Below are 72,089 nucleotides of genomic sequence, written 5' to 3' on the forward strand. Positions count from 1 at the left end.
GTCATCCATCTTGGAATTTCTATCAGAATTCGAACCTGAAAATATTAGAACACTTGTTAATAGGACTTTTGCAAAATAATTCGTGGATTATTCTTAGATTATTTTTGGATTTGATTCTTGAAACCAACTGTAACTTTCCACAGTACGTTTAAATTCGGGATCTGTGACCGTGACCGTACTGGTGTTCCAACATTTCCACCACTTGGCATACTTGCTGTTCTAACTTTAGTCTTACAAGGTACGTTGCAAAAACAGATTTTGGGTGTACCGTTGAGGATAGCGCCAGAGTATGAATTGTTTGCGCTACACTAAATAACAAACTTTGGCAGTGGTGCAGGCTTTTTTCCAAAGGAACGATCCCTCCGTGCTCCATGAACAATTCTCGAAATTTTCCACAAAATCGCTGTAATATGGCCACATCGGAACGACAATACTTTAACATTTCTTCCTCAAAGTCGAAGAGGTCCAAAGCGTGAGTGTGGTACCAATCGTAGAAAGCATCTCGTTGTTCGGTGCGCATGTTGTCGGGGTCGTAGTAGTGAGTATTAAGCAAATGGGGGAGAACGGCATGTTGATTGGCTTCGGTATTGAAAAACGTGCGAAAAATAGCCTATGGCCATTTCTGTCATTCCAAACGTTTTAGGCATTGAACTCAATGGCATGGCCAAAAGTCAGATAAAATCTTTTAACGACACTTGCCCCACATGCGTGGCAATGAGCTTGACTCCGTTCAAAATGACTTTATGACGTTCGACGCTTTGTTCCGTATAGTATTTCAGAAGAAATTGTTCATCGTATCCCGAGAAATTGTAAGCTATCACCATGGCATAGCGATGGCAATCTCCGTAATGAGATCGTTTCTTCTTTACTGCAGAATGTCAAATGAATATATTTTCAACGCCATGGCCCCCTATATATCAATGTAAGGTCAGTGTTTTCCATATAAAAAGGGTCGGTGTCCTCCCTCAAAGTATTCATTTCACTCTCAATCTTGCCAGAAAGATGGAAGAGTCTACACATATCGAACTTCTGTTTAGAGCTTTGCGAGGTGTCATACGAAAGTTTTCTTCAGAGAAGCCGAAAGACTTCCACTCCTTTCGAGATAAAAGTCAAGATACTTGCTATATCTTTCAGAAGAAAGGACATTGGTCATCAGAATGTCCAAAACGTCAAAGTAAGACAAGTGTCAAAAGAGAAAAGGTCAAGATACCTTTATCATTGTCATGAGACCGGACATTGGTCTTCAGACTGCCCTAAGAAACAGCAAGAGCAGGAGGTAGGGAGAAGTTCCAAACAGGAAGAAAAGGTACCCTCCGAAAAGGAAGAACCCAGACACGTGAATAAAGTGAAGAAAGGAAGTCGATAAGAAAGTAAGGAAGAAGAGAAATAAAATGTGACAGTGAAGAAATTTAAGAAAAGTAGAAGTTGAAAAGAAAAGAAGAAAAATGAACTTTTAAAAGTTATGTGTTGTGAAATTGGATTGTAATAATTTTACATAGAATATACCAGAAAGAAAAAAGTAAGTGTCTCTTGGTTTTGATTTTTATAATCATAATAAGAACCTGCACTCACGCACTCACACACGAACATCATGGGAAGAAAAGGGATTTTGAATTTTAATTGATTTTGGCAAACATTGAGTAGTCACTTTTTGAGAGAGATGGGTGGCCCTGAAAAGGACCGTTGGGTGTTTTGTTTATGTGTTTGTTTTAAAAATAAAAAACAACTCTGGAACGGGTTGTAATGAGCTTTAACTGCCTTGTCCATTTGCCACGGCCAAGGACTACATCTCGACCTGGTGATTTGGTAGAGACCACTAGTGTTGGTATCTAAGGTGTAGTAGTTGTGTGGACGGGGTTAGAGTGTTTGGAACGGGAAGGTCCTTTTCATTTGGGTCGTATTAAAGAAGACTGATACATTTCTTTCAGACTTCTTAACTCTGCCAAACAATGTCTAAGAGTACAGTGACCGTTTGACTTTCACCGTCCTCCTTCTCTCCTAGACCCTGTTTCTTCTCTGCTTCTTCTTCTCCCTGTCGTTTTATTCTTGACTCACCTTCTAACTGTTACTGTTACCGTTGAATGAGAAAGACTTGTTCTGCTCCTTTCTGCTGTTGCAAAAATTTCTTTAATTCTTCTTTCTGCTTCTGTTTAAAATCATCGACGTACAGTAAGGAAGGAGAAAGCGGAAAAAGTACTGGTACCGGAAGAAATTCTTGAAAAGAGAAAATTCGCTAAATTCCAATTAAAATCGTTCTCTTCTGGAAGCAGGACTTTGTTTGCTTTAGTATCCGCTGATATACCATCACTTCTCGTCTCCACAACCGGTGCGTCCCAATTCATTGTCTTCTTAGTTTCCGTCATGTTCTAACTCTGTCGCATTGATTCACTGCGTACAGACGCTAGCGCACCTATATATGGAATGTGATGTCACAAGCAACTATCTTCGGATTGGAAGACAGACTCCGCACTGTGACTGAATTTTTTAACGCGTGTTAGGATTGGTGAAAGAACAAAAATCCGTTTCGATCCGCTCTCCCACTATAAATAACAACGGTTCACCTTATTCCATTCACCTGTTCTCGTCACAAGATGTGGACTAAAATAGAATCGTCTACCCTCCTATCGTCGATGTTGTTCCACCCGGACTATCCCACGCATGTCAAATCAACACGGGCAATTACCAGAATCACAGAGACAACCCTTTTGGAAACGAAGGATCTATGTGGAGCGACTAGGCTGTGTGAACAGAGTCTTAATCTACGGTCCAGAGGTCAGACGAAGATTGAGGAAGAGAAGAAAATCCGTGCGATGCAATCTATGTTAACTGAATGGTGTTAACAAAAAGGCCCTTTTCAGGGCCACTCCACTGCATCGAAAAGATGCATATTCTCTCTTGCCTAATGTTTTTTAGTCGGTTGTATAGTTGTTTATTTGATAGATTTATGTCCATAAATCTATGTTTGTGTGATATGTCTGTCTCTGTCTATGTCTCTAACCCTGTCTCTTACTCTGTCTCTTACCATGTCTCTATGTCTATATTTGTCCCTAGAGTAACGCACATTCATGTCAACCCCTTGCCACACTGTTCCGCCCTATTGAGGTCAGCCACTTGCAGCATTGTTGCCAGTGTCCAGTACCGTGACGTCACCCCTGTTCAATTCCTATTGTCCCTATACAACCCACTCTTTTTATACCTTTTGTCCCTATGGTACAAAGACCCTGTCTGTAATGCTAATTCCCATTGTCCTATAAATATTGTCTCCATAGTGAAAACACCCAAATTTAACATTGAAGTCCTATTGTCCCTTTGGTATCCCCATTCACTACTATTAGCTTTGTTTGTATGTCTTGCAAATCATTCTTGTAACGATTCATTTGTTTTATGTACTGTCGGTAAAAAAAGCTCGTAGAGCTGATGTTAAATTGTTGTTTTAAATCAAGCCGACGTTAAGTAAATAAATCTTATCTTATCTTACATCCATAGTGACGAGGAGAGTGTTATCTACAAAGGTTGTGGACAGCTCTCCGGTGGCCTAGTGGTTAGAGCGTCCGCCTCGGATGCGGAAGGTCGCGGGTTCGAACCTCGATTGAGTCATATCAAAGACTTTTAAAAATGTTATTAACAGCTGCCTCTCTAGGCGCTCCGCATTAAGAGGTTACTGTTAGGACTGGTCGGCCTGGTGTCAGGATAATACGATTGGGTAGGACTTCATGCTACATGCTTGCGTCATGAAGCCCCAGTGCTAGACATCACTATAAACTGCCGCACTGCAGACATCGTAGCGATATGACTGATTATTTTTTTTTATTAAAGCTACGTTAAAAATCCAGATCACACACACACACACACACACACACAGAGGCCCGGCCCTAGGGCAAGGCGAACTAGGCAATCGCCGTGGGCCTCGCGCTTTCAGGAAATCAACTCCGTATTGCAATTTTTTGGCTTGGGGCCCCCGTGCTCATCGCTTGCTGCCTTGGGCCCCGCACATCTTAGGGCCGGTAGTCAGTGGTATCTCGCGTGTGTGTGCACGCGCCCCCGCACATAGGGGCACTTGCCCCCCCCCCCCCCCCATTGCATTGGCCTATATCCATAAATCGTAAGATGACCACATGTTGGCCTCCCCCCTCCCTATAGTTCTGCAGCCGCCCCTGTGTGTGTGTGTGAGAGAGAGAGAGAGAGGTTTGTGCGTAACAAGATATGGTCCATATGTGTGATAATATGTTTCTTTGTAAAGTCAAGTACAATTATGTGACACTGTATGACTTATGATTAAACGTATGCTTGTAATTTGGCTTTTATCAACAATCCTAAATTTTATTTATACTATTAAATTTTTAAAATAGTGGATAGTAATCAATCAATAGCTACTGTGTGTATATGTTTAGTGGGTAGAAATCAATCAATATAGATTGTGTATATGTGTTTTAGATATATGTGCCGATTTCTTATAAAGATTACTTAACCAGTACCCGTACACCCGTGTTTCAACCGTATCCAAAATATTCTCACGTGATTAAATCATATGATTGAGTCAAAATGGCGGCGTCACCTGCCGCAAATCGAGTACAGGTTAAAGAACACCTATATAAAATTCTAGTTATTGGAGAATTCGGAGTAGGTGAGTGGAACGGTATTTCTGATAATCAATCATAAATTTAGGATGAAAATTTTGTTGTCATCAACTTTTTAATTTAAAAGTTAGTACGGGTTCTACATATAGCTTCATTACTTAGTATCATATAATAAATTACGTAATCGAAATCTACTTTCAGTTTTGACACCTTTCCGCTGAACATTTGAGGGCTTTGAACCAAAGTTTTCTATTTTGTTTGTTTAAAGTGTATGTTTGGATGTTCTTTCTTTCTCTTTTTCTTTCATTACTTATTTTATTTATTTATTACAGTATTCAATGAAACACGCTTTACTAGTCCTATCTCCATGCTTTAAAAAGAGTATCGCGGATATTGGAATAGTCTCCGTCTGTCCTAAACCACAGTACGAAATTTCACGAAACCTTGTAGTTATGTTGCCCCTGAAGTAACCATCTTTAAAAGAGGTATAATTTTTTGTTCCTGCCACAAAGGCCTCTATAAGGAAGGAGGTCAAAGGTTAAGTATGCAGATATTTTCTAATACAACTTCATTTATGCATTGATAGCAGGCATACATCAGATATTATAGATGTCATTGATTTTGCATTAAGATCCTAGGTCATTGCCTGGTGGAGTATTTTGATGAGACAACTGTTTGCTAAATTGATGGATATAGACTTATGTTATATAAACACATTGGGTAAGATATTCTTAGCTTTAAAGCCTACAAATGATGCAATGGCAGATTTGGGTTTATGCAGTTTGCTATGTGCAATCAGTGTAACAAACAACATAGACCCTGAACCCATTATGTGATGACATATCAGTGACTATATTGTTTGCACTTTGACTTAACTAATATGTGAATATATATGGTATACCTTGTCCTTTGTATCTTGGATTATGCAGCATTTATTTCTTGAATTATTTTTAGTCTATTTTTTGAGAATTTGATATCATCCTTGTAGATTTCACACTTTCATTCTGTTTTGCAGGTAAAACATCCATCATCAGAAGGTATACAGAAGGTAATCATAAGTTACTAAAATGAGCAAAACTCCAACAATGAAAATCAGCAAAACTCTGTCACTGAAGTTACTAATATCAGCAAAACTGTAACATTGAAGCTATTCTTATATTTAAAAAACATCTAACACTGGATGAATACAGAATGCTTTATTAAGAATCTATTTGCATTAAATTTCATAACATAATGTCACTATATAGAAATGAAAAGTGAGATGACACAAAAAATATGTTTCCAGTTGGCCAACTCAACTTGTACCTCTCCTGCTTAAAAAGAAAATGTAACAAAAAAATCCAAAATTGATTTGTGCATCTAACTGAGCCAGTTTTTCCCAGTACTTGAAGCACTTAGTACATTATAAATACAAATCATTATAGTTACAAAATGTATAACGTTTTTATTTTTTAAAAATCCCTAACTACCATAATCTTAAAACAAGTGCAGTAGGAAACATGGATATTATTTTTTACCCTAAGGACCCTACATTTATATTTAAAATTCCTATGGTAACTATGACCAGACAGATTTATATTTATCAGTTTTTCTGGAACCAAGGGAAATTTGAAACATTATTCCAAACACTATGTCTGTTTTACATTGAATTGAAGGTTATTAAGTGAGTATTGAGAAAGTCTGTGTACAAAGCCAGAACATGCAAGGGATCAATGTCACATGAATAAGGGCTCAATAGTTCTCAATGCTCTCTCAATAATATTTTTATTATTACTTGAAAGAAGCATACTGGTTATTCTTTTATGTTATATGAATAACACAGTCAAAACTAAAATGATCTTAACATTTTATTGAGTGTTCACACGCCACTCAGTTTATGAATGAAACCTGAGCACAATATAGTTGAACATTATGCTACTTTACCTTGAAAGTGTGCACACTTTGGCTAATACTCCATCAGTAGTATAAAAAAACTCTAATTACTACAATTGATAAACTTCCTAGAAGACACATTGTCTCTTATTTATAGACTTACTACAATTGATGAACCTCTTAAGAGACACATTGTCTCTTATTTACAGAATTGCAGTTCTAGATTTAAAAAACTTAAAATAAGTCTACTGTTAACTGATCTCCACTACTAGTACTACAAAGCAATGATTGGTTCTTTTAAAGTACCCTATCATATTTTAATTTTTTTATGGCTACTCTGTGTGTGTGCTTCTTTGGTGTCCTTTGATCTCACTGATGTAGAGGCATTTAAAATTGCCCTTGTAAATTATTTTTTTACTGATATTTGATCCCTTGGAATACAACTTTTCACTGATGTTTTGACTAAAGACTGTCCGTAAATACTCTGTAACACTTTTTAGTACCAGACTGTAACACTGCATGTATTAAAGCCGTTCATGTACAAACACATGTATGTTCAGTTCATGCATGCCTGGGCTCATTTCTAATGAAATTTATGAAATAATATTTGCATGTTCTAATTAAGACCAATCCTAAGATGTAAGTCCTTGTTACTAAGTCCTCACTTACACGAGTCCCAATTTCTGGTCCTGTTTCTTTTTGTTCAATTTTCAACTTTGGACTTTAGTTTTCAGTATGATGGGTTCAACGTTTTCAGAGAATTATAGCTTATGGCATTTAATTACAAATCCTTATTTCTGTGAAGATCTACTATGAAAGTGGAATTGGTACAAATTATCTCACACAATAAAAGCTGACATCAATATAATCTTTTATTTTAAAAAAAAGTAGAGACTGTCTTGTTATCCTTAGTGAACAATTGCCAGAATTGTACAATAATGTGTGGGTTTATCATCAAGCCTAGGTCTGTCGTCATAGAAATATTGTAACATCAACACTCCAACAATTGTAAAGTACTTATAATGTTTTTTTTATTACATTGACATAATTATTTATTCAGGGATTTATACACATTGAGCTATTTTATATGGAAAGCTAAACAGTGGTATTAGATACAGTTGTCATTCATTATAGTGCCCTTCATTATCACACAATTCTTTTTATAAGGCAAGTATGGTCACTGACCCCATTTAATTAGGTGGTAGTAAAGTTGTAGTATACTTCATTAAAAGGCATTATACTCCTTGGCTTCCATGAATATCATTATAATGAGGTAGTACTGTAGTTATTTCTGTACTTACAGATTTCTTCTCAGAGAACTACAAGTTGACAATAGGAGTTGACTTCGCTTTGAAAAATCTTGATTGGGATGAAAAGACAAAAATAAATCTCCAACTTTGGTAAGTTCAACACAGAGCAAAATACTGTAAATTCACCATTATTTGTGAGAGGCCAGAATTTTGTGGATTTCTTAGCTGTATTTAACTCTGAATTTAAAACATCTGAACAATGAACCTTCTGTGAAAACAAAATAATCCTTTACACAAACTTCAAATTTATTTGTGAACAAATACCATATGCACCCATTTATAAGTCTAGTCCAAATGCAAACAACATAGACCCTGATCTGCTGTTGGATAATGTACCAGCAGATGAGGATCTATGTTGTTTGTTCTACTGATTACTCCTAACAAGCTGTATAGACCCAGTTATGCCAGCTTATTATGCAGTGGTAGAACCTGATCTGTGCAGTTTGCATTTGGACTTAGAAGTGAGTATATACGGTATGTAATATTTTTGTTTAGCTCCAGAAATTGATATCCACTAAATTAAATAAATTCCCAATATTATTTCAGAAAAATGTCTTAGAAATACTATACAATGAACCATCTTTGTGTGATACAGAATTTAACAGCAAAAATTAAAATTTCAGGATGTTTCTTGCAGTGTATTTCACTGAAACATGTCTGAAAATGAGAATCAGTGTGTTGAAGCCTGAGTTACAGTGCTTATGTTGAATGGATCCAAGTGTACAGCGATTTAAATGTCTAAATGCAGCAACAATTATTAATAAATGGTTTTAAATGTATTTTAATTGCTTAAATGTATTGTTATTGTTTCAAGAATTACAGTAGGCTAATGTTGGTTTTAAAGGTCAGGTCAAGGTATGTTTTGTTGTATTCAGTTTTGTTTCCAACCACATTCATGGAAATTATAAACAAAAAAATGAGAGATTTTTGAGCAAAATTTGAAATTGAAAGCCTAAAAAAATCACTAGTCATAAGACACCAGTTGAGAGCAATCCCCTCTCCACCTTTGCCTTTGATGTCATCCTCTGTGCCCTTAATAGCACACCTTTGATGTCATCCTCTCTGCCCTTAATAGCACACCTTTGATGTCATCCTCTCTACCCTTAATAATACACCTTTGATGTCATCCTGTATACCCTTAATAGCACACCTTTGATGTCATCCTGTATACCCTTAATAGCACACCTTTGATGTCATCCTGTCTTCCCTTAATAGCACACCTTTGATGTCATCCTGTCTACCCTTAATAATACACCTTTGATGTCATCCTGTATACCCTTAATAGCACACCTTTGATGTCATCCTGTATACCCTTAATAGCACACCTTTGATGTCATCCTGTCTTCCCTTAATAGCACACCTTTGATGTCATCCTCTCTACCCTTAATAGCACACCTTTGATGTCATCCTGTAAACCCTTAATAGCACACCTTGGATGTCATCCTGTCTACCCTTAATAATACAACTCTTGATGTCATCCTGTCTACCCTTAATAGCACAGCTAGTAAGAGCTTGATGTTAATATCATATATACTCACTAGTCGGGTCCAGCTGCAAACAACATACATCCTGATCTGTCATAACATAATACACAGGCAGATCGGAGCCTATATTGTTTGTTCTACTGATTGCTTCTAACAAACTGCACAGACCCAGACTGATGGCACATTATGTGACAGCAGATATGCAGTTTGCAGTTGGACTCATCTTGTAAGCAAGTATAGATGGCAATATTGACATTTAACTTCCTGAATGATGCCCTTTCATTAGCACATATATATAGTAATAATTACATTTTATTTCTGGATGGTACCCTTTAATAAGGTTGTATATATGGTAATATCTACATTCAGTTCCTGGATGGTACCCTTTAATAAGGTTGTATATATGGTAATATCTACATTCAGTTCCTGGATGGTACCCTTTAATAAGCTTGTATCTATGGTAATATCTACATTTAATTCCTGGATGGTACCCTTTAATAAGCTTGTATATATGGTAATATCTACATTTAATTCCTGAATGGTACCCTTGTATCTATGGTAATATCTACATTTTATTCCTGGATGGTACCCTTTAATAAGCTTGTATCTATGGTAATATCTACATTTAATTCCTGGATGGTACCCTTTAATAAGCTTGTATATATGGTAATATCTACATTTAATTCCTGAATGGTACCCTTGTATCTATGGTAATATCTACATTTTATTCCTGGATGGTACCCTTTAATAAGCTTGTATCTATGGTAATATCTACATTTAATTCCTGGATGGTACCCTTTACTAAGCTTGTATCTATGGTAATATCTACATTTTATTCCTGGATGGTACCCTTTAATAAGCTTGTATCTATGGTAATATCTACATTTAATTCCTGGATGGTACCCTTTAATAAGCTTGTATATATTGTAATATCTACATTTAATTCCTGAATGGTACCCTTGTATCTATGGTAATATCTACATTTTATTCCTGGATGGTACCCTTTAATAAGCTTGTATCTATGGTAATATCTACATTTAATTCCTGGATGGTACCCTTTACTAAGCTTGTATCTATGGTAATATCTACATTTAATTCCTGGATGGTACCCTTTAATAAGCTTGTATCTATGGTAATATCTACATTTAATTCCTGGATGGTACCCTTTAATAAGCTTGTATATATTGTAATATCTACATTTAATTCCTGGATGGTACCCTTTAATAAGCTTGTATATATTGTAATATCTACATTTAATTCCTGAATGGTACCCTTGTATCTATGGTAATATCTACATTTTATTCCTGGATGGTACCCTTTAATAAGCTTGTATCTATGGTAATATCTACATTTAATTCCTGGATGGTACCCTTTACTAAGCTTGTATCTATGGTAATATCTACATTTAATTCCTGGATGGTACCCTTTAATAAGCTTGTATCTATGGTAATATCTACATTTAATTCCTGGATGGTACCCTTTAATAAGCTTGTATATATTGTAATATCTACATTTAATTCCTGAATGGTACCCTTGTATCTATGGTAATATCTACATTTTATTCCTGGATGGTACCCTTTAATAAGCTTGTATCTATGGTAATATCTACATTTTATTCCTGGATGGTACCCTTTAATAAGCTTGTATATATGGTAATATCTACATTTAATTCCTGGATGGTACCCTTTAATAAGCTTGTATATATGGTAATATCTATATTTAATTCCTGAATGGTACCCTTGTATCTATGGTAATATCTATATTTAATTCCTGGATGGTACCCTTTAATAAGCTTGTATATATGGTAATATCTATATTTAATTCCTGGATGGTACCCTTTAATAAGCTTGTATATATGGTAATATCTATATTTAATTCCTGGATGGTACCCTTTAATAAACTTGTATATATGGTAATATCTATATTTAATTCCTGGATGGTACCCTTTAATAAGCTTGTATATATGGTAATATCTATATTTAATTCCTGGATGGTACCCTTTAATAAGCTTGTATATATGGTAATATCTACATTTTATTCCTGGATGGTACCCTTTAATAAGCTTGTATATATGGTAATATCTATATTTAATTCCTGGATGGTACCCTTTAATAAGCTTGTATATATGGTAATATCTACATTTTATTCCTGGATGGTACCCTTTAATAAGCTTGTATATATGGTAATATCTATATTTAATTCCTGGATGGTACCCTTTAATAAGCTTGTATATATGGTAATATCTATATTTAATTCCTGGATGGTACCCTTTAATAAGCTTGTATATATGGTAATATCTATATTTAATTCCTGGATGGTACCCTTTAATAAGCTTGTATATATGGTAATATCTATATTTAATTCCAGGATGGTACCCTTTAATAAGTTTGTTTATATAGCAATATGTGCATTTCATTCCTGAATGGTACCCTATAATAAGCATGTTTAATAAGGTAATATCAACATTTTGTTCCTGGATGATAGCCTTTAATCTTTATTATAGAGAGAGACCATCCATCAAAAAGCATTGACAGCATCTTCAAGCTGCTGTGTCTTTCCCTTCTCTTGGGTCAATCACAGTAACCTAATTTCTGCTTCCTTTTCCCTTCAACGCCTCATTAAAGTGTATTTTTTTCTTGAAATTTCATATATTTTTCTGGGTTTTTTTTCTTCAGTTTTGATGAAAAGAGGATGTATATCTGTATTTCAAACAAGATAATAATAAACATAATATGATAATAGCATGCCTTTAATCATAAAAACTAGAATACACTAAAAAAAATGACCCAGCGCGGTCACAAAAGATTCTTGTCTCACCCGTTCTGCCATTGTTTAGATTAACTTTCAGAGACTCAAGGTGATGTTGCCAGGAGCTATATTTTGAAACATTAATCAACTTCCTGATGAAAGGTTCTGTAAGGTTGAGTGCATCATACACTCCTGATGAAATGTCCTCTCTAGGTGAGGGTAATCATACACACCTGACAAAATATTCTTTATTGTTGAGTGTATCCTACACTCATGATGAAATTTTCATAATGGTTGAGTGTATAATACACTTGACAACATATTGTTCTTTATAAATGAGTGTCATACACCCTTGGCATAATGTTTTTTATGGTTGAGTGTACAGTACACTCTTGACAAAATGCTTTTTATGGTTGAGTAAGATTAATATTTTTAAAAAAGTTGTTGTTGTTATGGGGTTTAACACCATTTTTCAGCATTAATGGTGGAGGAAGAACCTGGGAAAACCCCAGGAACAACCACCGACCCATGAAAAGCTACTGGCAAGCTTTCTCACATACCCACATTGGCCGAATCCTAGACTCGAACCCACGCAGACAGAGGTGAGATGGCATTGATCCATAATGGAGAGCGCTTTAGACCACTCGCCTGGAGCAAATGCAAGGAATCACTAGCACAAATCCCCATCCTCTGTACTACATATACCAAATTCTCAGAAAACTCCACACTCACCACTGATACCTCTCTCCCTGAGAGTGATTCTATGGATCACAATACAAAACCTGTCACATATATGAATCTCTGGCTTCCTGCTATGATTGTATGTAAAAACGTTTCTTCATAAAATATTGTCAAATGCCATTGCAATTGTTTTTTTGTTTTTTTTTGGTTTGTTTTATGGCACAGCAACACAAGTAGGTTATTTAGTGAAAGTGACAGTTGGAACAGTGCCTTGCCAAAAGATATACCACAGTAGCCCGGCTTGTTTTATCCGATGATGGGATTTAAGCATGCTCCCATTCAGTAACAAATCCTGTTTGTTTGCCACTAGCCAACTGTATCAGTTCCTTCTTACAGCATGCAGAAGGGTGCAATGGATCTGTTCACCATTACTGAGCCTGCAGGAATTAGTTATTTTTATATTTGACCTTTAACCCTGACACAAGTCAAGAGACAAGGATGACCCTATTTTTTGCAGATGGTTACCACAAGAAGAATATATATATATATATATATATATATATATATATATATATATATATATATATATATATATATATATGTATAGTTTCAAGAAATTCCACCTGGCAGGTGTGGTATCTGATCAGTGAATTAATAGAAAAACTGATGGACACAATAAAACCCATTGATTTTTTTAAATAAAATTTATGGAGATAAATAATAGTAATTTAAATAAATAGTATGGGGATAAATAATAGTAATTAAGAAAAGGTAGATGGTATCGTGGAGAATGACTATATCACTTTTCAAAACTTTAAACCACAAAAGATGCTAGGTAAGTTTAGTTTTGAAACCATGAGGCTACTTTTAGAAATGAAATTTACATTGTGTTTTCCAGGGATATAGCTGGACATGAGAGGTTTGGTCATATGACAAGAGTTTATTACAAATATGCGTAAGTATGTAGGGAAATTTTCAACATATAGCTTGTATAAGCACCAAACAGACAGACAAAAGAGAAAAAAACAAAGAAAGATGGATGTACAGACAGACAGACAGATAGATAGATAGATAGATAGACAGACAGACTTGCATTTTTCAGTGAGATTTCATAGTGCAGAATATATATCATTCTTCAAATTTCCTTAATACACACACACACACACACATGGCATTGTAGTATAAGCCAACATGAGGGAATAATAAGTTTTCTTCTGTACTGAGATACAACTATATACACCATAGAACTATGTACTTAATGTTTTTAATGGCTTGGGAATACTTGAAAGCTGTAATAATCATCTGTTTCAGTTTACATCCTCTGTCATTTTAAATGCATGAAAACAATAAAATTTTAGCTTACAAAGTATAATTTTGATTATATGCATGGGAAGAGTGAACGTTTACATTCATACAGTCCAAGAAAGGTCACAATTAAACCTCAAGATAAACAGAGAATGCCATGCCTGGATTGTATATCTATTTTTTTAAGCTTGTCTTTTGTTTTGAAAACATTTCCAGTGCTTGAAACAAAGCTCATCATAATGTGTGAAAGTTTCATGAAATGTGGATAAAAAATGTAAAAGTTATATTGGGTTGAAATTTGTTGATTTTATTGTTTAACCCAATTAAGTTAGTGGAAAATGAAACATATCAATAAGTTTCCTGTGATATAGCTATTAAGGTTTATAATTTGGTCATATTTTCTATGAAGCAAAGACAATGCATTCTATGACATGTTGACTTACCCATTCTATGACATGTTGGCTTACCCATTCTGTGACATGTTGGCTTACCCATTCTATGACATGTTGGCTTACCCATTCTATGACATGTTGGCTTACCCATTCTGTGACATGTTGGCTTACCCATTCTATGACATGTTGGCTTACCCATTCTGTGACATGTTGGCTTACCCATTCTGTGACATGTTGGCTTACCCATTCTATGACATGTTGGCTTACCCATTCTGTGACATGTTGGCTTACCCATTCTGTGACATGTTGGCTATACCCATTTTGCTGCAGCTTAAGTCTTAGTCATGAAAGATTAGTGTTGTGACTTTGGTTCAAGTTTTTTCATTTTCTTTTTGCAGATTGATAGATTTTCTTAATACTTTGGATGAATCATTGTGAATCTAAGACAGTTTGGTAGCTTGCTTGTTCAACCTTTAGACCTTGGGGTCAAGGTCTCATGTTTTATAGCAGTGCTTTTATTGTAGGCTGGACATGCAGGCCATGACCTTCTTGTACAGTTATGAATAATTCTATATACTTGCCCTACTGGTTATAGGCATGGACATGCAGGCCTGGAATTCTGGTATATTTTATTTTATTTACTTGCCCGACTGATTTAGGCAAGCTTTTGAGCAGACATCCAGCTATGTAAGAGTTCATGCCTAGTTGGGGACTGAATTGGTCAGCAGTCATTTGAAATCTCTGTTGGGCTGCATTTAATTGACAGATGTCACTTTTGACTGAAGGGTAGATTTCTGGATTTCTTATCTTTGTATGCAGATGCTGTATGTTTCAAAATCTAATGGTAATTTAAAATGTAATGGTTATTTCCATTTCTTTTCAGTATTGCAGCCATTATTGTATTTGATCTTACACGGTAAGTCTCCCAGTGTAATAAGTTGACAACATACTGTGCAGAAAATTAGGTTTCAAAATGAAGCATTTATTCTTTGAGTAAATGAATTAGCTTTAAAATTAAACTTTCACAAATAGTAGAATATTTTTGTTCACATTAATAATTGCTGCCATTTATTATTTGAACAGTGTTTTGAAGAAAAAAATCAAGATGGTTACAGAACACAAGGGAATGCTTTCAATGCAATATTAATTATTTCTAAAAGTTACCAAGTTACAGAGCAAATGGCATGTTGCATAAGCTAGCTTATCAATAATGGTAATCACCTCATTCATGTATTTATTTGTTAGTGGATAACCTCTTTGTCGCATAATTTTTTTTAACAAGATCTGCAGTCATCCTGTATTTTTATCAGTAGTATAAGTGGAATTGGAAACTTTTTGAAGGCCTTGATGGTTAGCATATTGGAATTGAGACCAGAATGATGTGGGTTTGAATCCTGCATGGACCAGACCAGGTCAGCTGTTGTTATTTATCCGTGGGCAGAGACATTTTAATATGACTGTCTCAGCTTGATAAAATGTGAATTCATTTCAATTTTGTGGCAGTAATTTTTTTTTAAATTTTTTTTTTTACAATAATTTTATTTCATGGTTATTTGGGAAGGGGGTCATATTGTTTCCACAAAGGATAATTGACAATTGGGACTTTAAATTTATGGATTTAGTAATGGGTTCTATGGTCAATTTAGAAAGTGGTTCCTAGTTTTTGTCAAAAATATCTTGGCCTGGATCATTTGCTGTGGAGTGTAAAGCACTTTTCCCATTGCCTCAGCACTTGATATTATTTCATGGGCTAATATTCCATAAAAGGATTACTTCAGGGTAACAATTTGTTTAATAAGCCAGCAAAATGGGAATTTCATGACATGTACAGATTTTAATCATAATGTAGTATTTCGTTGAAATGATGGTAAATTTTCATCAGTACTATATAACGTGTTGTGTTTATGCCAGTTATCCAGATTAATAATATTCTCAGGACCATTGTTTCTTTTATTATTATCTTTTACCCAGGTAGTTCATTTATCTTGTGTCTCATAGAGAGTCGAGATAGTTGACATGTGACTAATGCTTATTGTTTCATCATAGGCCAGCAACATTCCAGTCTGTAACCAAGGTAAGTAATTACCAGTTGCACAAATGATTTTATCTTAATTTTTCAGCTACACTAGGTTTAACTTTGCCTTCATTGTAACAAAATTATTTGCCATCAGTAACTGTCTTATGCTAGCACAAACTGCAAATGTTGATCCAGACTTGCTGTCAAGTAATGCCCAGGCAGATTAGTGTCTACAGTATTTGCCATAATGATGATTTAAGGAGAACAAGGTAATCCTGATCTGTGGGCAGATTATGCTTGTATGCACAATGAATCAGGTCTGGAGATCATAAAACTTGTACTTGAGTCAGTGATGAGTTTCCAACATCTGCCAATCAGAAACAAGTTTTCAAAAGTAACATCATTTGTGATTGGTTGAAACAAAATCTGAAACAGAACTCAAGCTCAGGTGGATTTTTTTTTAATGATTTCCAGGCCTTGGTGTGTGCTGTTAGGAATTGGGTATATTAATTATGCATGTGAACAGTCTAGAGTCAAGACATTCTCAGAAGAACATGTATCCTGTTTACTTTGCATTGTTCATTATTAACAGTGAATTAAAGATTTTTGTCATGTAATTGGTAATTTAAATTGTTTCCTTGATTTTGAATTGTTTCCTTTATTTTGAATTGTTTCCTTGATTTTAAATTGTTTCCTTGATTTTAAATTGTTTCCTTGATTTTAAATTGTTTCATTATCTTTTCCACTGAAAATCTCAGAAAAGGAATAGCAGAAACTAACATCACTTTACACTTAAGAAATTGTCAAGTCTAACATCAAGTTTGATGATTATGTTTCCAGAAATGGGATATTCCAAAAGAGATTTTTTTCTTTACATTCATTGATCAAACATGGAATCCTTGAAATGAGCACTACTGCATAATATAAAAAAACACAAATATCCATAAAACTATACTGGATTGTAATCCTTGTAAAAAGACAATTTTCATACCTAGAAAGCACTCTAAAACACTTGTGTATACATAGATAGTCTAAGTCATTCAGATTGTTAAAAACGTTGAGCGTTGATTTTTAGTTTATAAATAGTACAAAGGAATAAATTGTATATATTCGAACAACTGTGGCTTTTACCATAGAAGTTGATGATTCCATGTAAACATTAGTGTGACGAAGACTGAAGACCGATCATCTCAGAAGAGGAAATGTGTTTTGTGGAAAACCATCTGTACAGATGGGATTTTTTCATGAAGAAGACAAAGAAACAATAAAGAATAAATAGCAGAAAGTACAACAGATACAATGGGGCTACATGAATTTAACTTATAAAAATTGAGATGAAGTAAGTTTACATGAGAAAACAAAGGATGTTTCAAAATAATTAACCTCAAATGCTTGATAATTAAAGACTTTTAATATCTAGCAATCTCAAGAACTTGGCTTTCACAAATACCATAAATAAGCTAGTACTGAAAGCTTTATGCCAAAACCACAAAATATTTCCTTTTTTCCTTTCATAGTTTCTTGTCAGTAAGCAGGCAGTGTGTGGAATTGACTTTGTTTATCTATGTGTGTGGGTTAATCTGTCTTCAATGCCCATGCTGCAACTCTTACACAGCTTCACTTATTAACACTGAACTTTCACAAAGGGTGAACATTTGATTATATGCATTTATCATATTGATAAAAATACAGAGGACTCCTCCTTTTATTATTTTATTTTATGAGAGGGAGAGAAACTCAGAGAAGTGATACATAAACTTTCAATTAGTAAAACTTTGAGTTGACTTCCACAACCCAATTACACTATAACTTTACTTATCCACTGTTCTAATACTGCGAATAAAAAGAGCTTTAGTTCCATGAGAATAAATTGCTATGTATTGAAACTCTATCATCCCATGGGTGGCAGCAGTTGGTATTCTTTTATTATTGCATGAATTAATGTGAAAGCATAAACATCCACTCTTACCGTGTGATTTGTCCTGTCACAATATTACATGTCAACAAGCTCTATTTTTAGACAAGGAAAGTCCTACATATGTCAAAGTTTGACCCTCTATAAATATTACATGTCAACAAGCTCTATTTTTAGACAAGGAAAGCCCAACATATGTCAAAGTTTGACTCTCTGTAAATATGGTTTTCAGCCTTTTTAGATGAAATACAAGGTTAATTTAAAATTGTTATGATATTTTGAACCCTACAAAAAAACAAAAGCAATTAAAAATTTAGAAAGTTTATGCTCCTTTAAGAAAAAAAATGAACTGTAATAAAGTTGAACATAGAAACTGCATGGAATTTTTCTTATTTTTTCATCTGTAGAAGGAACTCAGAAACAGAAAATGTAAGTTTTGAAAGTAAGTGTAAAAAGTTAGGATATTATGAAACAGAAATAATTTATTACAATGGTATGATAAGCAGTATACAGTAAATATTCCCTTTAAAGTCCAACTACAACTGCAATAACCCAGATCTGCTGGCACATAATGTGATGACATAACTGGGTCTATAGTACATTTTGTTAGGAGTAATAAGTATAACAAACAAGATAGAATGTGACCTGCCAAAAATTAAGTGATGACACATCAGAGTCTATTTCGTTTGCATTTGGACATGACTTATATGGACTACATATGGTATTTTAAGCATGAAAAGGCAAGAAACAAGTTGGAAGAGTGATATTTTACGCCTTCAATAATATTATGTGAAAGAGAAGAGCAGTTTGTTTTAAAAGTACATGTACATTGGTTTCTTGTTATAAATCTGTTAAGAAAGAGTCCCAGAATTGTACCCTGTTATATATGTGGGAGTGATATATTGAGGTTTTGTGTTCATTATCATTCATCCCTATGTTGGGATATGCATGCCCATGCCCATGTCATATGATGTATTGTGTTATACTAGGGCACTTTATAGGGAGTGATACCTGTATTTTGATGAGGTTTCAACATTGGCAAAAAGAACACAAACACACATGCACGTGCACACACACACACACACACACACACACACACACACATTACTATTTTCTGGCTACAATCAGCCTAATAACGTCCATACCCTGGTATTATATTTTTTGGTGCATATAGTCCTAGTTTATGTTCCAGTGGCTGAATGATGTAAACTCTAAGGTTATGTTGGCCAATGAAGAACCAGTACCTGTGATGCTGTTAGCTAACAAGGTAAGTAAATATCTGTTTCATTGAGTTGTAATATACAGTAGTCCCTCATAATAATGATGTCCAGTGTTCATGTGAGCCATTGAGTGTACAACCTAATAGTGAGATGTCCTTATAATGAAGTAAACAATGCATAGTAATTTACTATCATTTATTGAAATGCAATTCATGCATGTGTTACATTGAAGGGCATTATGGAGAGGGTGTACATATTTATCTTTATATCTTTTGTTTTACAAACGAAAAAAAAGCAGACATTTTTATATTTGGTTTCATCTCCAGGTCTTTACAAATATACATATGTATATATATTTATCTATCCATTACATACATTCCTTGTGAGTGCACAATTTTTGTTTTCCTTTATACCATTGTCAAGCTTGATAAGTGTTTACTATATGAGGTATATTTATGTATTAAGGTTTCCAAACATTACTGCCATCCCAGGAATCTCCCAGGATCATGCTTTATGTAGAACACTTTGGTGCAAAGATTAGGAATCTGTTTTCTCTAGTAAAACTTAATTCCTCAAGTTCAGTGTTAAATGAGTGAAGAAGTTGATCCAAATAAAGACTCCACTGACTAAGGTTCAGTTTGATGTTATGTGTGATGTTGTTTGGGAACAAGCCAACCAGCTACTAATGTAGAAGTGTACTAGCTTTATGGTTATGTTGTTTGGGAACAAGCCAACCAGCTACTAATGTAGAAGTGTACTAGCTTTATGGTTATGTTGTTTGGGAACAAGCCAACCAGCTACTAATGTAGAAGTTTACTAGCTTTATGGTTATGTTGTTTGGGAACAAGCCAACCAGTTACTAATGTAGAAGTGTACTAGCTTTATGGTTATTTCAAGTAAGAATAATGGATATTGTACAGTATACTATGACAAAAGCAAATATATAATGGTTCTGTTTCCTTTTTCTTATTCCTACATGCAGAAAATAGGGACCTACTTATCATACTGTGACAGACTGGCAAGCATTATGAAAATCTTTCCAAGTTAGCCATACTACTCAGTCTGACATTTCCCAAGCATTTTTTAAAAGTCTTTTTGAGTACAGCAGTCAAAGAAGGAAGGCTTGTTATATTTTGGGGATTTTGCATCATGTTTTTGGGTCATAGTATGTGTATTTGTTTTGGAGTGGGTGGGTTACACTTTTGGATTTGCCTTGGCAAGTAATTGAAGTACCTAGTAACACACTAGTTACCTTACAAGTAAAATGTTAATGATAGAAGTAGTATCTAAAATATAAGCATTCCAAAATGTTCAGGATATATCTTATGCATATATTTAATAAATAATATCTTTCTGTAATGAAATAAAAAAGTTTTATGTTTAGGAATATTATTATTTTACAGATTCTTTCTTTCTTTGTATATTTCAGTGTGATCAGGAAGTGGAAATAGATGCTAATGCTCTGACTGATTTCTGCAAAGATTGTGGTCTGATTGGATGGTTTCCAACCTCAGCCAGAAGTAATATTAATATTGGTAAGTATGGTCTGATTGGATGGTTTCCAACCTCAGCCAGAAGCTATATTAATATTGGTAAGTATGGTCTGATTGGATGGTTTCCAGCCTCAGCCAGAAGCAACATTAATATTGGTAGGGATGGTTTGATTGGATGGTTTCTAACCTCAGCCAGAAGCAGTATTAATATTGGTAGGTATGGTCTGATTGGATGGTTTCCATCCTCAGCCAGAAGCAATATTATTATTGGTCGGTATGGTCTGATTGGATGGTTTCCAACCTCAGCCAGAAGCTATATTAATATTGGTAAGTATGGTCTGATTGAATAGTTTCCAACCTCAGCCAGATTCAATATTAATATTGGTACGTATGGTCTGATTGGATGGTTTCCAACCTCAGCCAGAAGCAATATTAATATTGGTAGGTATGGTCTGATTGGATGGTTTCCAACCTCAGCCAGAAGCAATATTAATTTTTGTAGGTATGGTCTGATTGGATGGTTTCCAACCTCAGTCATAAGTAATATTAATATTGGTAGGTATGGTCTGATTGGGTTATTTTCAACCTCAGCCAAAAGTAGTGTTAGTAAGTAATTCAGGTATATAACATGTGTTATTTTGTAGAAAAAGAAATACACATGTAAACAGTGATACAGAAATATAGAGAAAATATATTTTTTCCTCATTTTGTGTAAAATAAAGAATTTTATGATATAAATTATTCATACAACTCACTACAAATTAGTTTCTCAATATGAAGAACCTCAAGTGTAGCTGTGGTGAAACTCAGTAAAATTCTGTCCATGTGTAAGACAGGAATTAAACAGCCATGCAAAGTTTTGCAAAGATAACGATTTTTGTGTTTTATTTGTTTGTCATCTCTATGTTTTGTATTAGCCTTTGAAATAGACTCATTAAGAGTCAAAAGTGCTCTGGCTAGTTAGATACTAGTTTTGCACTGTTCATTGTCAGTTTATTTATATATATATATATATATATATATATATATATATATATATATATATATATATAGATATATATATATATATATATATATATATATATATATATATATATATATATATATATATATATATGTTGTATTATTGCAGGAGTCATGGGTTTGATAGTTTGATATCTGGCCGAGTCATACCAAAGACGTACAAAAATGGTACTAGCAGCTGCCTTGCTTGGCGCTCATTAAGAGGTTAGTGTTTAAGGACTGGTCGGCCTGGTGTCAGGATAATGTGACTGGGTGGGACATCATGCTACATGTCTGCAGCATGATGCCCCAGTGCTAGACATCACTATAAACTGCCACACTGCAGACATCGTAGCGATATGACTGACAAATTGTTAAAGCTATGTTAAAATTCCAAATCATACATCACACTGTGAGGTCTTATCACAGAGTGGTAACAAAGAGGCACATGCCTGTAGGTAGTACCTAGTGGAACTATGACTCGTGCACAGAGGATTCTGATTGGTCAGTTACACATGCATAATATTACATCTCTCTTCTTACAAAGAAAAGGTTTTATTAAACTTTTAATAAACTGTCTAAATTAATCATGAGCCATTATAACTAATATATCAAAATCAAGTGCATCTTTGATAGTAATGAGTACAATGATCAAAGAATAAATCTTCCAAGACAGACTGAGAATGCATTGTACATTTTTTAAAGATCCTGTTGCTTGTTTGATTGCTATTTAATGTACACTGCTGTTCCTTATCTTGAATCACCGTCTGTGTTTATCAACAAAACCATACACTAATGACTGTTCTATTAGCCGAGTCTCTCTTATCTGTGAGTACATGATTTCACAACTGTTTCTTATCCAGGGTATGTACGGGTTTTCAGACGTGATATTATACTGACTCTATTATCTTTGGTTTTACTAGCCTTTCAGTACGTGTGTAGTATCCGCTTTGCTGACAATTTTGTAAGTTTGTTGCATCAGGCTCAGGCATACTTTGGCTGAAACAGTGAGATTCCACTGATTGTGAAACTGATTTACTGGCATTTGTGGGAAGTGATACTGCTGTACACGGTGTGTTTTCAGTCTGAGAGAAGGGTGCATTTATATTATATTGCAGGGGAGGTGTTTCATTAGCTTTCATGAGCTGACATCTATTGCGACAATAAATGGTACTATCTTTGGTGCGAACTGAGTATGACCTTTTGTTGTATTTTCTTATTATAATGGCGGGTTCTCAGTTTTGACCTTTGAATTGAACTCTGGCTGATTCCCCTTCCTTAAGTGGTTTTAGTGGTTTTGTACTTTTATTATAACAATTCTTTGTTTTCTTCTTGCGAAGTGTAATTTTTTTTTTACATTAGCAGTGATTGGTGTTTTGGGAATTAATAGTTCGCGGGTTGTTGGGAGAATTGATTTGAGTTGTCTCTCCATCAAAAATTATGCTGGTGAGAACCTGATATCAATAGCATGGCTTTGTTACTCTAATATGCCTATAAGCAGTTCTCTGCCATCGGCTTTTGCTTTTGAGAGAATTCTCTTTGCATTTTGAACTGTTTTCTTCACTAGGCCATTCGACTGAGGGTATGTGGGACTTGATGTAACATGTTTAATTCTCTTTCTTTCATGAAGCTTGCAAACTCTTGGGAAGATTAGCATGTTTGATTGTTGCTGACAACGACTTCGGTATTCCGAAGCGTGTGAATGTGCTTTTCATGTGATTGATAGCAGTGCAGCTTTTTGAGCTTGCGAGTGCCTTAACTTCAAAGTAGCGACTGAAATAATCTACTACAACAATATACTCTTTATTGTCCCATGTAAATAGGTCTGTGGTGACTTTTTGCAATGGGTATTCAGGGATGTCATGGGGGGTGAGAGGTTCATTTTGGTTAGAACTTCTGCGCTCCAAGCAGATAGAGCATATTTTGACACTAAATTAGAAATGTCAACTGATATTCTTGGCCAAAACAAGACATCTCTGGCTCTTTTCAGACACTTCTCACTACCTAAATGTCCTGAATGTACAGTTTTTAACATTTTCTACCTGAGGACTTGTGATATGACTATTGTTTGACCTTTCAAGATTAACCCATCTACAACTGAAAGTGTATCTCTATAATTCCAAATGTCAATTTTCTCTGATTGACAGCTTGACCTCTTTTTGGTCCATCCTTCAATTATGACCATTTTTAGTATGACCAGCTGCGGGTCTTGTTCAGTGAGAGATTGAATTTCTTCCTTCTTACAATCAGATACAGGTAATGCTGATAACACCATATGCACATGTATAATCTGTACCTTCAGATAAGGTGAGGTGTGTATCAGATAAGATCTTACCGGAGAGTGTGTCTGCTATGGGTATGTTCTTACCTTGGTAATGTTTTACCTCTAGGTCATAATGCTGAAGTTACAAAGGCATGCATTTAGTCACGGTGGGGCTACATAGAGGGGCGTTTTTCATTATAGATACAAGTGGAAGGTGGTCAGTTTTAACATGTACCTTTCTCGTGTGTACATACTGATGGAACTGTTTGCATACAAACGGTATAGCGAACATTTCTTTCTCTATCTGTGCATAATTAATTTCAGTTGTGGTCAAGGACTTTTATGCATTAGAGAGGCACTGAGCCCATATTTGACACATCAACTTGCAAAGTCAGTGGTTTCTTAGGGTCAAAATAGGACAGAACAGGTCCCGGTCTTATAGTAATTATGTCTTTTACCTTTTGAAATGCATCTATTTGCAGATAGTCCCATGAAAACTCTATGTCTTTCACTAACAGTTGTCTTAACAGAGTGGTGACCTCTGCCAAATTTGGGGAAAATTTGGACAAGTAGTTAACCATGCCAAGAATGGTTTCTAACTGTGCAGTTACAAGGGATTTTCATTTCTCTGACCGATGCTACTTTGACAGGGTCAGGTTTGAGACCTTCTGCTGACAGAATGTGCCTGAAGTACTGTACTTAAGTGACACCTACTTCTACTTTTTCCTCGTTTAGCTGGATTCCTTTTTCCAGGGAATGTTTGAGAACTTTTCTCAAATTAGTATCATGTTCGTAGCATGTGCATCCAAAAACTAGTGTATCGTCGCAAATTGAAACGATACCACTTAAACCTTCAAAACTCTCATCAGTCTGCCTTTGGGATTCATCCTGAGATGATTTCAAACCAAATGGAAGACAGAAGAAACAGTAATGGCTGTAAGGGGTGTTGAAAGTTGTGAGGTATGAAGAGTGACATGGCAGTTTTATTGTTCAGTATCCGGACCGTGCATTCAATTTGGGGAAGTATTTTGCACCTGAAAATTGGGGTAGAATATCATCTAATGGGTGCATAGGGTAATGAGGATCTTGTGGGTCAAGATATACCCTTAGTTTACCCAATTGCTTTTCTATGACAGCCATAGAATTTACCCATGCTGTAAGTGATGTAACCAGGGCTATTTTCCGTGCGATCAAGTTCAGTTTTGAGTATGTCTTGAAGTGCGACAGATACTCGTCACAGAGGGTGCACTACAGGTGTAGCCTTGGGGTTGATGTGTATGGTATATTCCCCTGGGAAAAGACCTATGCCATTGAAGAATTCAGCATATTCCTTGAGAACAACTGCTTTAGTGAGGGGCATACTCTTGTTACATTGTAAATTTGACATCTATGTCTGAACAGAGTATGTAAATTTAACTAAGCCTAACTCCATACAAGATTGTAAACCAAGTATAGGTGGTGCTTTTGTTTTAATAATGTAGAACTCAAGTTCATGTGTACGCTTAGTGTGTTTACATGTGAGATTGACTGTATCCATTGTACTCAGTAATTTGCCATCAGATGCAGATATCATGTTTAATGTAGGTTGAAGGGGATGCTTTATGCCTAGCTTTTTGACTTGAGAGCCAGTATCCAATTTAAAATCAATAGAAACTAAATTAGGTCCTACCTGTATTGCCACATACGCCTGGTCATTGGCAATTATATCCCTTTTTACACTGTCAATATAAATCCTAGTTTTGATGTTCATTGTTAATCACAGTTACCATTTCTTAATTACATATTTTCCCAATGTGATTACATTTATGATGTTTATTGCAACTCTTTCCTTTTGCAGGGCACTTGTCCTGGCTTGAATGTGATTTGTATCCGTATTGTTCACAGGTTGCGTTGATGCTTTGTCTGGAAGACGTGGTCCATATCTTCTTTGGCTGTAGTTCTTTTATCTTGGCCTGTCATTGGATTGTCACATGCGCTTCAGGTCTGGCTGATGCAGACATGGTCTGGAGCTGCTCCTGCACATATTCATGGCTTTGATAGATGTTAATATCACTTTCCAAGGTCAAATTTTCACCTTCGCTGTTAAGTTTTTCTCATATCCTTGATGATGATACCCCAAACAATTCTGTCACGAATCATGTCGTCTTCATCTTTGAAGAGACAGTCTTTGGCCAAGAGTTTCAATGAAGTCATATATTGGTATGTTGTCCTGGACCCTCGAATTTCATTGTTAAACCTAAATCTGGCAAAGACCGGATTTAATTTTGGTTGCACATGAAGTTTGAATTTTGCAAAGAGCATTGACGGGTCCTTTTTATCTTCATCCGTCATAGTCTATGTGTTGAAAATATCTCTACCTTTGTCTCCTACCCAAAGTAGAATGTAGTTGGCTTTGATCGCATCACTTCTTCTACTCATCAGTTCGTTAAATATTAATTCAGTGTTGTTGGAATTTAGCCCATGATATGGTAAGGTTGGAATTGTCCTAGTGTATAGTAGGGGTTGGCACGACTACTGTGATCTCTACTGACTGTCAACATTGCTTGATGAAATGGTCAGCGAGGTTAACATTCAGTAGAGTTCACATCAGTCTGCTGATGAAGTCCTTAGCATAAGGACGAACGCTTCAGGTTAGCTTTCTCTATTTTTTGTATGTATGTAATTGAAAAGTTAAATACATTGTCAAATATAGCTTTATGTCATGTATTACCAGTACTATAACTAATAACTTTGATTATGATAAAGAAATAAATTGGTGTGAAATTTTGAATAATTTCAAAAAAATGTTCTCATTCATAATTGTCTTGTTAAAGCAACGTTCAGATAAACAGAGATTAATTTAAGGAGACTGCTGTGTTTTTATCTTACAGATGAGGCAATGAAATTCCTAATAGAGAAGATCTTGAGTCTTCCCACTGGGAGTCAGTCCCCAACTGAACACATCTCATTGCCAACTGAAACAGACAGGGTTTTCCATTACGAAGAATCTTTTCAGAGAGAAGAAGGACCAGAGAAAAAATCAGCGTGCTGTAACAGCTGATAGTTGTTATTTTTAGTAACTTAGATTGTATTACCTGTAATTGGTCCATGTCAGTTGATTAAATGGCAGCTCTATCCAGTCATGAACAGCTATCAGCTGATTCTAATTGACAGTCATTATGGATGAATCATTACATTGTATTACAGTCACTTGAAGATTTTATACATATAACAAGAGCAGATTATATGGGGTGCATCTTGCAGCAATTGCATACCCTAAATTTTGATTGAATTTAAAGAAGAATAGATTGAACTATTTAGCAAGAAATAGATGTGACATATATTTTGATTTTATCATAAGAATTTACATTTTATTTGTACTAGATTATTTTTCAGTTGGCAGTGAGACACTTCTACATGTATCAGTTTTGATCAAATTGGTTTTCCATAGATAACTTCAGTGTGTGCTCACTTATAAGTTGAGTCCAACTTCAAACATTATAGACGCTGATCTGCCATGACATAACGCTCTGCATTATAGACCCTGATCTGCCATGACATAATGCTCTGCATTATAGACCCTGATCTGCCATGACATAATGCTCAGCATTATAGACCCTGATCTGCCATGACATAGCGCTCTGCATTATAGACCCTGATCTGCCATGACATAACGCTCTGCATTATAGACCCTGATCTGCCATGACATAATGCTCTGCATTATAGACCCTGATCTGCCAAGACATAATGATCTGCATTATAGACCCTGATGTGCCATGACATAACGCTCTGCATTATAGACCCTGATCTGCCATGACATATCACTCTGGATGTTTTTGTTCTACTAATTGCTCCTAACAACTGCATTATGCAATGGCAGATCTCAGTCTGTTATAAGCAGATATAATGCAGTAGCTACAGGTTTGAAATCTGCCCACTTTAAGCATTCTTTTGAATGTGTACATAACATGCATGCATACATGTAGCAACATGCTTACCAATTAGCACCGTAACTTACACACATATACAAACATGCCTACATATTGGCCTTATGAAAGCATTCATATGCTTCTTTAAAACCACATGCATAAAGTATTTACACGCATTATTTTACAAGGCTGCACTTTCTTCTATACCTTCCCTTCTACAGTTGAATGAAGTGACAACCATCTTGTGGATTCCTGGCTTTGGCAACTAATTTGTCAGATATTGATTCTAGGAAGAAATGAACAAGATTCAAAGAATTATAAGTTATTTTTAACTTATTTAGCTGAACCTTGCAATATACAGATTTCATGCATCATAGAGGTTATTATTTTTGTTAAAGGAGTCTCACTCATGCTTTATCTATTTATTTATTTATTTATTTACTGTGAATTCGCTGAATTATGAGGGGTACCAGTTTTTATGAATTTTGTGGTTGTGACAAATCATTAATGTTCAGTCTCCATGAACACTGATCCCTCTGGAAATTAATAGACCCTTCCACAGGCTGTAAATGTAAATAGCAGTGAATTTGTCACGTTTATTTCAAAACAACAAAAATTGTGTACCCACGAAAATAAATGAATTCATGATGTATTTATATAATTAACATAGTACTGTGATCTTGGGTTAACAGCATCAGAAAATCTGGATCATAATGAGATGTGAGGTGTCAAGTCATGATCTGGATGAATCATTTAATGATGATGAGACATGATCAAGCAACCATGACTAAATTACACCACTCCCTCGATAACTCGCGCCCTGATAACTCGCAAACCCGCTTATAACGTGGTGTCAGGTGTGGATCCCATTTTTTAAACCCCAAAATACCCCAAAAATGTATCCCTATTTGTTGAACTTGAAGAAAATTGTGATCAAAATTGGTAACGGAAACTTTGATGTATTGATAGGACCTGGAAATTTTAATCAACACTATAAAACATCAGATTTAAAAATAACTCGTACAATTTTGTACATTTTCTTTCCAAACTACATTTCTAGTACACCGCAATTAACGACATTTAAGGAAATTTCGATCAATGAAAATGTCACTTACGCTGAGTGGAGGCAGTACTTTAATAAATAAATACAGATTAAATAATTTTTTTTATCAATTGAAATTTGTGTTCTAGTTACATCTTTTAGTTCCTTTTAAATGTAATCATCATAAGTGCAATGTGTCGTCTTGTAATTAAATGTAAAATGCGTCAATCTACCGTAACAGCTATGTCCGCGAGCGTTTCTCTGAGAACCTAATTAAGTGCCGACCGTGTTTTGATAACTGACTTGCGGAAGTATTTGTTGTATTGTTGCACTGAATTAAAAGCTGGCCTCCTTTATATTATCACATTAATTATGTCTTTTGAATAAAAAAGGAGGTGGAATAAAAGAAAAGTTAAAAGGCACAAAAATCAGACTAACTTAAAATCTAGCGGCCTCGGTCATATGTCGGGTGAACTCACTTCATTTGATCAATCGAACACTGTAATAAACGTTATTGTGTACGTAACAGAAGCTACCTTAAATTAACCGACTCTTTCATAATTGTGATCAAAGATAACAAAGCAGCAAAGTGAAATGAATACTTCATAAAATAAAGAGCTTGATTTCACACATACGGACCATTGTGGGCAAGCACATTTCAGAGAATTCTTGAACTGGCATTTAGAGATATCCTCAGGGATGATAAGAAGTTTCATTATTACTTCCATTGAAATGACGACATTAACAGTGTACTATTTGAACAATAAAAAATTGAGTTACGACGTAGACATGTCACAAAATAAATGTCGCATGTTTTTGAAAAAAAAGGAATCTTGTTTGGTGGTGTATCAACAGTTAGTCTAGTTCCCAAATTGTGGACCTCCAATATGGCAAGATACCATTAAATACCAGTACGGGAACCAGACTCATCAAGAAAACAAAAAGCAGTGACGTAATACACAGATTTTTCGCATTCATGTGATGGTTGTTCAAACCAGTTGGAACAATCTTTTATATGCTGGAAATTTTGAGAAAAAAAATGTTTTTTAAACAGAATAACGAACAACTTCATTAGAAAAAGTGCATTATTAAAAATTATTATCGACGTGATTGTAAAACGAGGATTCAGTCATTAAACAGCCCAGTTCCCTACCCCCCGTCCCCCCCCGGTTTTCTCTATGTCAAATCGATTTTTTCAATTTTTGGAGGTCTCTTAGTAACTCACGCCTCACTTATAGTGTGGTCAATGTTTGTGGACCCCGTTGTGCGTGAGTTATTGAGGGAGAGGTGTACTGTGATAATGATATTTTTGTTATATACCTATCAGTTTTCAGGTAATTTAATAAAATCACAATACTTAACTGGTCAACAAAATAAATTACATATTGAATAGCTGATATGTGCATGAATATCACAGTCTAATGAATGAAGCATGTGAAAGAGCAGTCATTATTTTCACTACGATCACTGTTAGTAAGAGAAATTCTTCAATACATGGCAACAGCAGACACATATATGTGATTTATAATATTTATGTAGTTCTCAAATTTTGCACCATGAAAGATTTTAACAGCTGAATAACTCAGAATGTTTCTGAGTCCAGGCTAAATCTCCGAGACAGACATTGTGGGGCTATGATGAGTATTTAGCGTCTAAATGACATCATTGTTTTGACAGTTATTTACAATGGGATGGGATTGGACACATTTATGGAAATTGATGATACAGATTTTATTTACAATGGGATTGGACACATTTATGGAACTTGATGATACAGATTTGATTTACAATGGATTGGACACATTTATGGAACTTGATGATGCAGATTTTATTTACAATGGGATTGGACACATTTATGGAAATTGATGATACAGATTTTATTTACAATGGGATTGGACACATTTTTGGAAACTGATGATACAGATTTTATTTACAATGGGATTGGACACATTTTTGGAAATAGATGATACAGATTTTATTTACAATGGGATTGGACACATTTATGGAACTTGATGATACAGATTTTTATTTACAATGGGATTGGACACATTTATGGAAATTGATGATACAGATTTTATTTACAATGGGATTGGACACGTTTATGGAAATTGATGATTCAGATTTTATTTACAATGGGACTGGACACATTTATGGAAATTGATGATACAGATTTTATTTACAATGGGATTGGACACATTTATGGAACTTGATGATACAGATTTTATTTACAATGGGATTGGACACATTTATGAAACTTGATGATACAGATTTTATTTACAATGGGATTGGACACATTTATGGAAATTGATGATACAGATTTTACTTACAATGGGACTGGACACATTTATGGAACTTGATGCAGATTTTATTTACAATGGGATTGGACACATTTATGGAAATTGATGATACAGATTTTATTTACAATGGGACTGGACACATTTATGGAAATTGATGATACAGATTTTATTTACAATGGGACTGGACACATTTTTGGAAATTGATGATGCAGATTTATTACAGAGGATACTACTCATTACTTTTTTGTGTCAAGTGAGACAACAGCATAGTTGTTCACACTTGTTCATAACTGGGAAACATCAAGGAAAAAATAATTCTAACTATGTTTGTGAGGATGGTGATATGGGATCAGAAAATTCAGAATCTTTCTTGGGTAAAATACTGATAGTTGTGTAATAAGTTAATTTATTGTCAGCTGATTAAAGTATACTATTTCAGTCTGTGTCATACTATTTCAGTCTGTGTCATACTATTTCAATCTGTGTCATACTATTACAGTCTGTGTCATACTATTTCAATCTGTCGTACTATTTCAATCTGTGTCATGCTATTTCAATCTGTGTCATACTATTTCAGTCTGTGTCATACTATTTTAGTCTGTGTCATACTATTTTAGTCTGGTGTCATACTTTTAAGAGATTGATTCTTTGCCAGGTAACATAGATAATGCAACAATGACAGGATACTACTGGAGGTGTTCAAAATGAAGCATCTCAGACTTGTCCAAGAGGTATTCCGGCAAGTCAAGTCCTGCATGGGATAGTTGATGGGGTTAGGGCCATTTCCATTGATAAGAATTGTTCCAATATTGAAGCAACCATAATTAAAGAACTCCATGAAGAAAGATACAATTTGTGCATAAGATGATTGGCGAAGAGAAGCAAAATAGAAGTGCAGCCTTAATAATTCAAATTAAATGAAGTAAAAATTGTGTGGGTTGTCAGTAATTTGATTAAATGAGTCTAATTATAACTAGTCATTTTCCTGTCCAATGACAGGTTATACAGTTCATTTTATCCCAGATGTTTGAATGTTCAAACAGCAATGGCCGCTATAAAAAATTTAAGAATTTTTTTTTATATATAAAGGATGTGGTCAATATGTTTGCCATATATTTCAATAATTTACAAACAAGCACCTTGGAGGAATCACTACATTGGTTTACTTATTAGATTTATGTACAATACTTTTTTGCAAGGTAGTTCATGAAGGAAAAGGAAATTAGAGTAGCATGGTGTGATATCATTAAGGCCTTTGACAAAATGTCTGGCGCTAAAGGTTTAATTCACAAGCTAAGAAATATTGGATTTGATTATGGAGATTTGGAATGATTTGAAAATTATCTCTCAAACAAGATGCATAAAGTTGTAACAGAAGGTTGCAATTCAGGCCAACAACATGTCAGGGTGTGCCCCAGAGATCTATCCTTGGACCACTGTTATTTTTTACTAATGATATTGTCACTGATATTTGGTCCAGTAAAAGACTGGTTGTTAATGATAGATCGTTGTCAGTTTTAGTTGATGACCCAACCCTGGCAGCTGGTTTTCTGAATGATGACCTACTTAAAAACAATTCATTGGTTATTTTGTGGCTAGTTGACATTAATCCAAACAAAACTGATTTAATGACCATATCCAGAAAATCTTATAGGGAACAACACCCACATCTTTTAATGAATGACAAGGTTGTTATGAATGTCACTTTTTATAAACACTTGGACTTTACTTTAATTGAATCCTTATGTTAACAATATACACATACAGGAAGTAACTACAAGGCATGAAAGTGTTTAACATGGTAAGAAGTTTGAAATATAGCTTGATAGAAAATTATTTCATCTTTATAAGACCTCTTTTGGAGTATGGGGATATTACCTGTGATAAATGCAGCCAGTATAAAAAAGATGAAAAAATACAAGCTGAAGCAGGTATAATCATTTGTGGGGCAGCAAAATCTACATTATAAGCTAGAATTTTGGAGGAGATGAAATGTGAAAGACTTTCAGCAAGGTGCTACAAACATAAAATGATAACTTTTTTTAAAATGGGTAGGTAATAGACAACTTTGTAATGTAACAAACCTCAAAATGCCCATCGCCAGGAAAAATCTTTACCAAAATTCATTGTTGCAAAATGGAATCTTCTCCCTGTGAAATTTCAAAACAACCCTTCATTGTACTATTTTAAATTACACCTAAATATGAACCTAGAAAGAAATAATAGTCCCATCCTATTACTATCGGTAATTCCCTAGAAAAAAATAGTCCCATCCTATTACTATCAGTAATCCCCTAGAAAAAAATAATAGTCCCATCCTATTACTATCAGTAATCAAGGAGAAAGAAATAATAGTCCCATCCTATTACTATCAGTAATCCCCTAGAAAGAAATAATAGTTCCATCCTATTACTATCAGTAATCCCCTAGAAAGAAATAATAGTCCCATCCTATTACTATCAGTAATCCCCTAGAAAAAAATAATAGTCCCATCCTATTACTATCAGTAATCCCCTAGAAAGAAATAATAGTCCCATCCTATTACTATCAGTAATCCCCTAGAAAGAAATAATAGTCCCATCCTATTACTATCAGTAATCCCCTAGAAAGAAATAATAGTTCCATCCTATTACTATCAGTAATCCCCTAGAAAGAAATAATAGTCCCATCCTATTACTATCAGTAATCCCCTAGAAAAAAATAATAGTCCCATCCTATTACTATCAGTAATCCCCTAGAAAGAAATAATAGTCCCATCCTATTACTATCAGTAATCCCCTAGAAAGAAATAATAGTCCCATCCTATTACTATCAGTAATCCCCTAGAAAGAAATAATAGTCCCATCCTATTACTATCAGTAATCTCCTAGAAAGAAATAATAGTCCCATCCTATTACTGTCAGTAATCCCCTAGAAAAAAATAATAGTCCCATCCTATTACTATCAGTAATCAAGGAGAAAGAATAGTGCAAGACTATGACTTAGTTATAGTTTACTAAATGATGATCTTTTCATTTGTCATCAAGCAACAGATTTTATAACAATCTTATGATTCTTTTTTAATATCTAATCATGTTTCAGTGCTTGCTATATCATTCGTTCATTAATCAAATTGCGTAATTAAATATTGTTGGCAATAAGGAGAGAGGCTTGAAATAAGCTTATGCTTAATGCTATATGGTCTTTCCGCAATGACCTCATTATATCAATACTCTTTAAGGCAAACCAGATTCATTATTCTGCTGAATGGTTTTGTTTATCTCAGATCACCTTATCATAAAACTACTCAAAGCCTCCTGTATGGTGATTGTTTATCTCAGATCACCTTATCATAAAATTACTCAAAGCCTCCTGTATGATGATTGTTTATCTCAGATCACCTTATCATAAAACTACTCAAAGCCTCCTGTATGGTGATTGTTTATCTCAGATCACCTTATCATAAAACTACTCAAAGCCTCCTGTATGGTGATTGTTTATCTCAGATCACCTTATCATAAAACTACTCAGAGCCTCCTGTATGGTGATTGTTTATCTCAGATCACCTTATCATAAAACTACTCAAAGCCTCTTGTATGGTGATTGTTTATCTCAGATCACCTTATAAAACTACTCAAAGCCTCTTGTATGGTGATTGTTTTTCTCAGATCACCTTATCATAAAACTGCTCAAACCATTTAACAGTACTGCTTACACTTGCTAATAGTTATTGGCATTAATTATCATTTTAATGAAAGGTTTCTCTCTCTCACTTTATATATATATATATATATATATATATATATATATATATATATATATATATATATATAATTTTGGTTAAGATTACAGAAGATCATGTTTTCAAACCAATCATATAGATTTGGGAATCAGCAACCATGTTTTTCAATAACAAAAACATCATGCAGGTGGAGGGAATAACGGCATAAATAAATCTGTATTTTTTTCCTTCACATGATATGTCATATTATGGAAGGTATGATATACCAGCAATTGAATAAGCTGTCTAAACTTTATATTAAATAAGGCTCAACATGGTCTTCCATCCAAATTTTTTACCTATAGCCAGACAGGTCAAGGAGATTAAGGTGTTGTTGTTTTTTTTACTGTAGTTGTTGTTGTTGATCTTGGAACTCCATTTTTTAGTAAGGTATGGGGAAAAATGCATTACCACTGTGTGGGGTCTAACCTCACCCAGCCTACAGATTCAGAGACAGCACTACTAGATCTGGGATTTAGCCCACTTGCCCACTAGCATTCATTCCTTGATGCACAAAATTTACATGCTATTAAAGTGTTCAATTAGGCTTCATGTGCTGTACAGATTTTTCATGAGCAATTCAAGCTTGTTGTAATTTAAGTATTTACATTCATCAAAAGAAGAAGTTGGACATTTTACTGTGATTCTAAATGTCTTCTAGGACTTGAAGAAAAAAAGGGTTAATTTACCCCATAACTTTCTATGTCATTCAGCTTTTTCTCAGAAGGCTTTGTGACATATATTAATGATCAAAATGGTTGCTCATCATCATACATTCAGATGTACTCATTTTCTTGTCATGTCACATTTTATTACATACCCATCATTATATTTCTCATGATTCAGGAGGATGTCACCCAACAAATAGCCATGTAACAACCATGCTATAATTAGATGTACAGTCTTAGTAGATAGATGGGATTAAAGAATATTTTTAAAAAACCCACATAAAAACATTTTTATTATGAAATAACTGTTTAGGGTACATAAAAAGCACATTATCAGTACAGTAACTTGATATGTTTACTTGTATCACATGACCCGATGTCCTTTCACTATCGAACTTGACACAATACATGTATAAGCCTCCAGATCAATATACTGTACTGATAATGCGCATGTATTGCAAAGTCATTAAAGGTTTACAGGGTTACAAGCAAGATCACAGGATAACAGATTAGGTATTATAACTACAATTATCTCCAAAATGGGATCCATGACCATTTCTTGTATGATGGATCATATTATATTGAGGTCCTTGATAATGAGGAATAAGTGTCCTCAGTCACTTGGTCTTATTGATAATGAGGAACCAGTGTCCTCATTCACCTGGTCTTGTCTTTTTGACAATGAGGAACCAGTGTCATTATGTTGGTCTTAATAATGAGGAACAAGTATCCTCATTCAGTTGGTCTTATTGATAATGAGGAACCAGTGTCCTCATTCACCTGGTCTTGTCTTTTTGACAATGAGGAACCAGCGTCATTATGTTGGTCTTAATAATGAGGAACAAGTATCCTCATTCAGTTGGTTTTATTGATAATGAGGAACCAGTGTCCTCATTCACTTGGTCTTATTGATAATGAGCAACCAGTGTCCTCATTCACCTGGTCTTGTCTTTTTGACAGTGAGGAACCAGTGTCATTGTGTTGGTCTTAATAATGAGAAATGAGTATCCTCATTCAGTTGGTCTTATTGATGATGAGGAACCAGTGTTATCATTCAGTTGGTCTTGTCTTTTTTGATAACGAGTATCATTATGCTGATCTTATTGTTAATGACAATCCAGGGTCCTAATTCAGTTGGTCTTATTGATAATGAGGAACCAGTGTCCTCAGTCACTTGGTCTTATTGATAATGAGGAACCAGTGTTCTCATTCACCTGGTCTTGTCTTTTTGACAATGAGGAACCAGTGTCATTATGTTGGTCTTAATAATGAGGAACAAGTATCCTCATTCAGTTGGTCTTATTGATAATGAGGAACCAGTGCTCTCATTGAGTTGGTTTTATTGATAACGAGGATCTGGTGTCCTCATTCAGTTGGTCTTATTGATAATGAGGAACCAGTGTCCTCATTCACTTGGTCTTATTTTATTTTATCCAAAATGATATTTTGACTACAAAAATTTACAGCATTTGTATATTTATTTATGATTTCAATTATTTATTCATACTGTTGCTCAGGATGTATAAAAGCTGTACTATGACATTCATGTACATTTTAATTTTTAAGATATATTTCTTACCACCTGTATGCATCTTGATTTTTAATGAATTTAATTAGTTCAAATGTTTACTAATTTAGTCTTTGATATACTGTTACTAATTACATGACAAGATAAATTCTTACATTTGGCCAGTTTTAGCTGGTTTCTTATGTGATTGTAATGTGAATTGCATGGCAAAGCTGTCAAACATGTGATTGTAATGTGAATTGTATGACAAAGCTGTCAAACATGTGATTGTAATGTGAATTGTATGACAAAGCTGTCAAACATGTGATTGTGATTTAATTTCTACTTAGACAATGTGATTTCTTGTGTTTTTTGAAAACAAATGTTTTCATGTTTAGAAAAAAATCTCATTTATTTTGTTGTTGTTGTTGTTGTTGTAGGGTTTAACGCCATTTTTCAGCACATGATAGGCTAGACATGGTGGCCAGTATTAATGGTGGAGGAAGAACCCGGGTAAACCCCCGGAAAGAACCACCGACCCACGAGAAGCTACTGGCAAGCTTTCTAACATACCCACATTGGCTGAATCTGAGACTTAAACCCACGCAGACAGATGTGAGATGGCAGTGATCTGTAACGGAAAGCGCTTTAGGCCACTAGAGGCCTCCTCCTTTATTTTTGTAGGTTCCCTATATTTGGAATATAATATATGTACCTTTAGCATTTGATCAGGTGAGAATAACAAACCTTGTTTTCTGTATGCAAACATGTACCAGGGCACTTTGGAATGATTTAGAACTTTTCTACTTGGTCCTCAGGCTCTTGGACCTATATAACGATACACATATGATTATGCTCATGCATACATCTTAGTCAGTAGAATGAACTTTAAACCTTGTATATTTTAATGTCATGTGTTCGTATTTATACAGCTAACAAAACAACATTCCTGTCATCAAAGGTTAAGTAAAATGGTTTGTTATTTCTTTCTTGATCAAACTTTCCAGCATTACAATCCAACAAGGGAATCATTAAGTCCAGTCAGAAGGATTGCAACATAATGTTTATCATGCACACAAGATTAAATCTGCAAGACAAGTGTCAGTGTTAATCATTATTTTTGGTGCTAAAGGATTTTGCCTGTGGCTTTATACACATAACTAAGGTCAGTTGAGGTAATTCTTGGCACTAAAGGATTTTGCTTGTGGCATTGTACACATAACTAAGGTCAGTTGAGGTAATTCTTCAAAGAAATAGTTACACAGTGATTCATTTTAATGTTACTAAATAATTGACAAAACAATAGTATGTTATCTTTGAGTATAAATGACATTATTAGAATGAAATACAAGTAAATTGGTAATTATGGTAGTTAGGCAATGATTTTATAAGCCTATCTTAAGTATGTCATATTATTGTAACACTTTGACCCTCCATCCATTAACACTGCTTGTCAGGCCAATAACTTATCAAGTTTACATTGATTTAGGTGAAACTGTAACCAGATATATATTATTGTGATTTGATGCCCTGTGTGTTGTATTAAATAGTCGGGTCTTATCTCTGAGGTCACCGTGACAGCAAAGGAAAATGTAACTATTTGACCCTTAACCTTTTCTGGGCTGTAGCCTTTAAACCAGTCTGACAGAAGATATATTCATGAATTTTACACATATACATCATCAGTGTGTCACATACTGGTCACATCCCATACCATGTGATAAAGATAACAGCAAAGAAAAGTGCATGTAATCTGTAACTGATTAAAACTTCACCCAAACATTATGACTAGTATTCCATACCATAGACATGCCCCCAACGTGAAAAAAGGTATTGTGAACATGGGATAAATTTTAGAGCCATCCTTATTCACAAATTTTCTTCAGAATTCTATAACTTTTAAACAACTTCATGGATTGAAAGCAAATATGTGTGCACATTGCAGATTTCATTACTGCTCAAATGTTCTGGAAGGACTTGATGAATTTCAGTACAATTCAGTATGAAACTAACCAAGCCATACATTTAACTTTATGCTGCCATAAGTTTCACCAAGGTTGCACAAACCTGCTGTTTTAACTTCCTTCTTAATAAAGACTTTTGAAATTTTATATTGCATATATTTCTTGTGTCATTAACATTCCAGAATTGAAATGCTTAAAAAAACATAAACACACACACACATACACATACACATGGTAAAGACATGGTATATAGTACATATGATGCTTTTGTTCAAACTTTATGACAGTAAACTGGTCACATGTGGGGTATATTTTCTTTTGGAATTATGTTGGCACATAAAATATAAATGCTTTTAATTATTGATTCTCACTGGGCAAATTTTGAATGAATTAGTTGTGTACAGACTAACACCACCAGCAACAACACCACCAACATATGCTTGAATCAATATCTGCATAGTATTGTCACAGAGAACTATGAATGGCATGTTATAATTTTAGAAAATGTTACACAGATATAGTTGATGTGGTAGACACTTGGCTATATACAGCTTTCCTTATACGCATGTAATACCAGCATCTCTGACATTGATAAGTGATTGTTGTTCATAAAGAGACTAAGGAATGCAGCAGTCATCTGGCCATAGGCTACATGAAATTGTGGTATGGTCCTGTGGTCATCATACATCTGTTGCCCAACCATCATCTGTCCACCCATAACCATATGCTACATTTGACTTTAAAGTGCACTGGGTGCATTTGGACCAAACTTAGCTGGAATTTGATATTCAGTCTGGTTTCCATGGTATTGGGGTTGCTAACATAGGAATGATTTGAAAAATCTACTTATAATTTCTTTAGAGCATCAGTTTTTATTAGATTTGGTAGGAATCTTTGTTAGGATATGATCTATAAAAAAAAAATAATCCCAGGATTGATTGTCTAGCATTGATTTGGTTTCTTTCACAAACAGGTGGAAAACCTATTTTTTTATTTTTCTGTAGGATGGCTGAGCCAGTTTGGATCAAACTGATTAGTGTTTATTGGGACATGCAATTTCACACTTGAGTCTGCTGTGGCTCCCCTTACAATGTGTAGCTTCCACAGCAACCAGGTGGAAAACCTATTTTCAACTTCTCCAGAATGGCTTTGACAATTTTGATCAACCTTGATAAGATTGATTCATTAGGCCTGTTCTGTTAAAATCATGTACAAGATGGCTTCTCTAGCAATTGTGTGGATTTTTGGCAACCAGGTGGAAAACATATTTGAACTTTTTAGGGAGAACTAGGCTGATTTTGATTAAAATTGGTAGGAATGTTTCAAAGGATATGCTCTATTTAATTTAGAGATGGCTCCCTTGGCAGTAGATTGTCTTCCATAGCAACCATGTGGAAAATTGATTTTTGATGTTTTCTCCAGAATGATTGAGCCAATATTTAGCAACTTGGTTAGCATAGACTATGTTCCATTAGATTTGTATGTAGGGTAGCTGCCATAGAAACAATGTGATTGCTATAGCAACTATGTGCAAAGCCTGTTTTCAACACCCGAGTCAGTTTTGCTAATCTTTGTATCAGATGCTTCATGTTTTTCAACAGTGGTTAATTTGCCATCATATGGTTTCCACATCATCTAAGTGGAAAACCTTTTTTCAACTTCTTGAGGATCTCTGATCCAGTTTTTATCACACTTGGTTGGAATCTTTCAGTAGGCAAATTCATACAATTCCCAAGCAACAATGTGGCTTCCATAGCAGCCAGGTTGAAAAGAGATATTAACTTCCTGTAAAGAACAGTTGAACCGATATTGATCGACCTTCGTGGGAAAAGTCCTTATGATGTGCTCTAACAGACTTTAGTGTGGTGCATATAGTAACTGTGTGGCTTCTAAAGCAACCAGGTGGAAAAACTACAAAATGATTCTCATTTCTCTTGAAGTGTGGATATTGTTACAAATTAATTTTATGCAAAAAGGGTGTGAAGAAAGATGTTCTTTCCAAAACTGGTGGAACGTATAAGACAAACTTTGATAGAGTCCTGACAGGAATGCTTTTCAATATATTTGCAAAAATGAAGATAAAATATTTAGGCCTGCAGAAGTTACTTGAGTAGAAAACATTTATACATGTTAAATGTCACCGATTCAAAGGAAATAGGTGTACATCATCCTGACACTGTGTATTTCAGCCCAAGTTACCTGCTTTATTGCTAGTATATATGCCTTTGAAATAATATATGCCAGGTGAGCAGTATCAAGCCTACTTTGGCCTTTTGTTTTTATCCATAGGATACATACATTAAGTGTGCATATTTTGGCTTTACATAGTTATATACTTGTATATTTAAAGATTTATGTCATTTGAAAATTATTTTGCAGGTAATTTGCTAAAGGTTTTACACAGTATCATTATGGTAATCATGTATATGTGATTTCTCCTTCAGTCTTTACTAATTAATCTTTATTAATTAATCATTAATGACCTGTTTTAAATGTACACTTTTATCACTTGTGTTGTCATGTGTGCGTAATTTTGTTTAATGTTGTGAAGTTGAATCTTTTTAGGTAAGTCACAATCTATAATTACATATGTTTCCATTTGTAAAGAGCATAGACCCTGATCTGCTGGTGTTTTATCTTACAGTATGTAATGGCAGACCTATGTATACATTGGTCACTCGTTGTACATGTATACACCTGTTCCTTGTTTCATGCACCCATATAATTCGTGAACCATCTATGTGTATACAGGTGCAGATCCCAGGTTTTTTCCTTACAGAAAAAGAAAAAAATACAAACTCCTATTTGTTTAATGTCATATATACAGTTAAGTTGAAATAGTCATAATGAAATTCCAAATATTCTAGTAACAAATTGTAGTTAAGTTGAAATAGTCATAATGAAATTCCAAATATTCTAGTAACAAATTGTACAGTTAAGTTGAAATAGTCATAATGAAATTCCAAATATTCTAGTAACAAATTGTACAGTTAAGTTGAAATAGTCATAATGAAATTCCAAATATTCTAGTAACAAATTGTACAGTTAAGTTGAAATAGTCATAATGAAATTCCAAATATTCTAGTAACAAATTGTACAGTTTATTGATACTGTTTCAAAAGTATTTCCTCACTTTAAAAAAATGTACAGTGAAAAGTAAATGAATTAAATGTTGGCATATGCCTACTGTTGGAATTACTGTAAAAATAATTGCAAATTAAAGAAGCTTTGTCAGGTGGAACAATTGTTCTAATTTTATCATTAATTCAGTTTAAATGTTACCATCATGAAATGTTAATTGACTGTCATGGAGATGCCTGGGAGCCCTTTTCTGGGGATAATAAGTGCTTACTGAGTGACTAATTGACTTTTGGGAACATAAAAGTCCTTTGACACAGTAAAACCAGCTAATTAACAAATAAGTAGTCTCCAGTCAAGTACATTACATGAAACTGGCTGATATCACAGTAACATCTGAATCTAATTTCTTGGTAAAAGCACATACCACAGATATCTCCAAAAGTTGTTTGCCTTTGACTCATCTGTAGATTATACTTAAAAATTTGCAGTGATACATTTGAAAATAACATGCTAGCTCCATTAAAATGTAGACATAGTTTTCCATTTTATTTTTTTAATAAGTATTCTGTTCTGTGTTTGCTGTAGTGTTCTGGAGCAGTGTAATTGCTATATGCCAAATGTATTACAAGTACAAATGAGACTACTTGTATATTCTATCACTGCCATATGCTGTCTTGTGGGATTAACCAATGTAACCAGTTTGATGCATTTGGTTCCAGTGATTTATGAGTGTAACTCTTGCTAAGAGCTTTAGGTCATATGTGTTTCCTTATGGTGGATCCTGGTGTTTTTATAAAGAGAGGGAGGCAACACAGACACAAAAGTGTGACCAGTGATTTATATTAAAAATATGTCATTAGTTTCTTAGCTTTAATGTTTTGAGATCTAAATCTGTTTATATTAAAATCCATTATGTGAATATATTTATGCAACAAAGGAGATTATAATTTGCATGCATAATACTGATAGTTGATAGTACTACCCCTCTGGGTGCCAGTTGTAGCTCAGCTATTTGAGTGCCAGACTCGTAATCCAAGGCTAGTAGATTAAAAACCACACAGGCCAGCCAGGGTTGGTTGCCTTGATGTGTTCTTTGGAAATTCATTTAGCTCCAGTTTCCTTGGCATGATATAGCCATTAATGTGTTACAAAGTGTTGTTAAACACTACACACACACGAGACACACTACCCACTATCCTCCATTAATGTACAACAAATTTGAGTCTCGCTCGCTATTTCGTGGTCATGTGTATCCAGTGGTCACTGTTCATGGATATTGTTGCTTATGAGTTATTTAGGGAGATGTGTACATATTTTGCTCTGAGCTGGCAGACAAAATGAGTTTGATATAACATACGGATATGGTGACTTCAAAATGAGTTTGATATAGCATAATGATAAGGTGACTCCAAAATGAGTTTGATATAGCATAGGGACAGAGTGACTCCAAAATGAGTTTGATATAGCATAGGGACAAAGGTGACTCCAAAATGAGTTTGATATAGCATAGGGACAAAGGTGACTCCAAAATGAGTTTGATATAACATAGGGACAGAGTGACTTCAAAATGAGTTTGATATAGCATAGGGACAAAGGTGACTCCAAAATTAGTTTGATATAGTATAGGAACTTTGTGATTCTTTTAGGCCAAGACACATTCAAATATCACGTCAAAGAAGTTTTTTCCCAACTCAGAACAAAATGCAAAAAGTGCTAGTGCATATTTGTATTACATGCCTCCTCATTGTGTTAAATAATTCAATTTCTACAGTGCAAATGGAATTTAGAAAGCATTGAGATTTATCAGATTGTATCCATGCACAGGTGTCACATAGACCACTAAATAGTCTTAATATAGACAGGCATGCCATTGTTGAAATACAGATTAAAGAGCCATATCAGACAACATATCAAGCATGTAAGATTAAATATAATAGATTACAAATCACATACAGTAGTGTTGTTTTCATAATACTGCTTTATTGTTCATTCCAGATGGTTCCAATTATTGAAGGGATGAGAGTATTGTAGTCTCAGTGTTTTATAAATTCATTTACAATTACAGTTTTTCCAAAGTTACCCAAACTTTTGGATTTTTTGTCTCATTTCAATTTAATACTAGATTTTTCCCCATTATTGTATTCATTTGTAGCCAAGAGTCCTACAATTTTATGTTTACATTACTTTTTTTAATCCTTTTTTTTTGTCCATCATTGGCAACTAAGAGTTAAGTCAGATTTGAAATTTGATTTGCTTATTATTTAATTTTACTGGTTGTGCATTGTACATTTTTATATATTTCTTCACATAGCAGGGTGTATGTTAAACAAGCTTTTTTGGATAATAAGAAATCTTTTGGATATAAAAACTTAATACAGAAACTCAAAACATGATACACGCTAGCTCAATGTATAAACTGATCTCATATGTAGCACCATATGATTGCAATATAATTTGTGTCATAGAAATGTTGTTATAATTGTTGTAGTTTGAATATAGTAGTTGCTATATAGTTTGTGTCGTAGAAATATTGTTATAATTGTTGTAGTTTCAATATAGTAGTTGCAATATAGTTTGTATCATAGAAATATTGTTATAATTGTTGTAGTTTCAGTATAGTAGTTGCAATATAGTTTGTATCATAGAAATATTGTTATAAGTGTTGTAGTTTCAATATAGTAGTTGCAATATAGTTTGTATCATAGAAATATTGTTATAATTGTTGTAGTTTCAATATAGTAGTTGCAATATAGTTTGCAACATAGAAATATTGTTATAATTGTTGTAGTTTCAAACAACATTCTAATTCTCTTACATTTTGGGTAAGAAGTTATTGTAGCATAACTTTCTGAAATTGTGTAATGGTACTAATAATGATATATTTGATTTTTTCATGGTATTAGTGTTTTAAATATATGCTAGATTTTGTTTCAAGAAAAATATACACTGTTATAGAACTCAGCAATGATACATATACATAAGTTTTATTCTTTAATAAGCCTAATTTAAACAACAGTAAATTGCTATACATGTCAATGGTCTGCTTGAAAATGTTCTTTTTAAATCATTTGTTATGATTTATTGTAGAAATTGTGCCTTAAAAAAGAAACCCCACTTCTGCACTGAGAAATAATCATGCTGTGATATTTCACAATTACATTATGGAGTAAAACCCGACTAAAAAAACCTTTCCCATTGATCATGAACAAGCCAGTAACCATTAATGGAGATCGCTGAATCTATCTCATATTAGACTAGAAGTGTAATAGTTATTGATTGTTAGGCTAGACTAGAAGTATAATAGCTATTGCTTGTTAGGCTAGAAGTGTAGTAGCTATTGATTGTTAGGCTAGAAGTGTAATAGCTATTGATTATTAGGCTAGAAGTGTAGTAGCTATTGCTTGTTAGGCTAGAAGTGTAGTAGCTATTGCAAGTTAGGCTAAAAGTATAATAGCTATTGATTGTTAGGCTAGAAGTGTAATAGCTATTGATTGTTAGGCTAGAAGTGTAGTAGCTGTTGATTGTTAGGCTAGAAGTGTATTAGCTATTGATTGTTTAGCATGCATATCATGATTTACTTCCACTAAATTGTTTATTTCCACATGGCGTGCTTTATTTAGATTAGCTTAATCGGCTTTCCACCAACACAAATCACCATTGCTAGGGCTTTCCAACAGCAGGGCTAACACAGACACCCTTGCTAGGCCTTTCCAACAGCAGGGCTAACACAGACACATTTGCTAGGGCTCTTCAATAGCAGGGCTAACAAAACAAAATCACTGAAGCTACGGCTCTCCATCAGCAGGATTAGCAGCTCAAATCATGCTTGCTATGGTCAAATCAATTAAGTAATCCATAAAATAGTGGTTATTTATCACTGGCTGTCTTTACATTTTAATTGCTTCTATGATACTTAAATGTATAACTGTCCAATGGTGATAATATTTGAGGATTAAGCATGAAGCGTTGTGAATCATGACTAGTTATTGTTTATACAGGCTACAGGTTATAGGCATATATTATAGTGGCAAAAAAGGTCTCCACTATTTCCTAAGATTTATTAGAAATCTAGCTTTTATAAACAAGGCCTTACTGCAAGGTTTGGAAATAAAAATATTGTGCCTTTGATGTGACATACAGTGACATGGTAAATATGTTTTTTGCATAAACAAGCTAAATCACTCATGCATGAATTATCATTTTTGTCCTAACTGAAGTAATGTAGCAAGTTGGAAAAACATACTAGACACTTATACAGCATATAACTGATATAGATAAAACCTGTTTTATGGCTGATAAGACATTTGCAAGAAAGTCTTTTAGAGTTTATACTTTATGGTTGTTTATGGTTGTTTTCTTATTTATCATATATGTATATATTTTTATTAGAGACTTCAAATTAAGTAAAGCATTATTTTCATCTTATCCTACTGGTATCTTATTTGATTTAGAAATAAGAGAAAAATAATTCACATTCTATGCTTGTGTGTGATAGGGATATTCCACCCTTTTGTGGACAGGATTTCAATAAAGCTCATTCCAAGCTTTCAATTCTGACCCTTGGACCGGCTTTCCCTGTGCTACATATGCTCTTCATCTCCAATACATGTATAGTATATACTCATGTATATCTAGCATGCAACTGCAAATTTCATAAACCCAGATCTGCAGTAGCATATTATACCAGCAGATTTTTTTATCTATGCAGTTTGTTGGGACTAATTAATAAAACAAATAGCATAGACCCTGATCTGTTGTTACATTTCATGATTACAGATCAGGGTCTATGTTGTTTGCAGTTGGACCTGACTTGTAAGCATGTATATACATTATATATCCATGATTCCATCCATGTAGAACCATATACATTATATATCCACGATTCCATCCATGTAGAACCATATACATTATATATCTATGATTCCATCCATGTAGAACCGTCAATACACAGTATATATCCATGATTCCATCCATGTAGAACCATCAATACACATATTAGGTTGCATGCATATACATTATATATCCATGATTCCATCCATGTGGAACTATCAATACACAATATATATCCATGATTCCATCCATGTAGAACCATCAATACACAATGTACATCATATATCCATGATTCCATCCATGTAGAACCATCAATACATATACATTATATATCCATGATTCCATCCATGTAGAACCATCAATACATATACATTATATATCCATGATTCCATCCATGTAGAACCATCAATACACATATTAGGTTGCATGCATATACATTATATATCCATGATTCCATCCATGTGGAACTATCAATACACAATATATATCCATGATTCCATCCATGTAGAACCATCAATACACAATGTACATCATATATCCATGATTCCATCCATGTAGAACCATCAATACATATACATTATATATCCATGATTCCATCCATGTAGAACCATCAATACACAATATATATCCATGATTCCATCCATGTAGAACCATCAATACACAATATACATTATATATCCATGATTCCATCCATGTAGAACCATCAATACACATATTAGGTTGCATGTATATACATTATATATCCATGATTCCATCCATGTAGAACCATCAGTACACATATTATGTTGCATATAGTACACACTGAACTGCAGGCATTGTAGACCCAGATATGTCATAACATAATAAATAGATTTGGGTCTAGGCTATTTATTTGAATGCATCATTGTACCAGGTCAAGTAAAGATTTATCTACTGGTGTATACTGCAGTTGCAGATCTATATCTGCAGTGACTGCTCTGGTGACCTAAGTAATTTCAAGCATCTGCCTCAGATGTGGGAGGTAGAAGGTTCGAACCCCAGCTGAGTTATACCAAAGACTTATAAAAATAGTACTAACAGCTGCCTCACTTGGCGCTCAGCATTAAGAGGTTAGTGTTAGGACTGGTTGGCCTGGTTTCAGGATAATGTGACTGGGTGGGGACATCATGCTAGATGTCTGCGGCATGATGCCACAGTGCTAGCCATAACTATAAACTGCCTCACTGCAGACATCAGAACAATTTGACTGGAAAGTAGATAAAGCTATGTTAAAAATCTAAATCACACACATATCTGCACTATTTGAAGATGGTCATGGATTTTGCAGGAGAAAATACATCATCTTGATGGTCTTTCATCCTTTCCTTGGAAACACATTAACAGCTGAGACAGATTCAGTGGGACTGGAAACTGACTACCTAACCATCTAAATATCACTGGAACCACTTTGGCTCAATAGTAATTGTGCCGCACTTGCAGCCAAGAGGATGCTAATATGAATCCTACCATTGGATCAACTCAGGCTGGCTACCATAGTTTGTCATGTGAAAAGGCTGGCTACCACAGTTTGTCATGAGAAAAGGCACTTTACCTGTATTGCTGTGCTGTAATAGCATTGAAACATAAACAACTTGCTAATGATATGCTGATTAGGTTCCCAGCAGACTGGATGATGATAAGTGGATTTTTATTTTAACTGACCAGAAAAGAAATACATATTTTATATTAAAAAAAAGATATAAATGTTTTTATTTCATTGGCAAAAGATTTATGAGTACATGATTGCTGTAATTAATGCTGATATTTAAGCAGAATAAAGAAAATACATCTTGAATTTGCGTATGAAGTTGCACTGTGGCTTTCTTCAACCACTTTGCAACATAGTATGTAAGAGACATGTGACGTTCGTCCATCGTGTCGATAACGAAAAAAGCTTTAGATAGCTGTTGTCATGCGGTGTGTGGGGAGATAACTGGTGAGGCTGTTCAGGATACGGAATTCTCTTCCACATGTGGAGCACACTGGTGACGGTGTAGAATTAGATGTGTTAACAGCTCTTGCCTTAAGACTGACACGTTTTCTTCGTGCCTCAGCAATTTTCTGCTGTTCTGAAGCACAGGCGCTATATGTAATTTTCTGCGCCAGGAGGGACGTTTTGCAAGGGTCGCGGCACTGGTGATAAGAAGACTTTTTAAGAACACCTCATTGAGTCTTTGAATCGCTTCTTTTGTCCTCCAACAGCGCGCTTCCCCACGCACAGTTCGCCATAGAGCATCTATCTGTTTTGGAATCCGTTTCTCGGGCGTACGGACTATGCAGCAGCGTGAAGACAGATGGGATACCGGCCCTCATCAGAACCTCGGTATCAAGAATTTCGTCTTGCCACATTATCCGCATGATGGGGGCCCCGAGTGGCCGAGTGGTCTAAAGCGCTCTCCGTTACGGATCACTGCCATCTCACCTCTGTCTGCGCCGGTTCGAGTCTCGGATTCAGCCAATGTGGTATGTGAGAAAGCTTGCCAGTAGCTTCTCGTGGGTCGGTGGTTCTTTCCGGGGTTTCCCGGGTTCTTCCTCCACCATTAATACTGGCCGCCATGTATAGCCTATCGTGTGCTAAAAAATGGTGTTAAAACCCCACAACAACAACATCAATACATCAATATCCGCATGATCCTTCCGAGCCAGCGCATGTGGAATTGATTGAATTGCTGGGAATGTCTGCTATGGACAACATACCTACATACATACATACATACGTACATACATACATACTCTCGGGACAGTTTGTAAGCTATATAATTGAATATTAAGGTTGACCTTAGAGTAGGAAAAATATTTCTTTAATTGACATTATTTTTGTTATTATTTATCACAAAAGTACAAAACAATTTCAGAATGAATGGGAAAGTTGAAATATATCCCAATGTTTAAAGTCTCCATCTTGAATGGTGTAGAGGAGTTTTAGAAATCTATCATGTATACAAACATCCAGATTTGTTAATCTTTCTGTGTTTTCGTGTGTCCCGCCAGCTAAAGAAGAGGTGGCAGGTTCGAAACTGGCGGCGGCATTTTGCATATACTTTTTTGTATTTTTAGATTGAAACTTTCTTTTGAACTCGCTAATCCCATTTTTTAATTTTTTTTATAACTTTCTTATTTTTTATGTTGAAACTTTTTTTTATCACTGCTGTCCTATGACAACGTGTCGCAAACTAGAGTTCGTGAGTTCGAAATTCGGGCTGCATCCCCAATTCTTTTTTCACTGTTTGTGTATTTTATGTTCAAACATTCTTATAAGCAAGCTTATCCCATTTTTTTTAACAAAATTCTTTTTTAATAATTTTTTTTATATTCCCGCTCACAATTGTCTGTATGTGTGTTCAAGCTGCCCAAAGAAAAAGAGATCGCTTGTTCAAAATTAGCGGCGGCATCCCAATTGTTTTAAACTTTTGATTGTATTTTATGTTAAAACTTTTCTTTCAACTCGCTCATCCCAATTTTTATTTATTATATTTTGTTTTTTATTTTTTAAATTCCTGTCCTAGGACGGTCAATTAACCTAATATTGTTCTAAACATGCAAATTGTAATAATTTGTATGGTAATGGTTACAATAAAACACATTAACACATTGTAATAAATTCAGCATCTAAAAGAGTTTTTATTCAACTACAATATTCACAAGCATTCTATTTTTCTATTTAAGAATTTAGTTTAATTATCTCTTCCTTAACAGTAACAGGATGTCCTTGTTTAATCAAATCTACACCTATAAATAATACGAAACGTATTGCTCGGTGTACAAAATAAACAGATTTACAACTTCATCTGATCGTTTATTTATGTCAAAAGTAATGGGGGGGGGGGGGCTTCTATGTTTGGCACTAAAATCAATAAGAAGATTTTTCCATTTTGTTTGTGATTGCAACATACTTCTCATCCACGAATGTTCCAGGGCAAAATTGCAAATATTTGTCATTTTCCATTCCAAATCATCTTACGGATTTCAGATCCTTCAAGTTTTGTTTGATGAATTTTTGCAATGATATTAAGAGGTCGATAATTATCGAGAAAGCTATACTTTCTGACACTGTTATGTTTCCAAAAGGTGTTTAAGATCTTTTTGAACGCACAGTTGTTTGTCCGTAATTTAAGAATCATAATTTAGACTGGTTATTTGTTATAGAGAAAGTAATAGAACAACACAAATTCACACTAGTTCCAGTTTAAGTTTACAAATTTCAATCTACTAACAGATATACTGCCTGTAAAATTACTGTAGTTTTTTCAATATTGATGGAAAAGTATTTAGGAAATTGCTAAATAAGATTTAGTTTTAATTTTAATGATTTCAAGGACCATCGTGAGAAACATCATCAATCATCATCAAGCTAGTGTCAAGGAACAAATATACACCACGTCCAACTACCTTCTCTCCAGTCGACCTTCCGGACATGTTTGCAAATTGCTTCCGTGACAAAGTACAAACCATTAGAGGTAAGCTTGACACCACAATTTCATTTGACTCGTCGTCACCATACAGCTGGGATAAAAAATTTTAGCGGCAACCTTTAACAGCATTTTAACCGGTCTCTATGGATTTCGTACGTACAATCCTGATGAAGAGTGCACCAAAGTCATGTGAACTTGATCCAATTCCAACATCACTGCTGCTTGAGTGCTTACAGCCAGTATCGCCTTCAGTAACTGATGTTATTAATACCTCTCTCTCTCTCTCATCAGGGGAGTTACCATCATTTTTCAAAACTGCCATGCCCCGAGTGGCCGAGTGGTCTAAAGCGCTCTCCGTTACGGATCACTGCCATCTCACCTCTGTCTGCGTAGGTTCGAGTCTCGGATTCGGCCAATGTGGGTATGTGAGAAAGCTTGCCAGTAGCTTCTCGAGGGTCGGTGGTTCTTTCCGTGGATTTCTCGGGTTCTTCCTCCACCATTAATACTGGCCGCCATGTATAGCCTATCGTGTGCTGAAAAATGGCGTTAAACCCTACAACAACAACAACAACAAAACTGCCATTGTAAAGCATCTGCTGAAGACACCAACACTAGACCATGACGATTTAAAGAACTACCGCCCAGTTTCTAATCTCCCATTCATATAAAAAATCTTAGAAAAGGTTATTCTATCCCAGCTTGTATCTCATCTGAATTCAAACAGTCTTTTTAGCAATGTACAATCTGCATATCGCACTTGCCACAGTACTGAAACTATTCTTCTAAAAGTAGTTAATGACATTATGTCTGCTTTGGATAGCGGAAATATTACAGTCCTCACCCTCCTTGATTTTTCTGCAGCATTTGACACAATAGGCCATGATATATTACTTCATCATCTCCAGCATGTATTTGGCATTCATGATATAGCATTACTGTGGTTCAAGTCCTACTTGGTCAACAGGACACAAATGGTATCTGCAAATAGACTACACTCCAGCCCAGTTGATCTATGTTGTGGTATTCCACAGGGGTCTGTTCTTGGACCTGTTCTCTTCATTCTATACACTCAGCCGCTCTCAAGTGTCATAGACCATCATCCAGTGTCTCACCAGCTGTACGCTGATGACATGCAAATATGCATATCTAGCCACCCAAATGAAGTTGATGCTACCATCTAAGGTGTAGAGAGGTGCATTTATGATGTGATATCATGGATGACATGTAACAAGCTGCAGATGAATAATGATAAAACTGACGCCATTCTGATCAAAACACAAAGACTTTCTCAGTCACATCCTTTACCTCAAACAATAAATATCAGCAACGCCAACATTAAATTCACACAATCAGTACGAAACCTAGGTGTTACTCTGGACAGTACTCTCACATTGCACCAACATGTCATGAACATATGCAAGGCTGCATATCTTGAGCTGAGACGCATCAACTCCATTCGCAAATATCTTTCAGCTGATGCCACTAAAACACTTGTGTGTTCATTAGTAATTTCAAGACTGGATTAGTGTAACTCATTTCTGTCTGGTTCATCTCGATATTTACTCCAAAAACTTAAAAAAGTTCAAAACACAGCTGCTTGGATCATACTTAGAGTACCACGATCAGAGCATACCTCTCTGCTTCTCTGTACCCTACACTGACTATCCATTCGATCCAGAATCAAATACAAAATTTGTTCTCTGAGCTACTTTCACTGACAGACTCCAATCCAACATACCTATCAGACCTCACCCATGTGTACACACCAGCAAGATACTTACGTTCCTTTTCTGACAATTGTATACTCATTATTCCCACCATTCCCGTTATGAGGCCTCGGATCATTGTTTAATTTCAGAAAGAACATTTATTTTATTTTATTAGATATAGACCTTTTCCGTTACTATTTTTAGCTTGCCAACCCCATCCCATAACCGCGTCCGGTACAGTCATGCGCATTTGAAGTAGGGCAACTCGTGTGACCCACACGTCTTTTATGAATAGAGAATTTGTCATAATAGATCGCCGCAGGTAGTATTAAACAGTAAAAATGTCAAAACTGTTGAACTTATGAAGAAATTAAAGGATGCTGATGGAAAATATACCATTTTAACGGAATCGCTGAAGCAAAAGTCTATAGAATTTAAATATATGCAGCATAATGACACGAAAATAAAATTCTATACAGGTCTTCCAAATTGTGACAATTGTCTGTGTTTATTTGAAGAAACGTGCACTCATGCCAAGAGACACAAAACAAATCTGAAGCACAAGGATGAAGTTCTAATGACATAATTAAAACTGACGAGAAATCTGGCTATCGGTCTGATACCAGTGAGTCAAAAGTGGCCAAGATTTTTCACCGTTGGCTTCATGCATTTTACATTGTCATTGGTGGGCTCGTCAAGTGACCAGACAGTGATGAAATGGAACTACCTGAAGTATTTCAGAATGATAAACTTAGAAAAGTTAGATGCATTATAGATTGTAATGAAATTTTTCATTGAAAGACCGACAGTGTTAAAGGCCAGGGCACAAACCTACTCTAATTATAAGAGACACAACAGAGTGAAGGTGCTTGTTGCCATTAGTCCCACTGGAGCAGTGGTATTCTTGTCAACATGCTGGGGCGGACGAGTCTCAGACCGAGAGATAACTCGTCAGTCGGGGCTGCTGGAGAAGCTACTTCCTGGGGACACTGTCCTTGCGGATCGTGGGTGGAAGAATTTTCTTTCAGTGGAGCAAAGTTGATGGTACCAGCTTTTACAAAAAACTAGAAAACAAATATCGGCAAAAGAGGTGGATGAATCTAGGTTTATGTTGCGTGCAAGGATACATTTTGAACGTGTTATAGGTTAGATAAAAGATTTTGAAATTCTTCAAGGAACACTTCCATTGACAATAGCCAAAAGATCTAGCTGCAATGCGGAGACAACATGTGATACAATTCTTACAGTAATCATTGATGTTGTCAATATGAATGACCCACTTTTGTAAATAGCTTGTCTCCTGGACCACACGCCAATATTACTCTTAAGCTTTTTAATTACAATGTTGTCTTTTATATCTCTGCTTTGATGGTATTCGTTGTATTTTCCATGGTGATGAAATATTTATGTTACCCAAAAAACATTTGATATATATTTAACCTGCAAAGAATGTTTTTGCTTTGAATTGTATATTGAATGCCTAAGACGTTACAAACTCTGAACATTATTCTCAAAGAAAACTAACACAGTTGTAACATATTATATGTATTTTTTTTTACTGAACATGCATTTATGTGATTTTTATAAGACCGTGTGTGTTGAAACTAGTCATGTGCGGCTATTGTTACCCCTCCATTAGACGATAGTGTAATTGATTAACATTTGTTTTTCCTCGTATGTGTGTAAATAGTAACTATTGTCTTCAAATTTCAACAATGGATCGTCCAACTTTGTAAGTCCTATCTGATGCAATTTTTGCTCGTATCTACTTTTTTCTGTACTAAGAAGATTACTGAAATATTCACTCATGATTGGCGAACAGACCATTTCTGTAAATGGTGTACAGATGTCAAACCTCTACGTCTTTGTCAGAAACTTCCTACACGAACATACACACCGTCAATGACGATCGCTTAAAAGTTGCCCTACGTTGATTGCGCATGCGTTAAATATTGGCGTGGAAAACCCCAGTTTTCGACTTCCGGAAAAAGGTCTATAAAGGATAATGCTATTTTATAAGAAGCATTAAGAAGTGGAACAGGTTTCCAGTTAATGTGAATTTGCTTTAGGTTTTTTTGCTCGCTACATGCTTGTTATTTTAACTTCTTTCAGTGAGAAAGACAACTCACCCTTTCTGTATCCAAAATGAATCGCTATCATCCAAACGACACAAGTATCTTCCAAAACATAACATTAAAGAAGAAAAATAATTAAAAATGAAAAAAGAACCGCAAAGAAAACGCAACAAAACAATCAAAGATTAAAATTAACGATAAAACCACCTGATACTGGACTCTCATTTATTAGCATTTTGCCTTTGTAAATCTGATACTGTATAAAGGTAGATCGGACTACACTTGGGGAACTTCTGACATTGGTTTTATCGTGGACTACACGGGGAGAATTTCGGACATTGATTTTATATATGACTACACGGAGAATTTATGACACTAATTATATATAGGACTATACGGGGGAAATTTATGGTATTGATTTTATATAGGACAACACAGGTAGAATTTCTGACATTGATTTTCTATTGGACTACACAGGGAGCATTTCTGACATCGAGTTTATATAGGACTAAACTCGGTTAGTTTCTGATATTGATATTTAGGAATATGTGGAAAATTAGCTAATCTATGACGGTCAAAAGGTTAAAATTCCCGAGTTTTTATGTTAATTCATTTAGACTAATTTTGTTTCATTTAAAATATCATCTTGCCTTTTTGTAAATGAGCCGTTACCTTTTTTAACGTACAGGCATCATTTTGCTAATAAGTTTATATTTTTTGAATAACAAAATTAAGTTTTGTTCTCCTTCTTAAATCCTTGCTGTTGATCCCTTTTTTGAATAAATTGGGCATCTTTGAAAACATACATCGCAATGCTTTGGTGCTTTATGTTTTAGAACTTTAAAGTCTTTTGGGGGCAGTTTCAATAATCGTTCCAGATGTACCAGATTTCCTAAAAGAGTATATTTCTCAGATTGTTCTTTACTTTTGTATTTTGCCCACTGTATTTATTAATATTGTTAAGATGGTGCTAATTAGAAAGAATATGTATATATATACTAATTATACATATCAATTCAAAAATATGTATACGTACCAATTCATACAATATCCACTTTTCTCAACTGAATCTGTACTGTTGCAAACATTTGTAGAGTAATTTCAAAGTACATTTTGTCTGGGTCAGCACACTGTTAGTCAGTGTTGCATACAATATATGTGTTCGTTGATGTAAATTTTTAATTATTTGTGTAATTTTAAATTCATGCATTAATTTGCTTTGAGTTCAGAAGCTAATTGTTTGCATGAATTTTGTCTCAAGTGATATACGATCTTGTATTATATGAATGAGTTCGTATTCAGTTATTTTGTATGTAATATATATCATGTAGGATACAGATTGTGGGCACAAACTGCGAGAAGTTAATTTATTTGATTTAGTTTAAATTGTTTTTGTCTCGTGTATCCTAAGAATTGATTTTCTGTCTGGAATTGTATGTCAACGAATCTCTAATTAGCAAAGTAACATAGTAAGGACCAGGAGTGCAGTCCGTTAATTCGAATGTATAGTGTAATTAAGCTGTGAATTCTCTTCAACCGAGAATCTAGGGTGTGCTGACTTACATAGCTGGCAATTTACAGCCCACAGTGGTGTGTGATGGTTTATCTAGGAGGTCTAATCATGTCATGGTCTCAGTAGGAATGCGAGAGAGCTAGACATAAATCCACGTTCATAGGTTATTTGTATACTAGGTTATGGACTGAGTATATCTTAGTTCTGTTGCTGACTTTCGATAGACGATATCTGACGCAAAAAGAGTAGACGTATTGATTGATCCCGGGAGAAGGAAAAACCAGACGCGTATTTTTGTTGGTTACTATAATTTTAGATGAAGAGGAAAATAGCTCCGTACTGTATATCACAGTGGAAAGATAGCATTCTGCAACCAAGAGCTTGATGTCCCGAAGAGGCGAGAGAGAGAGAGAGAGAGAGAGAGAGAGAATACGGAAACACCGGCCTATCACTAACCGTGTGGGAAAGACCCGAAGCACCAGGTGATGCTGACATGCCAGAAATTTGAGTTTGATCTGTCACTCGATTATAGGATAAGAGTTTGTTCTATCAGTATTACAGAACGGTTAATTGAATTTCACATCATCTTGTAAATCTATTTCTAAGAGAAAGTTAATCATTCAAATATGTTTACTTTCATTTTGTTTATGTAATTGATTAAACATGCGGGGGCTCGTGCTGTTCTATTATATATTTCGCCTCAGATCTCTGTTATTCCATTCCTTAAATTCATAATTTACCTTATTTTTTACTCTATTCCGGGCAATGACACGGTATCAATCATCTCTTAGATAACGATAACCAAAATCTACAAGAAGTGGGAGATATCACACATCTTTCCATCACCTCGTGCCAGAAATCTTAAATGTCCGCGACTGATAAAACAAAAATTAAAAATAGAGGAGTTTGTTTTTAAATAGGCAAATATAATAACTATTATTGCTACGGCTTTTATTCTAGAAACTTCGACCTATTGAATTGCGTGTGTGTGTGTGTGTGTGTGTGTGATTTGGATTTTTAACGTAGCTTTAACAATTTTAGTCATATCGCTACGATGTATGCAGTGTGGCAGTTTATAGTGTCTAGCACTGGGGCATCATGCCGCAGACATGTAGCATGATGTCCCACCCAATCACCAATCACATTATCCTGACACCTGGCCGACCAGTCCTAACACTAAACTCTCAATGCTGAGCGCCTAGCGAGGCAGCTGTTTGTACCATTTTTGTACGTCTTTAGTATGATTCAACCGTGGATCAAACCAACGACCTCCCGCATCCGAGGCAGACGCTCTAACCATTAGGCCACCAGAGCGGTCTCTCAGTCAACAAGTACACAGCAGGTCATTTGACATAGTTAATCTGTCATACCTTCTTCTCAGCACGTGGTTTACTTCATTTATTAATGATGGCAAAGATTGCTCATTGTTTAAATATAAGTCTGTTATATAAATAAAACCAAGTATCTTAATTAATTTGAGATTAAAAGCGCAGGAAATTAAAATACTCGCACTTACAATACTAGTTTCTGTCTGTCTGTCTGTCTGTCTGTTTGTCTCTCTCTCTCTCTCTCTCTCTCTCACACACACAACGCGAAACAATCTGGTGAAATTATTAGATCGCTAATCGCTAACAGGGCAACAATAACTTGACGGGCCTGTTACACATCTTAAATGTTGCGATCTCGACGCAAACTGACGAAATAATTGCGTCGAAAAAATTGACGAGTGTATACTATATATCATGGCAACCCGCCCATAGGGCATTTTCACTCTGAAATAAATCAAACGGTTTGAAATCTCCATATTCAACTGTGCAATGGAGTTGCGCGACTTCAAGCACGCACGTACATACGAAGGGATAGTCACATACTATTGGTCATTCGTGGGAGGGGGAGCAAGGCAAAAATCGCACGTATCAAATTATATGAAATTATCTGAAACAAGAAATTCGATTTATTTGAAAGTTTTGTTTTCCTCCCATCTTCACACACGTTTGTGATAGAACTTGGATGATAAATTATGTCAAGTCTGTGGCCCAATTTGTAGTAAAGATTTTAATGTCATGCGATTTCTACATCAGTTGCTATATTCAAATGAAACTTTGAGACAATATTACAGTATTCCTAAAATGTGTAACTGATATACTGCCTCGCCTTCCTCGTGTCGTTCACGGGCTCAACACCGCGTTCCGTAGAACTCGTGTGCGTTGCAGCTCCTTCCAACGACCTTATTAGTCTGAAAATAAAGTGTTGATTGTGCTACTGTCGCAGGAACACAAGTCACTTACAAAGAAATCGGCAATGACGTAGAAGGTTTTAACCGTTTCTCGCAGACAGGATGCTTTGAAATCTGAATAACAATTAGTCCGGACAATATTAATTTGTCTCATGCCATTGATATGTAGGTTGTATTATCTTCATTTTTTTTAAAATTCTTCTTCTGTGGCACAATTGAAGTTTAATATGTCGGTCATATTACATAATACTTCATCCACTGATGGGATCGTTTCATTCAAGAGAAACAGTAATAAACAAGCTAAGCATTATTGCAGTACTGTGCCGAGACTTTCCCCTTCGATTAGTTTTATTGCAGTACTGTGCTGAGACTTTCCCCTTCGATTAGCATTATTGCAGTACTGTGCAGAGACTTCCTCCTTCAGTTAGCATTATTGCAGTACTGTGCCGAGACTTTCCCCTTCGATTAGCATTATTGCAGTACTGTGCCGAGACTTTCCCCTTCGATTAGCATTATTGCAGTACTGTGCAGAGACTTCCTCCTTCAGTTAGCATTATTGCAGTACTGTGCCGAGACTTTCCCCTTCGATTAGCATTATTGCAGTACTGTGCCGAGACTTTCCCCTTCGATTAGTTTTATTGCAGTACTGTGCTGAGACTTTCCCCTTCGATTAGCATTATTGCACTACTGTGCAGAGACTTCCTCCTTCAGTTAGCATTATTGCAGTACTGTGCCGAGACTTTCCCCTTCGATTAGTTTTATTGCAGTACTGTGAAGAGACTTTCCCCTTCGATTAGCATTATTGCACTACTGTGCAGAGACTTTCCCCTTCGATTAGCATTATTGCAGTACTGTCCCGAGACTTTCCCCTTCGATTAGCATTATTCCAATCTGGTGCTTAGTTGTCGATCTTGCCAAAGAGGCTTTAGCTAATCGAGATCAAGATGTGTTCCTGTTTACGCATGAAAACAGATTTGATCATAACAGACGGGAAGAGAATTTTCATATATTTATTTCTAACTGAAACTTGTTTTATTTCATTTACTGCAAAAATTATGTCTTTAGAAACTTTATTCATCAGTTTAATACTTAAAAATTTGTTTGACCACATGCAGTGTGTTTGCGTCTACGGACGTCCACCCATCCATCATCTTGCCACGTTTTCAAAACGGAACGCAAAGAAGATTATAGTTACACTTTGGTCGTAACAGCTGCGTCCAAAGGTCACAACCAAGTCTTTTCAGGGGCCAACCAGTGATCAAACTGAAATATACACATGAATAGAGGAACACTCTAATCTATCTCTCAAAATCTAATTTAATTGGATCGGATCTTAATCAAACCAAATCCAAGCTAATCTATTCGAATATAAACAAATACATTCATATATACTGCTGAGAGGATATTGTAACAAAATAACTTTCAGCATCGCTTCAGGAAGGTGTTTTCACTTAAGCATTGTGGAGAACAATTAATTATGTGTAGATAAACATCACCCTTGTCCGACCTTTTTGTGTTTTCATACAAGCATTGAAGTAACATTTTGCAAACCGTTCATCATCCACAATTACAACTGGGATATTTCCTTTTAAACGTCCTTTATAATAATACACTTTGACACATTCGCCATCAACGTTTGTTGAATTGACTCAGGAAATACAACAATGTTGCTCTAGGGGCATAAACTGAACATCCTCAACCCAGTACGCGTGACCGCCCAAGGTAGCCTGACTTACTTTTGGGCGGTCTACCGTGTCACACCTTAAATTTATCACTTATGCACTTGCATATTTCATTCTCTACTTTTATTCAAATTTGGCTTAAACGGTTTTTTTTTTTTTTGTTTTTTTTTTTTTGTTTTTTTTTTTTTTTTTTTTTGTTGTTGCGAACAGTGCGATTGGGATCGGCTAAAAGTTGTAACAACTTATCATCGCCTTTCCCATATAAGGAATACTTCATCTTACAAAATGTTTACGAATGCTGGCGTAGGTACAAAAGTAATTTCGTACTTAAATATTAAAATGGCGATATTGACAGAAGACTATGCGAAAAACGAAAAAATTAAAATTATGTGGAAAAGGGAATAAAATAGAGCCTGTGTAAAATAAAGATACAAGCATTGTTGAGATCGAATCTTTTCGTACGTTTAATAGATTTGTTTACTCACAAATCTGTTATATGATTTCACACTTTGGCTCGCTTATTCGGTTCGCTTGAAAATATATCCCAGTATAATTTAGACTGGTCTAATTCAAATATGCGTCTTTGATTAACATACCTACAGGATTAAAAGAAATACTGTTCATTAGTTTATGCGCTTTCTCCAGAGAATAATAATTTTCTACAAGAAACACGTCTACATGAAAATAAGCAATGTATCGGCCCATCTCCTTGCAGAAATTAAGAAACATTTTTTTCTAATATAAAACTATGGGGAAACGCCTTTGTTTATCCCTTATAAAATTCGAAATTTTTATTGTTTCTTCTTTCACTCAACAGAATGAAACCAATTATAAATAGAAACGTTATTTTCTTACACAAAAACGTAAAACAATTGCATTGCGGGCATTTTGAAGTTATACTGTTTTTATTTTAATATAATTGTCCTCTCTACAACACCATACTGGCATATTCCAATAAGGGTCTAGTAGGAGTTTAGATGCTACATCATAAACCCAGTGTTTATCATGGGACTAATGGGGTTACTAGAAAATTTACTGATAAACGAAATTAAATATCCAATTTATTGTCGAAGAAAATCTTTGAAATTATCTTTGAAATAATATATATGTATGTATGTATGTATGTATGTATGTATGTATGTATGTATGTATGTATGCATGCATAGGGTTTGATAGCACATCAGCACAATATATGTTAGTAGCAAAAGATGGTACAGATAAAAAAAAGTACGAGTTTTAAGAAGAAAAACCAGTCTGCGTAAAAAATGATTCATATTCCTTCAAGATTAAAAATTAAGGTTACGATGAAATACAATTCTGTGACAAGCATAAAAATATAAGATGAAGTTAATAAAAATGGATTTCTAAAAATAAATTGTCACTATTGTTTTATTAATATTTCATTCTTTGGTAAAGTCCAGGATTTTCCCTGTGGCAATTCATCAATAAGCTCTGTCATGGAAATAAACTTGTTTCGCAGGTGAAAACAGATACACTAAACAAAAATGTATTCCCCTGTCAGTGGACACTGGCAAGTTATGCAAAACTGTCCGAGGGTCACAAATCTGGTGGTAAGCATGGGTCAGGTATGTGTGTCATATGCGAGGGAAACAATTCTAGGTCATTTCTTCTATTGTTGTTTTATATGAGGGATGCTACTCTCCAGTAACGTGTTTTATGTCTCGAAGCATGTTTATAGTGTTTTATTTCACATATTTTGTCAAGATGATATATATATATATATATATATATATATATATATATATATATATATATATATATATATATAATACTATAATTATAGAACAAAATATTACACCCGGTCCTGTAGTTAGACCTCTTTGGTCTATGCATAAAAAGCTACATAAATGTACAACTGATCAATCAATCAATTATAGCATAGAAAATTAGAATGAAAAAGAGAGAAAATGAATTTGCATAAATCTGCGTTAATGGACACGTAGATATGACACATTGCTCCACCGATTAAAAAAAAAAATTGCATCATGGACGTCCACATAGGAGATTTCTAAATAAGCCTATTTAATAAGTCACAAATCCCCATTACATTCTGCGCTTCAGTGCATATTTTCATATTGTATTAATCTGGAAATTCTTTTCCTTTCTTACTTCTTTCCGTCACTCCTATGTTTCTTCTTCTGTTTGTTAAGCTTGCATACACGGTAATTTGAAAAACATCTCATTGTGCACAAAGAATATTGTTGTAGTAGTTGTTGCTAATAGGAACTAATATTACTCATACATGCAATGATCCTTGTTACATGGCTTCGTGTGATATGAATAACACAAAAACACACGTCTGTTGAATATACCAGATTATCGAAATTTTTTTATTTTGTCCAGATATATAATAGACATAAAGGTGATCGGTTCTTTATTTGGTATTTGGATATCACTATTGTAAAAAAAGACGAACACTTCTTGCTTAGGGGGCCCCGAGTGGCCGAGTGGCCTAAAGCGCTCTCCGTTACGGATCACTGCCATCTCACCTCTTTCTGCGCCGGTTCGAGTCTCGGATTCAGCCAATGTGGGTATGTGAGAAAGCTTGCCAGTAGCTTCTCGTGGGTCGGTGGTTCTTTCCCGGGTTTTCCCGGGTTCTTCCTCCACCATTAATACTGGCCGCCATGCATAGCCTATCGTGTGTTGAAAAATGGCGTTAAACCCCGCAACAACAACAACAACACTTCTTGCTTGAGATGAAACTATGTCCTTCTTGCGGCGCTTCTTGTACGATTTTGACACGCAAGATACACCAGTTGGTGCTAAACATTAACATAAACGAAACTTTTGAAGTATACACCTAATTTAACAATGTGACAAAATAAAAGTATTTTTTTTTGGTATTATCATTGACTGTCACACAGAAACCACGTTGCTAGCCAATTTGTGACGTCATAAGCTCTCGTGTAAATGATGTCCCAGTGCTAGACATCAATATAAACTGCCACACTGCAGACATCGTAGCGATATGACTGAAAAATTGTTAAAGCTACGTAAAATTCCAAATCACACACACACACACACACACACACACACACACACAAACATACACACACATTGCTTGTGCCATGTATAACATATCACTATGCAAATAAGACTGCCAGAGTGATGTACAATGCACAATTTCTCTGTCTCCCTACATACTGCTAATACTTCTATATGGGCGCTGGGCGTTATATCATCAATTAGAGATCGACCCTTTAAAGTTTTGTGAGAAATAACCCTTGTAATTTCTGTGGACAAACAATCGGCCTCCCAATAGCTTGAAAAGACTCGTTTCCTAATCAGTAGCAACAAAAAGTTATATCGATTATATTAGTTGGAAAATAAATTATACATCTTGGTTGAAAAGGAAAATCAAGCCACCTTCCATCCCTTCCCCCTTCGCCCTTTAGAATTGAATGGTAAGTTCGGTCCTTTACATTAAAGCATCTATAAAAATGTATACAGTGGTGGTGGACTCCTGAACCTTCAATATTTCTATAATTCTTGCATGTCTCCATTTACTTAAGTGAAAAAGTTCAGGGAGCCTGTTCTGTATACGTCTATTTATTCGTCTGGAGTATTATTAATACCTATGTAAAGAGTTATATCTGTATACACCTATATACACAGCATCAAAAATAATGTTTTTTTTTTAACCTTCATTATCTGCTAGCACTGATATCTGACAGAATAATGAATGCTTTGCTGGGCATCTTTGGGACACGCCTAACTCGTATTGTAGCTACCTGTCTTATACAGAACTATCGGCCTAGTTCGGTTACTGTCAGTCAGCTGGCTGACCTATCTTCCTAGCGCGGCAATTGTCAACCAACTAGCTTACTTCGCGGCCTAGCGAGGCAACCGCCATTCTACTAGCGCATAACAGAAATTTCGATGGCCCGTTGACCAACCAGCTAAGTGTTTACCTACACATTTTACTCTAGAGCTGAAACGAATATCAGAACAATCGAATTAGATAATTTTTTGCAAATATTGTACCAGTAAACCAGGACTAGAATATTCCTTTGTTTACCCAACGAGTTTTGTGGTGCATTTTTGTAAAAGCAAGAACTAGGGCAAAATTTAAAGGACGCAGCGTTTAATTGATTAGTTTACAAGGGGACAACCTAAAAATACCAAGATCAACTGAGATTAGAACCCCCACTCACAAAGGTAAGCATCGTGTTACCATCATGTAAATTCACATTCCTCTCATCACCGTCCTTTCTATCCTGAATAAACACACTGCTTTCATCATCGTCATTTATCTTCTGAAAAGTTACATTGGTACCATCATAGTTTTTTCTATTCTGAAAAGTCACATTGGTCATCGTCATTTATGTTCTGAAGTCGCATTGCTACCATTTGCATCGTTTCTATTCTGAATAGTTACATTGCTACCATTAGCATCATTTATGTTCATTATATTCTCGGAAAAGCTAACGTGTAATACGGCAAGCTGATGCAGAACGTGGTATAAATCTGGGAACCCCGTCAAAGTCAACAAAGCTTGTTATAAAGCAGAGTTTTAAAAAATGTGCAAACTGCTATAGGACATAAATCAGTTATAGTAAATTCCGCAAACCACGACCATTTCCCACATCTGATCATCGTGCCTTGGAAAGTTACCTTCAATAAAGTTCCGCAAGTGATTTTTATTTCACGTTCGTAGTAATCACAGTTATGAAATTAGCAATATGATAAACACCTAACCATATCCTTTTATTTTCTGAAAAGTCAGTAATGCATATATCAACTTTGTATCGATACGATATACATGAACGAGATGCCATGGGACCGACTCACTTTTTTGGAAGGGAATGTTGCGGGGCCTTGGATATATTTAATAAGGTTGTTCGGTTCACGAAAATCATGAAAGAAAATCCCATCTCTCCAATTAAACAGTTGGCTACTTAAGTTTGTATTGTTCTAAGGATCGATGTTACAAGACTGGCTGTTATTCAAGCGGGTCGATCAAGCGGTCTGTCAGGAATCCGGAGGGTCACCTATATTGAAGTTATTGATCTGGACTATGATTTATTTGACGGTGGTAAAATGTATTTCCGGTTAACACAAATAATTTATATTACAATGGGATGAGATGATAAGTGAACATTTTTGCGTCAATATCGATTCAAAAGTTTTGAGTGAATCATTGTCATGCGTTTAGCATAGCAACACAATTAATAAAATGGATTAAATCCATTCATCGAGCATTTATTATCTTCTGAACATCAGCTAACGAACATTTTAAACTAGACACAAAATTGAACTAATGAATGAATTACTGAATTAATGAGGTGTGCGCACATTAAGTGTATGTACCTCAGATTTATGACCGCACTGCGGCCTGTTAATTGTTCCTGGGGGAAGGAATCAGTGCCTCATCCTCCAGGCATTTATGTGCTCAAGGGGCACTGTTAATTTAGCCTCCGGTCGTGGGTCCATATAGGTCCCTAACGGCTTGAATGGAGGGCTGACATGAGTGGGAATGGACCCAACATACTCTCATGTTTCAAAAATTAAAATCTGTTTCACTTGATGGGATGAGTGGGAATTGTACTCACTCACTCATGTGATTATTAGAAAACATTTTAATTGACCTTACGCCAGAAGGTAGATCGCTCCGCCTACCGAACACGTGACTTGACAACGTCTTAACCACCGACAAACATTCTGTGAAAATGGCGGGCGTGATAACATTAAAAGATATATCAGACGATATTAGTGAGCAATATTTGCCATATGAAACAACACTGGGACAGAGACAGAAAGCGAGAGCATTTATCCATCGCTTGCACTTCTCTAAGTTACGTCGGTATGCGGAGAACTCGCCCCCACGTATCTGGCGAGATTGGCCCAGAGGGGTTGGAGAATTCGTCCCAATTGGTTGGAGAAGTCATCCCAAAACTTGTCACCCAAATAATCTTTTTTACAAGTCATCTTTTACGTGATTCATATTTATATTTATATATATACGCGATCACAAAAGAGATATTAACTAAATTAAAGCAATATCATAGTAATATTTATAAGGACGAAATTAAGTCTGTATATGATCTAATAAATGACGACAGTATAGTGATTAAAAAGGATGATAAGTCAAACACTATTATTATTGTGAATCAAGATGATTATATTAAAGAAGTTGAACGTCAATTAGAAATTAAATTAAAAAAATTCAACATGCATTAATGAGATCGCTAAAAAAAACAATTCCGTATGTGAGGAATTTGATACTTTCCCTCTTAACATACGTACACCTCAAAAATAATAATTCCGTATATGAGGAATTTGATAATTTCCCTCTTAACTTACGTACACCTCAGTTCTACATATAACCATAATTTACTTTTAAATTTTCCAGGACGACCCATTATATCAGGTTGTAATTCATATACTGAAAACCTATCCAAATTTATTGATAGTGTTTTACAACCTTTAATGAAATCACTTCCTTCATACATTAAAGATACAACTAGTTTCATTAAAAAGTCGAAGTCTATTCCACATCTATCTGATAATTTCAATCCTGGTATCATTAGATATAACATCACTATATACCAAAATTCCGCATGCAGATGGTATTGAAGCGTGCAAATATTTTCTTGATAACAATCCTAATAATAGCACACTATCTAGCGAAGATATGTGTAAAATAATAAAAACCTTATCTTGGAAAATAATTATTTTCAATTTAATAATACGAATTACATACAGATAATGGGTATTAATATGGCTCATATATACTCTTCCCTTTCATGGGTGAATTAGAAAAGGATTTTATTCAAAACGAAAAGTTTAATCCATCTCTTTGGTTCAGATTTTTCGATGACATATTTATATCTGGAAGCATTCAACTGAATAACTGAAAAAAAGGATTGATCGCCTAAATCATTTTCACCCGACGATTAAATTTACTTATACTGCATCTAGTACGCATGTTTCATTTTTAGATGTAAATGTAATACAAAATATTGATAACACTATCTCTACAAATATTATTAAAATGCATCTAATGATTTGAAGAGCATAGCAAAAGGGACAGATAACACTTATGTTTCGTTAAGTACAGAAGCGGAGTTAATCAAATGGAAAAATTGAAAAATTGCAAATTTTATAAATTTAATAAGTTATTACGTTTAAGAAAAACAACAATAAATAAAGCCTTAACCATGTGGCTATATCTTAGAATTACTATATATAATCCTTGGGAAGACTTCTCCAGGCAAAGTGGGGCGGCTTCTCCGAACCGTTGCGAAATTTGTAAATATATACAATAGCCGAGTCGATATCGACAGAAGCAGCTTGTCAGAGGAAAATGGCGGAAGTAAACAGTGCCTGGAGGTGTGTATAATAGCGCTCGCTGATTGGTCAATCGAGCAGAATGATTGACAACTGGCGATAGGTCAAATTGTCTGTCCTTGGCAAGGTGGGAAAAATGGGGGAAGGCAGGCGGCTGTTTGTTGTTTCCAGGTTGTTGTTGTGTTTTTAGGGTTTAACTCCATTTCTCAGCACAAGATAGGCTATACATGGCGGCAAGTATAACTTGTGGAGGAAGAACCCCGGAAAACCCAGGGAAGAACCACCGACCCACGAAAACCTACTGGTAGGCTTTCCCACATACCCACGCTAGCCGAGCCTTGGACTCGAACCCACGCAGAGAGAGGTGAAATGGCAGTGATCCGGAACGGTGAGCGCTTTAGACTACTCGGCCACTCGGGGCCCTTTGTTTCCAGGTTGTTGGTCTAAGGTTTCGCTATGCAGGAATTTTTAAATTTTGTTCTGAATTTTGGACTTTGGAAAAAATATTCTGTGCTGTTTAATGGTTCGTAGAGCATGCAAGTAGAGAAAGTGAAGTTGTAAAAAAAATTAATTTAAATTTAAACTTAAATTCAAATTTAATTTTTTAAATATTTTTAATAATAAATTAATAGATTAAGGGTTATTGCAGTTTAGTATTCCTGTTTGTGTGGGTTAAGGGTTGTTTGATTTATTTCTCATAGTGTTATAGATGAAGATATTAGTATGTTGTTATTTTATTTTCAGGCTTAGTCTGTTTTATTAAGACATATCTTTGCCAAACACTCGCGTCGCTAAGACATGTCAAAGACACCTGATCTTATTTATTCCCTAGTTTTAAGTTTTTTAGCTTGTTTTCTAGTTATGATAGTTGTTATTATTTTGTTTTATTTATGTGCTGTTATTTTATTTCAGGCTAACTCTATTTTAATAAGACAGATATCTTTGCCGAATACTCGGGTCGCTAAGACATGTCAAAGACATCTGAACTTATTTTTCCCTAATTTTATGTTTGTTAGCCTCACTACTAGTTATGGTCGTTTTTAGGTTTTCGATTAAAGTAATTATACCAAAATTTATTTGGAGGGAATCATACCAGATTCTTGGATGGATGGGATTACACAACATGCTTGGTTGAATGGGTTTATGTATGTGCTTGTATGTCTATGTATATATATATATATATATATATATATATATATATATATATATATATATATATATATATATATATATATATATATATATATATATATGGATGTGCTTGTATGTTTATGTATATACATGTATATGTGTATGTATGTGCTTGTATGTATATGTATATATATATGTGTATGTATGAGCATGTATGTATATATATATATATATATATATATGTGTGTGTGTGTGTGTGTGTGTGTATGTACGTATCTATATCTTTGTATGTGTATGTATGTATATGTACATATGTATATGTATGTATGCATCTATATCTTAGTATATATATATATACTAGGATATAGATGCATGCATACATGTACATATGTACATATACATACATACACATACAAAGATAAATATTATAGATACGTACACGCACACACACACACACATATATATATGTGTGTATGTATGTGTATGTTTGTATATATATATATATATATATATATATATATATATATATATATATATATATATATATATATATATATATATATATATATATATATATATATATGTGTGTGTGTGTGTGTGTAATTTTTATATCCATGTATATGTATGTACATGTAAGCATGTGTGTTGTCTATATCTATGTATGTGCATGTATATTTATGCATGTTAGTGTATCTATCTATCTATATATATATATATATATATATATATATATATATATATATATATATATATATATATATATATATATATATATATATATATATATATAAGGGAAATTATGTATGCATGGGTATATATCTATATATATGTATATGCATGTACAGAGGCGGCATTAGGAGTACTCGGGGCCTAGGGCCGACCGTGACCGCGCGGGGCCAGAATGAAAAACTGAGATCCAAGTTATCGGACAGCCGTTGCCCGCTAGTGGCGTTGAGAAAATGGCCGCATGTCTGCATCTGTGCTGCCATCTGTTAATTGCATTACAAAGTTTACTAAGCTGACTTCGCAACTTTGCGTGCATTACGTGCGGTCTGTATCAGCGTTTCCAATTTACCGGAGAATATAGCTTGACAAACACATAACGACGACCTTAGGCCTGAAGCGCGGGGCCCCCTCAAGAGCGGGGCCTGGGGGTTCGCCCCACTTTCCACCCCCAAACGCCGTTCCTGTGCATGCATATGTATGTATGTGTATGTATCTATATTCATATATATATATATATATATATATATATATATATATATATATATATATATATATATATATATATATATATATATATATATATATATATATATATATATATATATATATATTTATGTATATAATGACACAAAGCTACCCTGCATTAAATTCAAGAAGTTCAACATTAAAGGAAAACCATCAAGCGATAATGCCTATTTGTTTACAGTTTCAGGAAGGGATAAAGGTATGCTGCAGGAAACTTGTGCTGAAAAATAGCATCAAAGAGATTAAAAAAGCGTTAATTTGGAGAAATAAAGATTTAGAAATGACACTTTAAGGATCATAACATGGAAGTAAGCAGCATGAAGCCGGAGAGCAAGAACGTTAAACATCACGTCACGAAGAACGAATAGATTAGCTATTTGATGTGGATAAATACACAAGTGTATAACCGCGTAAACACGACTTTACAAGGTCATTCTGCAAGGATTCAATAAAAAACAAGATGAAGGACAAGTAAAGTGTTTTAAGACTTTGATGAACACGGCAAAGAGCAATAATTAAGAAATTTACTGTGCTCCTAAAAGTCGATCTTCTTTCTTTTGTTGTAAAGAAATATCAATTATTTGTGACAACTTATTAAAAGGGGCAAGAAAGAAAACACAGTACCCTAATTTGAAATAATATAGAAGTTGCCAACCCATCACACTGTATACGAGAAAAGGTTTCCATGTAAAAAGTTTGTGTTAGCATCGCGGCGGATCCGTAAAATTCCTTTGGAGTAATGAAAATTGTCTCTGGTTACCTATCATAACAACATAAGAAGTTATCGGTATTCTTTTTAATGGTTAATTTAACTGTTTTTTTGTGTTAATTGAATACCACCAACATCCTGCAATTGAGCAGGTGCAAAGGGCCAGGCTTTAAACCACTCATGAAGTCAGTGTGATTATTGTCAAAACAATCTTAGCGCACTTGGAAATTGCCTGGTGGTATCATGGTACTAGATGTTTCTCCATAGACGGTAATGCTAACCATTGGAGAAATAAATAAAATTCTATAATACTTTACCATACGTATTACATATTGTCAAACGATCAATGTTAAATTCTCAATTTGACATGGACATAACCATGTCCTCCACTGCATTTAAGAGAGATAACTCTGCTGGTATTATCCCGGAATAAGAGTTATCTAGTCACAAGATCTATTTTCAATGATGTGAATCATATTTTAAAAAATCTTTAATTTTTTTACAAAATATAATATATATATATATATATATATATATATATATATATATATATATATATATATATATATATATATATATATATATATATATATGAATTAAGAAAATATCACATGTTGCCAAAAGTCTCAACTTTTGTTGAATCCTGAAAAGAACTGTAACTCTTACATAATGCACGAATCACAGAAAGTAGGTTCCTCGGAAGCAG

The 72,089-nt window shown here is 34.8% G+C and overlaps 1 protein-coding gene across 1 annotated transcript; it reads left to right on the forward strand.

Moving 5' to 3' along the window:
- Positions 1–4,542: 4,542 nt before the first annotated feature.
- LOC149808462 (ras-related protein Rab-38-like) lies at positions 4,543–46,931 on the forward strand. Its single transcript, XM_089968979.1, has 9 exons — positions 4,543–4,624; positions 5,593–5,625; positions 7,753–7,849; positions 13,571–13,627; positions 15,253–15,285; positions 16,416–16,443; positions 19,494–19,568; positions 20,951–21,056; positions 27,150–46,931. Exons 1-9 carry the CDS (start codon positions 4,543–4,545, stop codon positions 27,317–27,319), a joined length of 681 nt encoding a protein of 226 aa, XP_089825105.1. The 3' UTR covers positions 27,320–46,931.
- Positions 46,932–72,089: the final 25,158 nt, after the last annotated feature.

Source organism: Sinohyriopsis cumingii, chromosome 1 (genome assembly GCF_028554795.1).
Source record: "Sinohyriopsis cumingii isolate HCF-2022 chromosome 1, ASM2855479v2, whole genome shotgun sequence".
NCBI lineage: Eukaryota > Metazoa > Mollusca > Bivalvia > Unionida > Unionidae > Sinohyriopsis > Sinohyriopsis cumingii.

Bases quoted from the DNA above. Each gene is read 5' to 3' on its own strand.
- LOC149808462 (XM_089968979.1), top strand. From the start codon at position 4,543: ATGGCGGCGTCACCTGCCGCAAATCGAGTACAGGTTAAAGAACACCTA. The intron at 15,286-16,415 runs GTAAGTCTCCCA...GTTTCATCATAG, and splicing joins ATTGTATTTGATCTTACACG to GCCAGCAACATTCCAGTCTG. The intron at 16,444-19,493 runs GTAAGTAATTAC...TTTATGTTCCAG, and splicing joins CATTCCAGTCTGTAACCAAG to TGGCTGAATGATGTAAACTC.